General features: G+C 39.0%; 5 protein-coding genes and 1 pseudogene across 5 annotated transcripts; 4 read left to right on the top strand and 2 right to left on the bottom strand.

The window, feature by feature from the left end:
- Positions 1-11,414: 11,414 nt before the first annotated feature.
- On the top strand, positions 11,415-14,158 carry LOC133738974 (magnesium transporter MRS2-3). Its single transcript, XM_062166679.1, has 6 exons — positions 11,415-11,895; positions 12,023-12,229; positions 12,309-12,437; positions 12,635-12,789; positions 12,877-13,099; positions 13,311-14,158. The coding sequence occupies exons 1-6, from the start codon at positions 11,455-11,457 to the stop codon at positions 13,596-13,598; spliced, it is 1,443 nt and encodes a 480-aa protein (XP_062022663.1). The 5' UTR covers positions 11,415-11,454; the 3' UTR covers positions 13,599-14,158.
- A 229-nt stretch (positions 14,159-14,387) lies between these two features.
- Positions 14,388-15,234, top strand: LOC133738975 (uncharacterized). Its single transcript, XM_062166680.1, has 3 exons — positions 14,388-14,712; positions 14,858-14,904; positions 15,038-15,234. The coding sequence occupies exons 1-3, from the start codon at positions 14,496-14,498 to the stop codon at positions 15,167-15,169; spliced, it is 396 nt and encodes a 131-aa protein (XP_062022664.1). The 5' UTR covers positions 14,388-14,495; the 3' UTR covers positions 15,170-15,234.
- LOC133737084 (uncharacterized) lies at positions 15,192-18,608 on the bottom strand. The gene is given in 6 exon segments (XM_062164709.1): positions 15,192-15,646; positions 15,763-15,866; positions 15,869-15,993; positions 17,539-17,783; positions 17,966-18,232; positions 18,460-18,608. Coding segments are annotated over 6 exon segments (1,200 nt in total). The 3' UTR covers positions 15,192-15,336.
- Positions 18,609-24,543: 5,935 nt separating this feature from the next.
- LOC133739442 (protein SOB FIVE-LIKE 5-like) lies at positions 24,544-26,253 on the bottom strand. Its single transcript, XM_062167219.1, has 4 exons — positions 25,444-26,253; positions 25,251-25,334; positions 25,061-25,137; positions 24,544-24,959 (listed from the first exon to the last, which is right to left on the bottom strand). Exons 1-4 carry the CDS (start codon positions 25,864-25,866, stop codon positions 24,914-24,916), a joined length of 630 nt encoding a protein of 209 aa, XP_062023203.1. The 5' UTR covers positions 25,867-26,253; the 3' UTR covers positions 24,544-24,913.
- An 11,861-nt stretch (positions 26,254-38,114) lies between these two features.
- Positions 38,115-39,547, top strand: LOC133737085 (oxoglutarate-dependent flavonoid 7-O-demethylase 1-like; annotated as a pseudogene).
- Positions 39,548-67,832: 28,285 nt separating this feature from the next.
- On the top strand, positions 67,833-70,382 carry LOC133737087 (palmitoyl-monogalactosyldiacylglycerol delta-7 desaturase, chloroplastic-like). Its single transcript, XM_062164710.1, has 5 exons — positions 67,833-68,096; positions 68,222-68,362; positions 68,442-68,582; positions 68,711-68,817; positions 70,181-70,382. The coding sequence occupies exons 1-5, from the start codon at positions 67,833-67,835 to the stop codon at positions 70,380-70,382; spliced, it is 855 nt and encodes a 284-aa protein (XP_062020694.1).
- Positions 70,383-72,089: the final 1,707 nt, after the last annotated feature.

Genomic DNA, 72,089 nt, shown 5'->3' on the forward strand with positions numbered 1-72,089 from the left:
GGCGTGCCAAAATGTTTGTTTTGAAACCCGGTGGTTGAATGTCTTCAAGAGAAAAAAAAAAATTCTAACCTTGTCCCACTGGGCGTGCCAAAATGTTTGTTTTGAAGCTCGGTGGTTGAATGTGCTTCAAGAGAAAAACTTCTGATGTCGTCCCACTGGGCGTGCCAAAATGTTTGGCTCCAATTTTGTTGCAGCTGGTCAACAGTCTCTTTTCTTGCGCGGGCGTGCCAGCACCGTTCGGGTGCGGTCGTCGGGGGTGTCCCTTGACCTGACTTCTTTCAAGCGATTGTAGACGAGGAGAGCACCAACCTCATCGTGGGATTCTTTGTGCCTCGTGGTGAGGACTTTGCTGAAGTTTCTTCTTATTCACAAGTCGATACTCAATATTGCAGATTGAGCAGAGCGAAATCACCGGGAAGTATTGAGATCTTGCTAAAGCGTGACTTTAGCTTGGCTGGGTTGCTAGGGCGTTACCCTTGCTTGACTGGTTCTGTAACCGTTGTGGTCGCGGCACTACCGTCGGTTCCCGAGGAGACTAGGACCGAAGCACGTTGACAGAGGGTTTGGTGGCACTGAAAGTCGGCTTCTGAGAAGACTAGGACTAGGAGTGTGATCACCGGTAAGAGAAAGAGAAGGAGAGGAGTTGCTCTAGAGAGAACTTAGATCATCTTAGAGATGTTGTTGTTGAATGTGAATGTGTGTCTTAGAATGAGAGGAGAAGGTGTTTATATAGGGAAGAAAAAGAAGAGTGAAATGATGAGTGGAAGAAAAATAATGAAAGTGGAGTATGAAAGTGATTTGTAAAATATGGAAAAGATAGAGAAATGGTGAAATGAAAGCAAGGCATGAAGGTGCAAAAACATGGAAGTGATGATGATCTATTAAAGAGATTGTAGTAGAAAAATATATCCAAGGAAAAAAAGAAAAGCATCTAGCTTTCTTCATGTGGGTAGGAAACATGAACATGTGAATATTGAGCTGGTTTTAGGTCAGTTTCTGCCCCTTTATTCCTTCAATTATTTCTCCAACAAGCCTTCAAAATGAGCCTTCGACTTCTTCATAAAAAATGTTCCACTATGAGTGTAGATCATCCTGACAAATTTTCAGAGCTTTATTCCATGCGGTTGGGCTGGAAATGCTGCTGGACCTCTTACAGGTCCAGTTTTCCAGTTTTGCTTCTGTAGAAAATTGGACTGATTGTTTGAAGGCCTTCCACTCAAATCTAGCTCTGGCACTCTTCATAAGAAATGATCCTTGGGCTTTCTAGAATTAATCTGGAAAGTTTTAGCTCATTTAGATTTCATTTGGTTAGTCTGCCGCCCCTCCTTCCTTGTTTAGTTCGGTTTCTCCAAGCCGAAGTAGGAAAATGTGCTAAAGTTAACTTTTCATGCTTCCATGCTTCCATAGTAGGCTTTATTTAGCCTCTAAATATATATTTCGAGCTTGTCGACAATATATAGCTTGAGCCACTGACATTGGCTCATTTTCTCAAAAACATGCATTGTCAGGCCAAAATGTTCATTTTGGGTCCAAACATTGCCCCCCAGACCTCGAAGTCAAAGGTCCTCGTCTTGACTAAAGAGGTCTTGAATCAGTACCGCTCTTATAATGTCGTTGCTCCAAAGCCACTTGTATTGGCTTGACTAAAATTACTTGAACAGTGGCCTCTCTCCCTCTTAATTATACATAGTGAGCATACATATATTAATCGCCAGTCTTCCTTCGCGAACCATCCTTTGCGAGGCCATGTAATTAAAACCACTTCGCTACCAACAATTCGCAACCCAGCTTTCGCCACAATTATTGGCAAAAATATTGATTTGACCTCCTCCACTGCTAATACCATACTAGACATATTAAATGCCTCTTGTATATGTGCCCAGACCAATACCAATGGCCTCTTAAGTATATTAGCAAGTTCCAGCCACTATTAGGCAAGAACACAATTTTTTGCATCCTCCGCGACGCACAAATTTGAAACTCTTTTTGTATTTTTGTATTTTTTATTTTAATAAGACATTGTGAATCAAGGTTTAGACATGCGGCCCAAGTATAGTCGTCTAGACACAAATTTTCTTTCAAATTCTTTGGGCAACCTTACTGAAATGGCCAGATGGGGGAGGGCGAACAAGAGAGGCAGAATCCATTTTGGCATGAGCTACTCCCACATAGTGGTTTAGGCCCATTTGCATGCATTTCTGGATTCAAGAACCTATCATGAACGTTGTCCCCTTTCTAGACACCATTTCACATAGGCTATACTTACTAAGATGTGAAAGGTCATAAGTGTGAAGACAGTTCAACAAGTGTTAATAAAAGCCGCCCTTAACCTTAAGAGACCTGAACTAGGCACCAATAAGGAGTTTAGGCCAATATTAACAAAAGAGACTTCACCTATTCCGTTATGATTCACAACCCCTTACCAAATTCATTTTTGGTAATTAGAAAACTAGGCCATTTTTCTTTTAATGAAAAGAAAACTAGAAACGAAAAATTAACAGAAAATTAAAAGCAAAGAAAGAAAGAAGTTAGCAGCACCATGTTTGGCTAACCTCTAGAAGACCACGGGGGAGGCCATCTATGCTTCATTCCAAGCTCCGATGTATCAAAATTTGTAGGGTAAAAATCTCTCCTGTGAGAGCTTATAGGAAAAGAACAAAGACATTTCTCGTTGAAGAATTTGGAGGAATTTGGCTCGTGAGAGGAGTAATCTTGCCCCCCAAGTATCTTTGTTGGTTGGCGAAACATGATCTTCAATTGCACTTTTGGCGATGAAGATGTTCCAAGATCGGCTTTGTTGCCAACTACCATGTCATAGAACATGGTGTCTTCAGGATTAGCCACAGATTGGCCATTATAGACGACCACTTGCTGGTCTGAATTCTCCACATCAAGAGCTTCACTTGTTGGATAATTATAAACAAGAGTTAACTTGTATTGATGATACTCAAATTTACAGTTGTGAAGGACAACTTGGCCACTAGAATAATTGTTCTGGCCATTCATGCAACGTGGGTTGTAGATGTGCCCTCCACATATATCAAAGCCACCGCTTGGCCTTGAAGAATATATGAAGAACTTCAAGTTGAATTGATTAATAAAGCCACAGATTGGCTTATGTAGACCACAACTTAATTGATAATTAAGTTGGCCATGGCTTAATTGATTAACTCCACCATGACGTCCAGCATGGCTAAGGCTAAATTGATGATAGTAAGGTGGGCCCTGCCCTTGAACCTTTGCATGATCATGATGACGTGTAGCAGAATCACAATTAAAATGATCATGAACTTGCTTCTTTTGATCAAAGGGATGATCATGGGCCATATCTTGCCCCCGATGCATCTGATCAGTAGCCACGTATTTTGCTTGATCAGTGGAGAAATCAGATATTTGTTCAGAGACAACTTTCTTGTCCGAAGAACAATCTTGTTGATGACCTTCTCCATGCACAGCCTCTGTGTAAGGCTGTGACTCACCAGTGAGACCCTTAGGTTGATTGCCACCTATAGGCAAGTTAGTCTCAGAAATGACCTCTTCGCAAGCAGGTTTTTGACTTTCCAATTCGCCTTGCTGCGAATTAGCCAAGCTGGAACCTTCCTCGTGTAAGGTTGTGAACTCAGATATGATGTTCACGGCATGTTGAGTGGTCTGTTTGTCGCTGCTCAAGAAAGGCTTATAGAATTGTTCTCTAGCTTCTCGAGCGTTCTGCTCAATTTGTTGGTCCCAATCGCGAAACCTCTGCTTTGTTTTTGCGATCAAACTGGCCATGTCCCTGGCTTGCTTTTCTTTATGCCTCTCGATGTTGGCCATGATGATCGCGAGCTGTTCCTCAATGCTTGCCCCCTCTGGGATGGGAATAGGCATAAACTCATCATTAATGGCAGTATCGCCAGTGGTGGCAACATTGACCATCTATTCACTTTAGGAATTTCTTTTGGTAAAGATTTTCCTCTGGCATCCCAATGATGGTGAACACAAAAAGACTCTGGTGTAATCCCACTGGGCGTGCCAAAATGTTTGTTTTGAAACCCGGTGGTTGAATGTCTTCAAGAGAAAAAAAAAAATTCTAACCTTGTCCCACTGGGCGTGCCAAAATGTTTGTTTTGAAGCTCGGTGGTTGAATGTGCTTCAAGAGAAAAACTTCTGATGTCGTCCCACTGGGCGTGCCAAAATGTTTGGCTCCAATTTTGTTGCAGCTGGTCAACAGTCTCTTTTCTTGCGCGGGCGTGCCAGCACCGTTCGGGTGCGGTCGTCGGGGGTGTCCCTTGACCTGACTTCTTTCAAGCGATTGTAGACGAGGAGAGCACCAACCTCATCGTGGGATTCTTTGTGCCTCGTGGTGAGGACTTTGCTGAAGTTTCTTCTTATTCACAAGTCGATACTCAATATTGCAGATTGAGCAGAGCGAAATCACCGGGAAGTATTGAGATCTTGCTAAAGCGTGACTTTAGCTTGGCTGGGTTGCTAGGGCGTTACCCTTGCTTGACTGGTTCTGTAACCGTTGTGGTCGCGGCACTACCGTCGGTTCCCGAGGAGACTAGGACCGAAGCACGTTGACAGAGGGTTTGGTGGCACTGAAAGTCGGCTTCTGAGAAGACTAGGACTAGGAGTGTGATCACCGGTAAGAGAAAGAGAAGGAGAGGAGTTGCTCTAGAGAGAACTTAGATCATCTTAGAGATGTTGTTGTTGAATGTGAATGTGTGTCTTAGAATGAGAGGAGAAGGTGTTTATATAGGGAAGAAAAAGAAGAGTGAAATGATGAGTGGAAGAAAAATAATGAAAGTGGAGTATGAAAGTGATTTGTAAAATATGGAAAAGATAGAGAAATGGTGAAATGAAAGCAAGGCATGAAGGTGCAAAAACATGGAAGTGATGATGATCTATTAAAGAGATTGTAGTAGAAAAATATATCCAAGGAAAAAAAGAAAAGCATCTAGCTTTCTTCATGTGGGTAGGAAACATGAACATGTGAATATTGAGCTGGTTTTAGGTCAGTTTCTGCCCCTTTATTCCTTCAATTATTTCTCCAACAAGCCTTCAAAATGAGCCTTCGACTTCTTCATAAAAAATGTTCCACTATGAGTGTAGATCATCCTGACAAATTTTCAGAGCTTTATTCCATGCGGTTGGGCTGGAAATGCTGCTGGACCTCTTACAGGTCCAGTTTTCCAGTTTTGCTTCTGTAGAAAATTGGACTGATTGTTTGAAGGCCTTCCACTCAAATCTAGCTCTGGCACTCTTCATAAGAAATGATCCTTGGGCTTTCTAGAATTAATCTGGAAAGTTTTAGCTCATTTAGATTTCATTTGGTTAGTCTGCCGCCCCTCCTTCCTTGTTTAGTTCGGTTTCTCCAAGCCGAAGTAGGAAAATGTGCTAAAGTTAACTTTTCATGCTTCCATGCTTCCATAGTAGGCTTTATTTAGCCTCTAAATATATATTTCGAGCTTGTCGACAATATATAGCTTGAGCCACTGACATTGGCTCATTTTCTCAAAAACATGCATTGTCAGGCCAAAATGTTCATTTTGGGTCCAAACATTGCCCCCCAGACCTCGAAGTCAAAGGTCCTCGTCTTGACTAAAGAGGTCTTGAATCAGTACCGCTCTTATAATGTCGTTGCTCCAAAGCCACTTGTATTGGCTTGACTAAAATTACTTGAACAGTGGCCTCTCTCCCTCTTAATTATACATAGTGAGCATACATATATTAATCGCCAGTCTTCCTTCGCGAACCATCCTTTGCGAGGCCATGTAATTAAAACCACTTCGCTACCAACAATTCGCAACCCAGCTTTCGCCACAATTATTGGCAAAAATATTGATTTGACCTCCTCCACTGCTAATACCATACTAGACATATTAAATGCCTCTTGTATATGTGCCCAGACCAATACCAATGGCCTCTTAAGTATATTAGCAAGTACCAGCCACTATTAGGCAAGAACACAATTTTTTGCATCCTCCGCGACGCACAAATTTGAAACTCTTTTTGTATTTTTGTATTTTTGTATTTTTTATTTTAATAAGACATTGTGAATCAAGGTTTAGACATGCGGCCCAAGTATAGTCGTCTAGACACAAATTTTCTTTCAAATTCTTTGGGCAACCTTACTGAAATGGCCAGATGGGGGAGGGCGAACAAGAGAGGCAGAATCCATTTTGGCATGAGCTACTCCCACATAGTGGTTTAGGCCCATTTGCATGCATTTCTGGATTCAAGAACCTATCATGAACGTTGTCCCCTTTCTAGACACCATTTCACATAGGCTATACTTACTAAGATGTGAAAGGTCATAAGTGTGAAGACAGTTCAACAAGTGTTAATAAAAGCCGCCCTTAACCTTAAGGGACCTGAACTAGGCACCAATAAGGAGTTTAGGCCAATATTAACAAAAGAGACTTCACCTATTCCGTTATGATTCACAACCCCTTACCAAATTCATTTTTGGTAATTAGAAAACTAGGCCATTTTTCTTTTAATGAAAAGAAAACTAGAAACGAAAAATTAACAGAAAATTAAAAGCAAAGAAAGAAAGAAGTTAGCAGCACCATGTTTGGCTAACCTCTAGAAGACCACGGGGGAGGCCATCTATGCTTCATTCCAAGCTCCGATGTATCAAAATTTGTAGGGTAAAAATCTCTCCTGTGAGAGCTTATAGGAAAAGAACAAAGACATTTCTCGTTGAAGAATTTGGAGGAATTTGGCTCGTGAGAGGAGTAATCTTGCCCCCCAAGTATCTTTGTTGGTTGGCGAAACATGATCTTCAATTGCACTTTTGGCGATGAAGATGTTCCAAGATCGGCTTTGTTGCCAACTACCATGTCATAGAACATGGTGTCTTCAGGATTAGCCACAGATTGGCCATTATAGACGACCACTTGCTGGTCTGAATTCTCCACATCAAGAGCTTCACTTGTTGGATAATTATAAACAAGAGTTAACTTGTATTGATGATACTCAAATTTACAGTTGTGAAGGACAACTTGGCCACTAGAATAATTGTTCTGGCCATTCATGCAACGTGGGTTGTAGATGTGCCCTCCACATATATCAAAGCCACCGCTTGGCCTTGAAGAATATATGAAGAACTTCAAGTTGAATTGATTAATAAAGCCACAGATTGGCTTATGTAGACCACAACTTAATTGATAATTAAGTTGGCCATGGCTTAATTGATTAACTCCACCATGACGTCCAGCATGGCTAAGGCTAAATTGATGATAGTAAGGTGGGCCCTGCCCTTGAACCTTTGCATGATCATGATGACGTGTAGCAGAATCACAATTAAAATGATCATGAACTTGCTTCTTTTGATCAAAGGGATGATCATGGGCCATATCTTGCCCCCGATGCATCTGATCAGTAGCCACGTATTTTGCTTGATCAGTGGAGAAATCAGATATTTGTTCAGAGACAACTTTCTTGTCCGAAGAACAATCTTGTTGATGACCTTCTCCATGCACAGCCTCTGTGTAAGGCTGTGACTCACCAGTGAGACCCTTAGGTTGATTGCCACCTATAGGCAAGTTAGTCTCAGAAATGACCTCTTCGCAAGCAGGTTTTTGACTTTCCAATTCGCCTTGCTGCGAATTAGCCAAGCTGGAACCTTCCTCGTGTAAGGTTGTGAACTCAGATATGATGTTCACGGCATGTTGAGTGGTCTGTTTGTCGCTGCTCAAGAAAGGCTTATAGAATTGTTCTCTAGCTTCTCGAGCGTTCTGCTCAATTTGTTGGTCCCAATCGCGAAACCTCTGCTTTGTTTTTGCGATCAAACTGGCCATGTCCCTGGCTTGCTTTTCTTTATGCCTCTCGATGTTGGCCATGATGATCGCGAGCTGTTCCTCAATGCTTGCCCCCTCTGGGATGGGAATAGGCATAAACTCATCATTAATGGCAGTATCGCCAGTGGTGGCAACATTGACCATCTATTCACTTTAGGAATTTCTTTTGGTAAAGATTTTCCTCTGGCATCCCAATGATGGTGAACACAAAAAGACTCTGGTGTAATCCCACTGGGCGTGCCAAAATGTTTGTTTTGAAACCCGGTGGTTGAATGTCTTCAAGAGAAAAAAAAAAATTCTAACCTTGTCCCACTGGGCGTGCCAAAATGTTTGTTTTGAAGCTCGGTGGTTGAATGTGCTTCAAGAGAAAAACTTCTGATGTCGTCCCACTGGGCGTGCCAAAATGTTTGGCTCCAATTTTGTTGCAGCTGGTCAACAGTCTCTTTTCTTGCGCGGGCGTGCCAGCACCGTTCGGGTGCGGTCGTCGGGGGTGTCCCTTGACCTGACTTCTTTCAAGCGATTGTAGACGAGGAGAGCACCAACCTCATCGTGGGATTCTTTGTGCCTCGTGGTGAGGACTTTGCTGAAGTTTCTTCTTATTCACAAGTCGATACTCAATATTGCAGATTGAGCAGAGCGAAATCACCGGGAAGTATTGAGATCTTGCTAAAGCGTGACTTTAGCTTGGCTGGGTTGCTAGGGCGTTACCCTTGCTTGACTGGTTCTGTAACCGTTGTGGTCGCGGCACTACCGTCGGTTCCCGAGGAGACTAGGACCGAAGCACGTTGACAGAGGGTTTGGTGGCACTGAAAGTCGGCTTCTGAGAAGACTAGGACTAGGAGTGTGATCACCGGTAAGAGAAAGAGAAGGAGAGGAGTTGCTCTAGAGAGAACTTAGATCATCTTAGAGATGTTGTTGTTGAATGTGAATGTGTGTCTTAGAATGAGAGGAGAAGGTGTTTATATAGGGAAGAAAAAGAAGAGTGAAATGATGAGTGGAAGAAAAATAATGAAAGTGGAGTATGAAAGTGATTTGTAAAAGGGAAAATTACTGGTCCCCCCTTTAACTTTTGGTGCGTCGACAGTTCAGTCCCTGTTATTCCAATTTTAACAGATAACTCCCCAAACATTCAAATTTCACACAATTTGATCCAAAATTACCATTTTACCCCTCACTTATTTTTTTTTGTTTTTTTTTTTATTCTTCTCTCTCTCTCTTTTATACATATGTATATATATGTGTGTGTGTGTGTATGTATATATATTTTTTATTCTTCTCTCTCTCTTTATATATATATGTATGTGTGTGTGTGTGTGTGAGTATATATGTATGTATGTATGTATGTATGTATATGTGTGTGTGTACATATACATATGCAGATATATACATACACATATGCATATATATATATATATATATATATATATATATATATATATATATATATATATAATGTGTTTATGTATTTGGTAAGTCTATATACTATGTTTATGTTTCATATTATAAAAAAAATTCACAACTTTTATATATCTAATGTGTGTGTGTGTGTATCTATATATATATATATATATATATATATATGTATGTATATGTATATGTATATGTATATGTAGATATATAAATATATGTATAATTTTATACATATGTGTGTGTATATATATAATGTATATGTGTGTGTGTGTGTGTGTGTGTGTATATATATATATATGTATGTATGTATGTATGTATGTATGTATATGTAGATATATGTATATATGTGTGTGTGTGTGAAAAAAGTAAGTGAGGGGTAAAATGGTAATTTTGGATCAAATTGTGTGAAATTTGAATGTTTGGGGAGTTATCTGTTAAAATTGGAATAACAAGGACTGAACTGTCGACGCACCAAAAGTTAAAGGGGGGACCAGTAATTTGCCCTTTGTAAAATATGGAAAAGATAGAGAAATGATGAAATGAAAGCAAAGCATGAAGGTGCAAAAACATGGAAGTGATGATGATCTATTAAAGAGATTGTAGTAGAAAAATATATCCAAGGAAAAAAAGAAAAGCATCTAGCTTTCTTCATGTGGGTAGGAAACATGAACATGTGAATATTGAGCTGGTTTTAGGTCAGTTTCTGGCCCTTTATTCCTTCAATTATTTCTCCAACAAGCCTTCAGAATGAGCCTTCGACTTCTTCATAAAAAATGTTCCACTATGAGTGTAGATCATCCTGACAAATTTTCAGAGCTTTATTCCATGCGGTTGGGCTGGAAATGCTGCTGGACCTCTTACAGGTCCAGTTTTCCAGTTTTGCTTCTGTAGAAAATTGGACTGATTGTTTGAAGGCCTTCCACTCAAATCTAGCTCTGGCACTCTTCATAAGAAATGATCCTTGGGCTTTCTAGAATTAATCTGGAAAGGTTTAGCTCATTTAGATTTCATTTGGTTAGTCTGCCGCCCCTCCTTCCTTGTTTAGCTCGGTTTCTCCTAGCCGAAGTAGGAAAATGTGCTAAAGTTAACTTTTCATGCTTCCATGCTTCCATAGTAGGCTTTATTTAGCCTCTAAATATATATTTCGAGCTTGTCGACAATATATAGCTTGAGCCACTGACATTGGCTCAATTTCTCCAACACATGCCTTGTCAGGCCGAAATGTTCATTTTGGGTCCAAACAGTCAGTATGGCAGACTTGCTCACTAAGTCATTGCCTAAATTCCACTTTCGAGAAACATGTTGGTAGCATCGATTGCGGAAGATATCCGAACTCCCATGACCGTAGTCATCAGGGGGAGATGCAGTCATCAGGGAGAGATGCAGACATCAGGGGGAGATGTCTACATGTATGGTCTCGAAACGTGAAGGGTGTGTTGTGCTCTTTTTCCCCTTCGACCGAGGTTATTTTTGTCCCACTGGGTTTTTGTTACTCGGCAAGGTTTTTAACGAGGCAACGAGAGAAGCACCGCGTTTGGACAACACAAGGGGGAGTGTTTAAGGATATCTCTATTTGTGTTTGGCCCAAACTCTAGGTTACTTGACCTAGTGGTAATAGGGTTAAATTAGAAGGATCTAGATTCCTATTCAATGTACGATTAGTTTCCTTGTACGATTGAGATTCTATGCATTGTAATCCTCTATATAAAGAGGCCCCTATTATCAATGAGAATACACAGCAAATTCCTCTCAATTTCAGTTTCTGTACAACAATTTCATAATTTTTTAATTTTAGAGAGCAAACTCTCTTCTCTTAATAATAGTATAGATAAGCCTACTCATCCAGCCATAAGCCAATCAAAAACCAACACCTCCGTCGAAGGTACACTTCCAAACCAATAGCTTTTTCGCTTTAAGTTCTGAATGCTTATTTGGGATAGTATAAAAAAAACTATAAAAACAGAAAAAAAAAAAAAAAAAAAAAAAAAAAAAAAACTAATTGTGTATGTAAATGGCCCTAAATGCTTTAAAGAATGTTTGAACGAATAAAAAGATTTTAACACGAAAATTCTTCTATGCAGCGTTGTTTTATAATCGATAAACAAAATAGAACTCGTATGGTAATAACTAACTCAATACGATATTATTACCGGAACAAACTGGCCGGTAAAAAAAAAAAACATTCCACCGTAAATCTTTCCCAACTTTTAAGAGGGGGAGAGAGAGAGAGAAAGAAGCCAAATTCCCAAGCACCGAAACCATGAGAGTTCACTATCCCACTCACCTCCGATCCAAGTCCGGCATTGACGACGACCCGGACCCGACCCGGACCATAATGTCGGGGCCGGGCATGACCGTCGGCGGCCCGCTACGGAAGAAAGGCATGGGAGTACGGCCATGGCTGCTCCTCGATTCGAACGGACAAGCTCAGGTGGTGGAGGTCGGAAAGCACGCCATCATGCGCCGGACGGGTCTACCCGCCCGCGACCTCCGGATCCTCGACCCGCTGCTCTCGTACCCGTCGACGGTTCTTGGTCGGGAGAGAGCGATCGTCATTAACCTGGAGCACATCAAGGCCATCATTACTGCGCAGGAGGTTCTCTTGTTGAATTCAAGAGACCCGTCGGTGATTCCCTTCATCGATGAGCTTCAGCGCCGGCTCTCTCGCCATAGCCAAGCCACCAAGGCCATGAAAGCCCAGGTTAATTTTCTTTTCTGTTTTTTTTTTTTTACCATTGGCTCAACTGTGTAAATAGCATCTTGATCATTGTGATTGTGAATGCAATAAATGTGATTGCCAATGTAATAATTTGTGGTGTTTTGGTTAGGAGGGGAATGGCGAAGAATCGAAATGGTGCGACTTGGAAGAGGCAGAGGCACATTTGAGAGGTGTTGGTGCTGGGGGAACTCAGGGAGGTGAAGGGACTGGGAAGCAAGGTCAGGAGGAGAATCGCGAAGGATTGAAGGTACTTCCTTTCGAGTTTGTGGCATTGGAGACATGCCTCGAAGCTGCTTGCAGTTGCTTAGAGAATGAAGTAAGTGATTACATTCTCTTCATTTCCGATTTTTTATTTTTTATGGTTGTTTAGTTTGAGTTTGTGAATTTGATCACAGGCAAGGACATTGGAGCTAGAAGCTCACCCGGCTTTGGATAAGCTCACGTCGAAGATCAGTACACTCAATTTGGAACGCGTCCGTCAGATCAAGAGTCGCTTGGTGGCTATTACCGGTCGTGTTCAGAAGGTTAGCTTCACATTTAGTAGAACAATCTATGTTCTTTTCTGTATGGATGCGTTATAGTGGTTGAGTTACATCTTGTATGATAAAACAATGGAGCCTTGCACTCTCTATGACTGTCTTGGCAATTTTTTTGTTCTTTTCTTTTTGGTCCGAGTTTGGCAGTTGATATTAGTGACACTGGTTCTTTATTTGACTTCTAGGTGAGGGATGAACTAGAACACTTGCTAGATGATGATGATGATATGGCTGAAATGTATTTAACTGAAAAGTTACAACTTGAATATTCTACTACCTCATCTTTGACTGAGAGAGATGATATGAATGATGAAGCTCCACAAACAGATATAGATGACAGGCATGTCATCTAATTATATGTCTCTTCATTGTAATTCATAGGGGTTCAATTCTTCAGTCCTAAGTTTTCATGTTCTGTTGTGTTTAGGAATCTTGCTGAAATATCACTGGATGCTACTGGGGAATCCTTGAATTTTGAAGGCGATCATCGAAACACTGATAACCCCCCGCATGAATCCCTTGACACCCATGGCACTCATAGTAGCAGCACTCATAGTGTTACAGGCAAGACCCTTGATGTGGAGGAGCTTGAAATGCTATTGGAGGCATATTTTGTGCAAATTGATGGTACACTAAACAAGTTATCCACGGTATGGGAGTTCCTTCTACATCAATTTTTTAATGCCAATACCTTTATGTGAACATAATTCAATAGAATAGTGGTATGAGACTGAGCTGGCAATAGCTTTTTTAAACAATCTTACATTCGGGAGTTTTATCCAAATCTATTCATGCATGTTGTTTATTTACATAATGTTAGTGTTTTTATTTATTTGACTCATATTGCTTCTTCTTTGCCAGCTGAGGGAGTATGTCGATGACACAGAGGATTACATCAACATAATGTTGGATGACAAACAGAACCATCTCCTGCAAATGGGGGTTATGTTGACAACAGCAACCCTGGTAGTGAGTGCCTTTGTTGTTGTGGCTGGTATTTTTGGCATGAATATCAAAATTGAGCTGTTTGATCCCAATAAAGCAGGAATGCAAGATTGGCTCTGGACTATTGGTGGCAGCACTATAGGCTCCGTAGTCTTGTATATAATTGCCATTGGTTGGTGCAAGCATAAACGCTTGCTGGAGTAATGAAGGTTGGGTCAGGGGCGCTTTATAATTAGGAAAGGTGCTCAACATATGTTGTTGTTGTGGTAGACATCCTCTATATAGATAGACATGATTCTATACAGCTTACTTCCCCATAATGCAAACACGCATGGAATAAAGATCAGCACTGGCACTGTTCTTCAGTTTTTAACAGAGTAACTTCTCTGTGGTGATAGAGAAATCCCTGGTCGTTAGCTGGAGCACTAGTCAAGGAATTAGTAGCTGTGCATGTGAACTGAGGACACGTTTGAGGGAAGCTTTGATGACCTGAATCAGCTGAACTGAACTGGCAACCTACGGTCTAAATAGACAAATTAGATGCAGCATACTTGGTTGCTGAAATCAACTGTGTCGAGTTTGCGTGTCTTTTATAATGCGTTATAAAAGTATATAGTATGTACTTTTACTGGTGTGATTATATGTGTATTACTTTTCAAATCACAGTCCATTATATGTATATGTACTTTTCAGATCACATTGTATGTGTATGCACCTGAACTTGAGATATGGTAAATGTGGCTGAAGTTCTTTCTTCCTTTCTAGTCACTAGACAATTGTATATGTTGTAGAGGCGAAAATTCTATAGGGTCCGGAGTATTGAAACTATAGAGATATTGAAATTATAGAGATATGACCTGATTTGACCACACAGAGGAGGGGAGCGAAATAAAGTAAAGCAATTAGGGAGGCAAAAGTGTTGGTCTTTTGGTTTATTTGGGGACAAGAAACTATGATTTTGGAATATTAGATATAAATAGCTGACGTGGAATTCTAACTATTGGGGATAAACTGGAAGGCTTGAATAATTACAAGGAGAAAGGGAACCTCATCTTCTCATCATCTACATGTTCAGAAAACAGGTGGTGGTAGTGAAAAGCCATGAGCTCGATAGGACAGACCATATTGATGGCACTCACTGTTACTGTGAACAAGTTTGCTTCCTCTAATGTGCAGACAGTTCAAAGAAAACAAAGAAAAGGACCAAAGAAAACCAGTTCCACCGGCACCACCACCGATTTTGGAAGAAGAGGGTTGCTCTTATCTGCTGCAGTTGCTACTCCCCAACTTAGTGACTCTGGCACTGAGCTTCTCAAAAGTATTACATTTTGTCTCTTTGTTTTTCTCTTCAGGCTTAACTTCATTGTGCGTAGTTTGCTTGTTTATGGATTGCCCCCTCTATCTTTCCTGCTTTTGTTTTCTGGAATTCTGTGGCTTACAGTAGTAATTGAATTGTGTATCAGAGTATCTGAAGAAGTCAGAAGACAACAAGGCCAAGAATGACAAGGAGGTAAAAAAAAGATTCTTGAACCTTATCCTTTCACTCTTTGTTCTGCATTTGGATAACATATGCTAGAGGAACAGGAAAAGCAATGCAATTTCCATTTTTCTGATATCATGTTCTTTTGTGATTATGTTTGCAGAGAATGGACGATTATTACAAGCGGAATTACAAGGACTATTTTCAGTTTGAGGAAGGACCTTTGAGGGCGAAGAAAACACCGCTTACAGAAGCAGAGAAGGGTATTCTTGATTGGCTTGACAGCAACAAATGAAAACCAAATTGTACAACTGCTTGAATTTGAAGAGTAATGAAGTTGCACCAAGATTTTGTTTTGAATGAATATTCTTTATGTTTTACCAGCAAATTACAAATAGGTTATGTCTTTCCAAGCAATGATCTCACATTTTCTTCACTAAATGATCCAAATACATTGACTAGTCATCTGTCTTTATCCGGGTCCACATCACCATAATGTGGATTGATATACGTTACTTCTTCCTTAAGTTGTACTGCAAATTTCTGATCAACCTTTTCCTTCACTCGGGCAATGAGCTCAAGCATGTCTTGAGAGGTTGAGCCACCACAATTGATGAAAAAATTTGCATGGATTTTGGATACCATTGCCCCTCCCACTCTAAAACCTTTCAACCCAGCTTTGTCTATCAACTCAGCTGCTGCGACTCCCATATCAGATGGATTCCGAAAGACCGAGCCAGCACTTTGTTCCTCAACTGGTTGGGACACTCTCCTGTTAATTTAGCCACAATACCACCATAAGCATCTTCAAGTTTTAAAGTCTTAAAGTTTGTTAGACAAGAGGTTATAACCTTCCTTTCTCTACATGATAGAGATTCTAGACTTTACCTTTCCATGTACTCATATAGTGTTCGCTTTGCTAATTCCGATTGCTGCAGTTTAAATGTAACAGCATTTATAGCTGCCAATTCTTGCATATCTTGAAATGGAGATATGACCGATACCCGAAATTGAGATAACTCCTGCTAAGTCTATGACACTTTCCATCCTTTGTTATAATATCTACGCAATGTACAGAATCAGCGGTCTCCTGCCCATTTGCTCCAGCATTCATATAAGGGAAAAATGCACCAATAGTGTCCGGACACTATGAGGACTGTCAAAATGATACCTGAACTTACAAAGTTATTAATGTGATACCTGAACTCATTTTTTCGTATCAACATCATACCTACGACCAAATTCCGTCACGGAATCGTTAAATTTTGCACGTGTCACGCACGTGAGTCACTTAATGAAGACAAAAAGACCAATTTACCCTCAATTTTTTTTTCTTTCTTTCTTTATTTATTTCTTTTTTCTTTCTTTCTTTCTTTATTTCTTGCTTTTTTCTTTCTTTCTTTATTTCTTTCTTTCTTCTTCTTCTTTTTTGGTTTCTTCTTCGGAGTTCTTCCCCTGATTTGAATCATCAAGATTCAAATCATCTCAGTAGTGGGCCATTCCGGCTACGTCATGGCCTTGAAGAACACCGGCGCCGCCTTAAGCGATTACGGCCACGGTGAATCACAGCAGACACCTCCTCACCCTGCTCCGCCTGTCGAACTGCTCGTCCAAGTTCACCCCTGCCGCCACCGCCGACGGCTTAGTCACCACCACTCTCGTTCTCTCCTCCGACCCCCTTGTATACACCATTGATCAGAAACTCAGACCCCGCCAGCCCTCCACTCTCAAATCACAACTCCAATCCTACCCCGCCATTCTCTCCGTCACTCCCGACATGCAACACCACCTCCACACCATCAACAACCACATGAACAACCTCTCTGTCATTCCCGACATGAACAACCACACATACAGAAACTCAACAACCCCTCCATCAAATTATAAGATCCAATTCAAACTCAAATCACCCATAAAACTCATCAAACGAAACACAGCACACAAAAGTGATCTATACCAATCTCAAACCCATTGGGCAAGCATATATTCAATAATTTCCAATCAATTTGAGTACCTTCTGGAGCTGATTGTAGCTGACATCGTTGCGATGCTTGGACCAAAACTCATTGGGTGAAGAGAGAGTGTAAATGGGTGAAGCCCCATCACTGAATTGGTCGTCTCTCTGAGCTAAGCCGGGGATTTTGGGTTCAATCAGAGGCAATTGTAGGCCAGAGAATTGAGAATGAAGTTGGAGGCCGACGATGCCGACGAAGGTCTGGAAAACGAGGATGCAGGGGGTTAGGTTGCCCATTGCTGAAGAGGACGAGGGTGAAGAAGAAGAGGACCGTGAGGAATAAAAAGGGTTTCGCCAGAGATCGAGAAAGGAAATGGGCTCGATGGGCGCGGCGGTGGTGTTGGTTGAACTGATTGACTGGTGTGGTCTGGTGTTGGTTGCGGTGGTGTTGGCAAGGAGAGAAGGAGAGTGAGAGGAGAGAGAGAAGAAATAAGAAATTTCTTCTGTTTTTTTTTTTTTAATAAAAATGTGTAAAAAGACAATTTTACCCTTAAATTTAACGGTTCCGTGACGGAATTTGGTCGTAGGTACGATGTTGATACCAAAAAATAAGTCCAGGTATCACATTGATAACTTTGTAAGTTCAGGTATCATTTTGACAGTCCTCACAGTGTCCGGACACTGTTGGTTCATTTTTCCCTTCATATAAATAGCTCCTCCTACAGAACCAGGAATCACTCCTGCAAACTCAAGTCCTGTAAATCCTTCATTGGAGCACTTAACCCCCAACTTGTTAAAACGAAAACCGCTTCCAACGGTGTACACGCCGGGTTCTTTCTTCTCCAAGAACTCGATTCGGTTGAGTATAACCCAACCATCAAAACCCAAATCATCAAACAAACAATTTGAGCCTTTGCCAATGACAATGAACCGGATTGAATGCTCATCACAGTATCTGCATTGTTTTAAAAAAGCAAGAGCATTTTACTACCTTAGTTCATTACTCAATGCCACGTTTATGTCTTTATCAACAGCTAATGTCTTGCCCATTTTCAGCTATGTCTCTAGCACTTTTCCAAAACCCAGAAATCAGCTTTTAAACTTAACATTAACTAGAAAAGAAATCCAGAAGAGAACCTGACAGCAGAAACAAGCTGGGTCTGATCGAATACTTGGATGAAATGATTACAAGGGCCACCAATGCCCCAAGTGCTGAGGTGTTTCAACAGCTTCTTGCCTCGAACAAATTTCAACTCGTTCCGGTTCTGGGCATGCTCTTGTTTGCTGCTGCTATGATTGGAGTGAAAAGGGCCTCTGGTTTTTGGTGAATGTAGCAACAACAGTCCAGGAGAGTTGTAACAGAGAGAGATTGACATTGTGCAAGGAGGACTCAGTGTATGAGTGCTCCGTGCACAAGGCCATCAGTAGGAAAAGTCGACTACACTTCGGGCTTTTCTAAAGCAAAGCCCATAACGAATCTCTCCAAGTTTATTGGTGTTGAGGGCCCAAATTCCTAAACCTATTTAGGAGAACTTGTTTTGAAGCTGACTAGCATGGGAGGGGTCGTCCTCCCACATCTTTCGACTGTCTAGAGAGGAGGACCTGACCCTAGTTACTGACCTACGTGGTACGCTACCTGCTTCAATCCTTGCTCTCGAAGGAAAGTGTAAACATGTTCCTTTGGATTCAGAAGAAGAGCAGAATCAAGATTCTCTAGAGGGATGTTTCCATGTGTACTCGGGAAAACTCGCCTGCGTCTACCCGCATATGCTCTTACCATTATAGGTCTTTAACATATTGAGTTTAGCCCATTTCGTTTGTCGCGAGTTTCAAAATCTTAATTTTAGGGGTAAGCAAGTATTGGGTACCCTTGCGGTTCCTACCAATAGTAAACGGCATGGTAAGGCCCTCTCGGATTGAAAACAAGCCTAAAGAGAAAAAGAAAAAAGGGATAGTTTGTCTTAGGCCTGGGCATTTTAGCCCGAAAACCCGGACCGGATCGATCTGGACCGTCAGGTCCGGGCCGGGCTTTGAGAGAAAAAATAGACAAAAAAATAAAGCCCGGACCGTTTGAGTTTTAATGGGCCGGTCCCGGGCCCTGATATCCATAACCCCAAAAACCCGAAGAAGAGCCCGATTGAATATATCCCTTTGACTTTCCACACTTCTACTAGTCTTTGTCTTTAGACTCTGAAGACTTTCAGTCAATATTTAACCCTCAGCCGCAACACTCAAACACAACACCTACCCCGATTCCTCAACCCTTTCTCAGTCAACACTCAGCTTCGGGGTTTGATTTCCTTGGAGCTATCAGAACTTCAGAAGGTTTTCAGGTTTTTGTTTTTAGTTCCCTTTGAAGCTCGAACCCAAATTTCGAAGCCCTCAATCGATTTCCCAAAGCTCGAAGCCCTCAATCAATTTCCAGATTTCGAATTCGAAGCCCTAATTTCTAGAAACCCAGCAGCAATTCCCTTTGGCCTTCTTCACTAACTCGAAACCCAACAACAATTTCAGTTTTCCATTTCGAAACCCCAATCCTAAGGTGGAACCCGAAGCCTCTCTTTATCAGTTTGGCAATGGAACCCGAAGCTGCCGTTTGTGGGGACGAGTTGGTGATGGCTTCGTCGGTTATTGTTGGTTTTGGTTATGCTCTGATAGAATCCTTCATTTCTATACTAATGTTTTTCTGTGGTAGTGGGACTTTGAATCTGGTACAGTCATATACTAATGTTTATGGGGAGTTTGTGACTGTTGGGCAATGTTTATGATTCAAGGTTTTGTAGTTTGTGCCTGTTGGCTTGTGCTTTTATAGAACTGGAGTCTTTGGGACAATCAAGTTGTAAGATAATTTTGATTGCAGCTAGCTAGAACTGCAGCAAGCTTAATAGCTTGTTTGTTCTTGAAATGCAAAAATCTGAAAAATTTTCAGTTTAGTTATTGGGCCCGAAAAGACCATAGGACCGGCCCGTTTAATAATGGTCCGGGCCGTAGTGGTCCCTGAAAATGAAAAACTACTTTTGAGCCCGGCCCGACATATTCGGGCTTGGTCCCGGGCCCTGTAAAATCCAGACTGGGCTCGGCCCGTGCCCAGGCCTAGTTTGTCTAAGGATCGAAAGAAGAAGAATGCTACTAGACCCAATGCCCAATAGTGTCTTTGGAGTAAACGAATAATAGTTGGACTGGGGACCTGAGTTCAAGTTTGTTTAGACTCCATTTGGCATTGCTTCGCTTTAAAAAAAAATCAGCTTTTGTTTAAAATTTTAGATTTTATTGTGTTTGGTAAATAAATAAAAATCAGTTTTAATTGAAAGTTATAGGTCACTGGCAGCAGATTTTAGAAGCAGCCTAAAGGTTGCTTTTAGAAGCTGATGTGGATCAAAACACACTCTGCAGTTGTTTATGTACTGACAGCACTTTTACAAATATTATTTACCAAACACGAAACTGTTTTAATTCACAGTTGATTATTCTCACAACACAGTAGCAACAGTTTTTTTTAAAAGTCACAGCAATCCCAAACTAGCCCATAATGTCGGTTCTAACGTCTTGTATTACTCGATGAGTGCAATTAGGGAGTAGGTGAAAGTGCTTACGTTCTGTGACTCTTTGTATCGCACCCGAGTGAATAGGTCATGACGTGTAATTCCACTATAATTAATGAAAATTACCATTTTCATGAAAATATAAATCATAAAATAGTCAAATGAATAATTATCTTTATTTTATGAAACTACCTGAGAATGTTAATGTTCGAGTAAAAGAAAAAAAAAACCGTAGGAGAGTATTTCTCTCAACCTAGTCTTCTACGGCACCTCTAGCCTCTTGCTATCGCTTCCTCCTCTACATGGCCTCCATAGATGCTGTCACAGCAAGCTTTGTTGCTCCTCTTGCTCTCGCAGCGGGGGTAGCGCCCTGGATCTGGGAAAGATTGGCGGTGGTCCTATGTGCAGGTCCTCTCAATCTTTTCTACTTGGCAAACCTTTGGTCGAGGATGACAATGATGTGCCTCTTGTCACTCTGAAGAAGAAGACGGGTAGACCACCGGAAGTAAGAACAAGAGCCAACGTCCCAGTAACTACAATTTTCTAACCCTAGAGATAAGGGCAAAGGAAAGCCTTAGCTTTCCTGGTCTCTTGCCTACCATTTGAAATTGGGTCTTCTATTACTTTCTTCTTAGTTTATTCTAGGTGTGGGCGCGGATCGGGTGGACCGGTTTTGGGCTAAAACCGTATTCGACCCGTATTCTTCGGTGGGCTGAATTTTATGACCGAAAACTGAATGTTAATGGACTGGGCCGAAAAATTCGGGTGACCCGAATTTCAGGTCGGCCCGGGTGGGTTTCGGTTGATCGGCGTCGTCGCTCATCGTCGTTGGTAGGCAGCGTTGTGCAGAATTGCAGATCAAAGGTTGAAGGGTCGGGCTCGGCGTTGTGCATATCGATTCCATCCAGAGAGGAGTCGGCATCCTTCGTTGGAGTGCTTGGTCGGCGTCCAGAAGTCGGGCTCGGCGTTGTGCAGATCGATTCCATCCAGAGAGGTGTCGGCGTCCTTCGTCGGAGTGCTTGGTCGGCGTCCAGAGGTCGGGCTCGGCATTGTGCAGATCGATTCCATCCAGAGAGAAGAGTCGGCGTGCTTGGTCGGCCTCCTTGGTCGGCGCCCAGAGATGAGGGGATGAGAGATTGAAAGATGAGGGGATGAGAGAGAGAGAGAAAGATGAGTCGAAACTCGAGGTGAAGAGAGATGAGTCGAGAGAAATGACCCAAATAATATTAATTTACATAAAATAATATTAATTTAAATAAATTTTAATTATTCGGACCGGTTCGGTTATTTCAGGTCGGTTCAGACGCTGAACCCGGTCCCGAACCGTAAAAATCCAGTCCTGTCCAGTCCGGTTAACTCATTTTTTTAGCCTTATTTCATCCGGTTCGGTCACCGATCCGGTTTTCCGGTCCGGTTCGGCCGGTTTTGGAGGTCCGGTTCAGTTTCTGCCCACCCCTAGTTTATTCTAGTTGTACACCAATTGAGATTTCTAGGCGACTAGGTTTACTTTTCAAAGAGGGGTTAGTAGTGAGGACTTGATTTCTTGTTGTTTAGGCTCAATAAGTGAGCGCATGTGTTAAAAGTGAAGGTCACATGTCTTTTGCTTGGCGACTTATGCCATTTAATTTTTTTGGTATAAGACATCATCTGATGTACGTGCCTTCTGGCCATGAATAAGTAATTAAGTTATCTATTTTCTAAAAAAAAAAAAAAAAATCTTTATTTTATGAAACTACCTGATTAAAGCGAGAGGAGAGGCCATAAGCATCTTATGACTCCCCATCACCGAAAAAGTTGGCATACCTATCCATTACCAAGCCCTCGCATCTGCCTCCACTGATCCAAATTTAATTTTTGAAAAAGGAATCGAGCTCCACATGGCCTGCTAATCCGAAGCCATCTGGTATTGGTGTATCAATCAAGCACCACCACCCTAACAAATGACAATGGTTGGGCAGCGGCCAGTAGCCAACATGGAACTTCGTGTCTAAGTTAAGACTTTTTGACCTAATGTTAGAATGTTTGATTTTAAGATGAAGGGCAATGTGTTCGATAAAATGCTTCAAAGATATCTATATATTAAGATATCAAACCTTAAACATTGATGTCTTATCTCTATGTTAAATACATAAGCTTCTCGATCAGGATCCTCGATCAGTAACAAATTCCTTGCTCCATCATTTTATATATTCATTTCTTGTTTCCCCTTCAAGCATGTTGTTCTGCTGTATATATCCCATGATCTTAGCCCTTAACCCTTAAGATTTCCATTTATCCTTTCTTCAGATCGATTCAATCTATATTTTTCTAGCCGGATACGAACAATGCAGAGTCACAATTTTCAACTTTCTGCAATTTCATGATATCAACACCTTTAATTCTGTGTGTGACAGTAGATTTTGGTATTGGTATATATTACAGTCCGCTGCAAGTGCAGGTATGTATGTGCTGATCGATCGATCTAGTCATATGGCATGTATGCAGGTCCGTAGCAGAGACGATAAGAAGTGCTGGTAAGGCTTTGTCTCAAGAAATGGGAACACTAGAAGTTAAGCTGCATTCTTGATAGCAGGCAGGGACTGAATGTTACATACATTTCATAATCTACACATTGTAAGTGCAACACAGCTAGCCTTCCTTCCCCTCTATATCATTATATCATATGTTACAGCAAAAATTGAAGGCTTTGTCTTGGCGGTGGTTACTTGGGCAAAATATGTTTTCCCATACCTCTTTGGTTTCTTATCCCAATATCTCTGCACTTCTATCTGCTACATGATGGAATGCAGTAGTGAAGCAAAAGACTAATCATCACTTTTATATGTATATCTTCTGGAAACATTAGACAACCTTTTGTCGTTCGTTTTTTGCTTGCCTCCGATTCTAATCGTGTATTGTGAATCTATGAGAGTGTTAGTGTTTGTATTTAACTTAATCCCACAGAGTTAAACCCTAAATTCTAGGATAATTAAGATGACAAAAACCTAAAAAAAATAATCTGAAATTCCATTTTTAATATGAGTTTTTGATTGACTACATGGAAGACTCCAATTATTGAACCTAAAATTTAAAAAACATGGGATAGGACTTGGAATTTTGACATCCTAAATTCCCAAGTGCTAGCTAATGATCTTATCTTTATCCTATTCAACCTTGAAAGAGATGAACAAAACTTTATAGTATTTGAATGGGGCACTGACTGGGAATGGTTTGGGAATAAAGAATTGGCAAGAAAGACACATAATTGTGCATGCATGACATAAAGTCCAATGACAGCTTCCAAGCAGACAGAGTTGGAGTGTGCACAATTACATTAATATATAAAAATTCATAGGTTATTTATAAAAATGAAAAAGAAAATGGGATCCTTCCAAATGATATAAAGGGCACATAATAAACAAGATGGGGCATGTTCCATTGGGTCAGGGAGATCTCAGGCAGGATCTCCTGGGCTTAGAAAAAGGCCATGAGAGATGGATATGAAATATTCCAACATTAACTTTGGCATTTCTGTATTATTATCAGGCTGCCCATCACTCATTACACTTTTACTTAATCCTGTCTTATTTTGATCTGCATTATAAGCCTTGATTTCCTTAAAGAACAAATATGATCAGTATGGGATGCAGCCTTGTCCTGACTCTTGGGGACATGAAGGTCTTGTCCTTATTGATGCCTTGAGCCTTTTCCAAGATTTGGTTTTACTTCTGGGGGTAGGTTTAGGCTTAGCTTTCTGATAATATGGATATGATGGGAATCCCACCTAAGCAAATCTGATGGGGGCTTAGCCTGATTTTTGATCATGTACTTTGTGACTGGCTAGCAAACAGAGTTAGGTGGAAACTTCAGTGTGTCATGTTTTGTTAAAAATTTAAATTTCTGGCTTAATTCATTATTAAAAACATCTATCTACTTCTTTGGACTGCTAAAGCTACCTGATTTAGGGGAAGATGAATGGCGGCCGACAAATTTAGAAAATGAAAATATTGCCAAAAAAGTGATGATAAGACACACAAGATTAACTTCACATAATTCCGACAATGAAGAATATCCATTTCTGAAGCAAATTCCTCCCTATGAATAATGGATTTAGGCAAATTATCAGAATTGCTCTAGAATATTGAGTATATATCTTGCAGTTCTCAGATACATATGGAGGTGTTTTAAGGGCTATTTATCCAATCCATGCTGTTCATTATTGGCTGATCCATAAGAAATAAGTGTTAGCTGCAATGGTCACACAGAAACTGCCTACATATATGAAAGTTCCAACTTTTCTTTTCCTTTTCCTTTTTTCTTGGACTGAGCAAAATTTCAGCTCACTTGCACCACTACAAGTTGACATGGAATTAAATTTTGGAAGCATGAAAATTTATTTCTAACTTCTCCTCTTAGGTTGTTTCCCACTGCATTGACACATTGACAGGTAAAAGGAGAGAAAGAAAGGAAAAAAAAAAAAAAAAGGAGCAAGATCCTTTTTTGAGATCCAATTCCATCTCTACTTTTACAACCTCCGCACTAACACATGCAGCAACTGATGATATCATTGATGATATGAAGATCTTGTTATCTCATTCCCTTCAAACCACCTGCATGTTAAGAAACAAGCTCAAATATGAGTCTAATTAAATAACACAAATTGAGAAACACTGGAACGGGTTTTATAAGAATAAAAAAATGAGTACTCAACTGGTTTTGATCCTGAAGTGGATTTCCAGGTAGAGTAGATTGTAAGAAACCATAGTGGTCTTGGTATGCAGATCTCCCCTGCAAGAACAGAATGGTTAGTGCTATGCTATTTGCAATTAATCAAATCATAGCTAAAACTAGAAGTTATACAATAAACCTCCACAAGAAGAAAACAAGAAATACCCAATTACCTGAAAATGAGTTGATGAGAAACCTTGTGAGAAATCCAAGACACTATCACCTGAAGCCTGATTATTGGACACCATGAAATTGTTCTGCAAAATTAATCAGAAACCCATCAGATAAAATTCAAAACCTCCGATTAACAATGGATCAATACAAACACATAAAATTAGTCACATTGATGAAAACTTGTATTATTACCTTGGAAATGTTGAAAAAAGGGGAGCTAGCAGTGTCATCTAGAAAAGATGGTTGCTGTTGCTGTTGATCTTGAACACCACATCTACCCTTTTCTTTGATCTTCTGCTTTTTACCTCCAAACTTCAATGTTCTAACATCTTTGGATGGAGGACAAAAATACCCATTATTGTTTTCATCAAAGTAAACCTCATCTTCATTGAAATGAGGAGGCCCAGAAGAAGCATCAGAAACCATTGACTGGTCTTCTTCTTCTTCTTCATCCTTATTACTATAGCTAATTCTTGTTTCCTTATACTCCTCACAAAAACCATTACTATTACCTCTACGTGAACCACTCGGATGTTGAGAAACAAAAGATTGCTCTAAGTACAGAGTCCAACCGGACTCACAACCACTACTGCATTCCGAGGCCAACACATTCATATTGATTCCTTTGTGTTTTCACAAAGAACAACAATACCTCTGATAGATATATAGAGATGACTGTATATGAACTGTTTCAAAGTCTCTATTGCTCTAGATATATCTAGCTTAGCTAAGCTATCGAACTCAGACTATTATGAGGGGGGGGGGGGTGATTGAATAATGTGTCTGCCTAAACTTGGAGCTAGCTCCGGTTTATGTAGGGATATAGGAGTGTGGAATGTGGTGGAAAAAACCAAAAGAGAATCGGACTCAAATCGTCCTAGGCTTGTTTTGTCCTCACTCTCCTCAATCCCATCGGCTCTGTTATGTGAATGAATCAAAAATGCCAGTTGGGAAGGTTGGAGTGGGTGCATGTAAGAGAGAGAGGGGGGCATAACCTCTTCACATGGTATACAGCTAGGCACTGTGTACTTCTCTTAACATAACCGGGTACACGTCCATTTTCCTCCTTCCTCAATATATGGACACCTATCCCTTAATATTACTACTAGTCATCTCGATCTCTCTCTAATGAGTTTTCCTTTTGGAGGGTTGGTGATTATATTGTTTGATTTGATCGATGTGGGGGTTTCTAGCATGAGATTTTCTGAGCTATATCAGTGGTCCTCCATATGCAGATGTACGTTTTAATAGATATTATAGAGCAATTATGCTGCATGTCACTCAACTAAATAGCATATTGTTTGTAAAGCAATTATCATATCCGTGTTGGACATTGACCCCTACTGTCTTCCTTAGGTTTTGTTTAGATATCTGTAATACTATGTTGTTAGACGAAACAAGATCAATCACACTTTTAAAATAAGGTTTATTTTATCAATTATGTTGACCGATAATCTAATAATATAACATCGTATATATTTACGGCATCAAAAAATTTCAACTTAAGTATGTAATATTTTGCTAGCTTGTCTTTAAAAGAGAAGATTTTCAAACTGTTAGGGCAATGGAGAAACAAAAAGTATTAAGTGTCCAATTAGGTGTATTTGAATGTTATTGTCTTGTCTCAAGAATCAAGTGTCCAATTATTAAAGGGTTTCAAGGGTTTAAGCGTGACTATATAAGTGGGAGGGAGACTAGAAAACTTCTTGGGGTAAAGTGCAGTTGACTGAGTTGTGTTTATGAATCCACATGCAATCACATTCCATTCATTCATTCAATCACACTTCTCTCTCCTTTTCAATAATTTTGCGGGTAGAGTATTAGGGTTTTACTCATATCTTTACCTCTAAGAACTCACACACGCATGTGGGCACGTGTGCATTTGCATAAATGCAGAATTCCCCACATTTTTACACACATGTCGGCACGTGCCAACACGCACTTCAACCTAAATTGCATGCTCTTACAAAGTCCTGCATTTAAAACTCTCACTTGCTCCGTCTCCGTCTCCCTCTCCCTCTCCCTCCTCCTCTCCTCCGTCTTTGTGATCGATACGAGTGTGTGTGTGTATATATATCTATATATCTCTCTGGTTCTACTTCCAAAGCTCCAAATGTTAACTTCTTCCCAGCTTCCCTTTCCAATTTTCTATCCTCCTCCCTAGTTTTATGCATATCTCTGTGAACCACAATGTGCCCTAATTGGTATATTCTATTCAAAATCGAACACCATGCCATCATCCTCATTAGAGTTAAGGAAAGCAAAGTATATTACACGTGGTGGTCAAATAAAGGGGCACTAAACTTATCCATACTGCATAAAGTATTATCAACAAGCATAAACCATAATTATTGATGGTACGTTCTAAGTTGTAACAGCACATTTTCTTTCTTCGATTCTTTATAGGAAGAGAAAAATGCACGTGATGCGTTTTTCTTTATACACATTCCATATAGTTTGCTCAATGAAGATAATATTAGGCTGGGATTTTTAAACCGAAAACCGGTGGAACAGGCCTGAATCGAATCGGAATCGGCCATTCGGTCCGGTTTCTTGTATTAAAAGAGTGCAGTTTTGAGAGAATCGAACCATTTCCCTTCTATCGGTTCGGTTCGGTTCCAATTTCTAGTTTCTGTAACGCTTAGGAACCGGTAGAACCATAGTCCAATAGCTTAGCCTGCTTAGGTATATATGGACCAAAGATGTTTGAAGCCCATATCTAATATGCAGCCTACTACCCATTTCAATTAACCCAAAAATTTAAGACCTGCCTACTCACTTAGAGCAACTCTAACAGATTCCCTATATTTTGATTTTTCTCTACTTTAGGGAAAAATAAGTCTCTTTTGCTCCAACAGATTCCCTATAACTATCCCTATTTTAGGAAAAGTGAGGAAAGAGAAAACCAAATTCCCTATATTTACAGCAAACTCTAAAATTTTAAGGAAGAATATAGAGATTTTAGAGATTGTTGTAAAATCGGGAATCTGTTGGAGTTGGAGAAGAAAAATAGGCTAAAGCTTTGACTTTTGCTTCCCTATAATACAAAAATTATAGGGAAGCTGTTGGAGTTGATTTTACTCACTTTCAATCAAACTGACCTAGCCCCCGAAACTGAATGTCAGTTCTTCCACTTCTTCGTTTCTTCCCCAATTTCTCATATACTCAGTCAGCCAATCGCAGGCTCGCAGCCCTAGCCGGCTAGGCGGCTAGCCCCCATTTCTCAGAAACCCAATACATCTTCATCACTTCAACCCAGTTCATCCCCATTCGGCCATTCCAATCCCAATTCCCAAACTCACTTCATTAGTTCATCATCTTCAATTCTTCATTCCTCTTTGGCTCTTCCTAGCTCACCAATGGAATTTGTTTTCTGATACTGGTGGAGCTACAACTTCATTAATTCTCTACAAGCCCGATCCCGACTTTGATTTTCCAAAACTCACACTGCTTTACTGCTTCTCTTTATGTGGCTGGGAAGCTGGGAAATTGAAAAAAATTGTGTGCTTTCTTGCTATGTACAGGAATTGATTACAAGCTGTAACCGAACAATATGGTTCCGGTTTCAAAACGGTTCTGGTAAAAAAAGTGACAATACCGAACCGGAAAAACCATTTCGGTTCCGACAGAAAATGTCAAAAATAGAATCGATCCCAGACCTAAATATTATTGATTTTAACAATTTTTCTTTATACAGTTTGTGTTTTTTTTTTTTCCAAACTTATATTGAAGATATGACATGAGAATTATCAAACAATAAGTGAGACTTATGGTTTGTCTAGGGTATGAGGTGAGCGGCCACCCTAGTGAAGACTTTTTCCCTAAACCTATAGGATAAAAGACAAATTGCCTGCTAGTGCATTTGCCAATAGACTGCATTTTTTTCTTGAAGCCAATAGACTCCACATTTATGTAGATGTATAATACAAAACAGGATCAAGGTTGAAAACTTTAAAGTCCCATGTGCATTCTCTCTTGGATCACTCATTATTAATAGCCCATCCAAATCCATTAGGGACCTGCAAGTGTTACTATCAAACCCATCCAAATTGGGATGCTGTCTAGTAGTGTCTACCATGCATCATCTAAGACTAAATTTGAGGTCACCCAAATTGTCAAATCTCATTCCCCCTCTCTCTCCCTCTCTATTGATTTGATTGAATTACTACCCATGTCCATCCAGCTCATATGGACCAACTATGAGAATTGATGATTTGATTTGGGGGACAAGATGTTCTTTGTTTCTAAACTTTTCACCAAACTTTTCTATTCTTCTTCTGAAAATTTGCAGTGTATGTTGTCTTATTATTATCGTCCAAATCATTCAGTTTTCTAAACAAAAACTAAGGGTTATTTTTATAGATAATACCTAAATTTATCTTTCATCTTGTCAATGGTACATGAACTTCAATTTTGATTACAACTACTATATGAACTCTTCAATTTCATTTTGAATGGTGTCAATCGCTTACTTCCTTTATTTTTCAGTTAAAAATTGACATGTGCATAACACATTACCTAATTTCAAGGATAATTTAATGAAAAGACCCATTTAATTAATTTTGTCTATTAGAAAGTCTTAAGTAATATTTTATCAAATTTTTTTTGTTACATTTTGATCAATTTGTATGATAATAAACCAAAAGTTCAATTAAATATAGAAAGCTATAAGTGAAAATGAGTGATTTTACAAATTTATCTTTCAAAAATGAGTCATATATAAAGCATGTGCCATTTTTTAACACAATATTAATGGAAGTAATAGACAACTATGATAATAACTCAAAATTTAAAAAAAAAATCATGAATATAACTAAATTAAGGGCTAGTTTGGGATTGCTGTGACTTTTAAAAAAAAACTGATGCTGCTGTGTTGTGAGAATAATCAACTGTGAATTAAAACAGTTTCGTGTTTGGTAAATAATATTTTTAAAAGTGCTGTCAGTACATAAAATAACTGCAAAGTGTGTTTTGATCTACAGCAGCTTCTAAAAGCAACCTCTGGGCTGCTTTTAAAATTTGCTGTCAGTGACCTATAACTTTCAATTAAAGCTGCTTTTATTTATTTACCAAACACAATAAAATCTAAAATTTTGAACAAAAACTGATTTTTTTTTAAAGCGAAGCAATTCCAAACGGGGCCTAAAAATTACTCATTCATTTGACTGTGATCAAACAAATGGACAACTATCTAAATTATTATCAAAACTATTTATTGCTCCTGCAGGTTTGATCTATGTTTTACAGAAGTAATAATCTTCATAAGATAAAAAAAAAAAAAAAAATTAACAATTTTGATTATTAATAGAATCTCCTATGAATTTTAGACCAAAAAAAAGGCTTGTGTATCCATAAGGCAATCGTTCCTACTTAATGCTTTCAGTTTTCTCATTCACTTGAAATTGTCCACAACCCTCATGAGGTTTAAGATTTAAACATTCTTCCACAAGGTTCGATCAAAGTAAGTGAGTCTTTAACACGTACTCTATCTTGGTTAGTTCTTGGTTAGTCCTTAACACGTACTCGATCTACTATTGAATCTTTAACACGTACTCTATCTTGGTTAGTTCTTAACACGTACTCGATCTACTATTGAATCCTTAACACGTACTCGATCTTGGTTAGTTCTTAGCCGACGGAAGAAGCTGGGTTAGAGGAAAATGGTTATAATGCGACAAATGCATCAGTTTCTCAAATAATACAGATGAACATGGGCACATATCAATACTATCGATCCAAGCTTAGCTGTGAGAGATTGATGGAGAGGGAGGATTACGTAGTAGGCCCAGATGATTACAATCATGATTTTGTCGCGTACAGTACGTAGGCCGAAGACTAGTACATCGTACGGACGGGAGTACGAGGGGCTCTCGCCGACCGTTCGCCGTGGCTACACGCAGACACGAGCCGGAGGCAGCTTAGTGGTGTCTCTGCCCGCCACGTGGATGTCGGGCCAATCATTTTGCAGGGAACAGCAAGACATGGAGATAAGGTCTTCACTGTTCTCTCCAATTTCTTGTAGGGCGCGTGAGGGGGTGAACTTACTTTACCCTAAATCTGGGGGGGGGGGGGGGGGGGGGTAAACACTAGGATCCTCAAAGCCAGGTGGCTATCATGGACCATTCCAAAGTGAAATCCAAAATAATGGAGTAGAAATCTCGAAGGTTCCGGGGTAATCTGTCGACGTTGTACGTACTCTCTGTTTTGAACCCTAGGCCAGCCACAGTGTCGACTCACCGGATTATTAGGGATTGAAGGGTGATCCAACATAATACACTGACATAGAACGATAGACCTAGATATATGTTCAAGGAGTTTTTCTATTGAAATCTCTAAATTTACTCATTTGACCTCTATGTTTTTTACACCTCTTATTAAATTTTCAAATACTAAATTTACTCACTAAACCTCACTAAACTTCCTCAAATAACCTCACTCATATAATTTGCAAACAAATTATTATCTTTAAAATAAAAAATTTAGTCATTTCAATGATTTAATCACTTTATAAATCTTAACTAAAATTTCTTAATCAAACTTGAGTTTTAAAAATTAATATCTAATCAATAAGAAAATGCCATGAACTATTATGTTTTTTTTTGTTTTTTTTAAATTTCTATTTTAGCTGTGCAAAAAAAAAAAAAAAAAAAATCATTTGTTTTTATTCTAAATAAAAAATCATTCTGTTTAAGGAAAACTGAATTGGGAGAGAATTGAGTTGTACTTTCATTGATAATATGGGCCTCTTTATATAGAGGATTACAAGCATAGAGATAGAGTTGTACATGGAAACAAAATCGTACATTGATTGGATATCTCCTAAGATTCTCTGAGAATATCTCTAATATAAACTCTATTTCAACTAGAGTAAGTAACCTCGAGTTACGAAAAAAAAAAACCCTAATGCGACTCTAGCCGCTCCCAAACCCTATTCTTCCTCCTGAAGGCGGTACACCCCACGGTCTCTGTTTACTGCACAATGACGTCCATTGACGACGTTACTGCAAGCTTCGCGGCCTCTCTTGCCCTAGCGGGCTCTGATGTCGTTGACATCTCGCACTTGAACGGCTCGGACAGGCGTTCCAACTCTCAGGCTTTCCTTCTAGCCAAACCAATGACAAAGAAACAGTTTGGCACTCAGGATCTGCAGCGCCACTTCCGACGCATCTGGATCATTGATGGAGCCTTCAAGGTTCACGACAGTACTCAAGGCCGCTTTGTTTTTTCCTTTGATCTGAAACGTGATCGAAATAAGGTTTTACGGGGAGGGCCGTGGTATTTTAACAAAGCTCCGGTTCTGCTACAGCATTATGATGGCATGGATGATCCTCTTGTCATCCCCATGAATCTGCTCTTTTTTTGGGTCAAAATCACAGGTATCCCTCCAGCCCTAGAAGAGAAAACGATTATCATGAATGTTGCTTCTGTTGCGGGTAAGTATTTGGATTTTGATCAAAGACTGTATAACAATAAGAATCAAATTAGGGTTCATGTAGCTCATGCTATTTCCCATCCATTCTTCTTGAAACGGACTCTCAAGATCATCCCTGGAGTGGTGAAAGAGATTACCTTTTTTTATGAAAATTTGCATGGAATATGCCAAGATTGCCAACTCCTGTGTCTTGAACAGGACGTTTGCCCTACTGTTGATGCCCAGGCTATGCATAACACCACTACCCGATCGGAGTCATCAGGGAAGTCGCTCACATCCCATTTTCCAGGTTTGTCTGATCTTCGTTTCCAGAATGGATCGTTCCGCTTTCAAGGCCTGCAAACACAGCTACTGCCTCCAGTAGTGCGTAACCTATTTGGCACTTCTGCTATAAACAAGCATCGCAAGCCTATTGTTGTGCGTAGTGAAAACCTAAGGCCTGCTGCGGAAGGAAATGCCCTAGCCCTAGTTCCTGTGGACGTGGGACCATCCACTGTGAAAAGAAATAGGCCTGCATCACCATATATGTCCCCAAAGAAACTGAAATTTCTGTTTCATGATGGTGAGACTGCTGCTAGCTCCGCTATGCTGCCTAAGAAACTGAAAGTTCTAGAATTCCACACCAAATTCTCTGCTAAATCACTGGGTCTCATTGCAGCCCCGGGGGGTGTCTTAGTTCCTAAGGAAGGATCACTCCCTAAGGAGTCTCTGCAGCTCGTCAAAGTGGAATCAAAGAAGAAAAGAGGCCGGCCTTTGGGCTCGAAAAACAAGAACTCTTCAAAGGGTAAGAAGATTGCAACTAACGAGGTGCTTAGCATGCTTTGCCCTGGAAAACCTCCTAGCCCTAGTGTTAAGGGCAAGGAAAAAATTTAGTTTTTTTCTTTTGAACTAAGCCTATTTACTTGTCATTGTAACATAGTTTCTAGGCTTTTTAATAAGTGAGCATGGGTACCGTCAAATGATCGGACCTAATCTATGTATCGCTGTGGTTTTCACCACAAACTCTTTATCTACCCAGAGATGGTAGAGGGAGGATATGTAATGGTTCTTTCTGGCCTGAGTATTAATATATCGACATGATATTCTTAAAAAAAAAAAAGTAACCTCGAGTTTGGGCCAGACGCATATTCTGGATTTACTTGAACACATTCATTTTTTTAATGTTTATTTTTTTTCTATATTTTTTGTACCACATGATTAATTATTTAAATTTTTTTTTTTTTTTTTTTTTTTTTTTTGCAAATATAATGGATTGACTTAGATTTAGGTCATAAATCATAAGAGGAATTATTTTGTTTTCCCTCACCAATATGCGTTCAACATATATATCATACATTTTTATGTCACATGATCTTAATACATTTTTATATATTTAATTCTTATTAAATTATATGAATGCTTTAATGAATATGTAGTGAAATTGGAAAATGAAAATAGATAAGGAAAATAATAAGGAATACAATCTAATATTATTGAATTGGAAAGTCTACATAAAATAAATGTAATATTTTGTTGGTATAATTATTGTCATTAATAGTCATTTTATAGTACGTTATATATGTCATTTAATAATTCATAATAGAGTGAGGTCAAGTGAGCAGATTTGGAGGTCCCAATAGAAACTCTCATGTCCAAGATGTGATCGGAGCGAATAGTTCATAATAAATAATAAGCATATGAATTGACAGGAAAGAGCTTAAATTTAATATTAAGATTTTTAACTCATAGCACCAAAATGACCCAAAATTATCTCACTTACCCCAGCAACAGATTTTTATTTCCACTTACCCTGTTTAAAGCAAAATGACAGTTTTTCCATTCACTTAATTAATTATTTACATGTGCTCTCTCTCTCTCTCACACACACACACACACACATCGAACACTCTGAAGCATAAATACTCGTCCATGGTAGAAGACGGCGCCAGCGAAGGCGTTTTGGGTTTCAAAGTCGGATAGACGATTCGAGTTCGGGTTTCAAAGGGTTGCGGCGTGTGCTTCTGAGTCGGAGAGGAACGGGAGTAATGTTGGAGTGGCAGGCAGAGATCGAGTCTGAGTCAGGGTCGGGTCCGAGACCGAGTTCGTATCTGTCGCCGACTAGGTCATCTCCCCGGATCGTAATCTCCCGCCATCGATGCCCAAGATCCGCTTCTTGAGATTCGCTCCCACATCAAGGTTCTCGACTCCACTCTCTACCTTTGACGCCGACCACGCCGCCGCCAAGGCCCATGCCCATGCCCAGCTGGATTCCCATCACCATCATCGCTCTGAAGGGAGGAGGTACTGTTAAAGTGCACTATTAATTGCTTGTTCTTGTTCTGGTATCGATCTACAGTGGGTTAATTGTACTGTTAAATTGTTGTTCTTGTTCTGGTATCGATCTACAGTGGGTTAATTGTACTGTTAAATTGTTGTTCTTGTTCTGGTATCAATCTCCGGCAGTCTGCTTGGTTTGTGGGTGCCCAAATCAATTTATTATTATTTTTTTTTCAAAATGGGGGCAGAAGCCCAGAAGGAAAGAAAAAAGAAATTTTTATCGAGGGGCAATAGAGGTCTGTTAAAGGTCTATTGGGGGGTCATAGACGTTTATTGAGGGGTAATAAATGTTTTGAATTGATGTAATCTTCTCATTTTTTTCCTTAATTAAAGTTTTATTTGTCTAATTTTAGTGAGAATAGTTCCCATTCTAACGACTGAAATGTCTATTGGGGGGCAATACAAATTGCCCCCCCAATAAAAGTCTATTAGGAGGCAATAGAGGTTTATTTCCCCTCTATTAGAAGGCTATAGAGGTTTTTTTTTTTTTTTTTGGGGGGGGCAATACAAATTTATTTGGAGGCAATAAACATTTTCGGCGACCTATGAGATCTTTGACGATCTCTTTAGAGACCTCCGACGAGGTTTTTCAAAGAAGTCCGGCAGCTGGTGGCCGATGACCGGATTCTGATGAAGTCTCCTATGGCTTTTATCTCTTCCATTTTCGCTTTCTAACAAAGGAATGAGGGTAAAAAAGTCTTAAAAAAAATAAAAAACAAAATGTATTAGAGAACACCTTTATTAGAGTCTTTATGCATGGGTAAGGGGGAATTAAAAAAATTTAATGAGGCAAGTGGAAAAAAAATCTCTAAAATTAAGGTAAATGGACAAAAACCTTTTATATATAATTTTACATGGCTTGTTTTTCAACACGAGTTTTTATTCTTCATTTTACATGGGGACACTAGAAGTACCCATCTAGTTTGAGAAGCAATGTCATTTCATCCATGTCCATCCATAAAAGTACTGACCTCCTAAAAGAAAAGGAAAAGTTGCGAATTTGAGGGGTAAGCCTTTGATGTGCATGTTCTTGATTTTCCTAATATAGGTCCTTGTTCTGTGAATTGAAACTCGTTTTATGAATGCAGAACAGTAACAGGGAAATGCATGCATGATAGCTAGGCCTCTTGATCTGTCCCAAGCATACCAAGAATACTCATGTGGTAGATATATTCATATATATTTGGTTTGAAAATGATAGGCCCCAAGAACTTGTACGTATGTCGGCCATCAAGAATGGGGCCATAAATATATGGACAACCAAGAACTTGTCCTCAAAGCTTAATTAGCAGATGATGAAATGTGTGAAGTAGAGTACTGCAGATGATCCCCCAATAATTTATTCTGGTACTTCAGAGTTTTAAGAGTGGATGCATATGCTGGCCAAGGTCTTGTGTTTACAAGCTGGTGGAGTTGCTAGTCCAATCAAGCCCAATATTCTGTAGCCATTACAGTTCCAGGTTGGCCCTAGAAGCAGCCCATTACTCAATCCACCCATGCCTTTTGTTTCCCCAAAAGTTATTCCATTATGTCTCATCATAAAATTGGAATGAGAAAGAGAATAGTGGTAATAACCAAATAAAATAGGATAGTCTTCAAATTTCAAGTTCAAGGAGTTATAAGTTTGTGAAGAACTATTTTCTTCTCTCTCCTTATTGTTTTTCTTTGATGGACATATTGTAATTGTGAAATTTTAGGCCCTTTTTAATATCATCAAACCGAGAAAATGAAAAAATATAGATAGATCCAAAAAAGTTAAAATCATAATAAAGATGATGCAAAGGGGATTTAATATGTAACCCGGCCGCATCTTGACATATCCCTCGTGTATCCATGATGTATTTCTACCTTACGTATCCATAAAATTATATTATTGAAAGTGTCAACAAATACTTCAAAGAAATTATTTAGTACCTATTTGTACAAATCCGAAATGTAGAAGATATGTATGATGCTATTTTTAGCCCTTCGGCCTGGCCCAATGCAATAAAGATAGTGCTCACATTGTACGTACACTCAATCTCCATCTCCAATTTCACTAATTAGTTAGTAGCAGACTTGCAAAACTTTGTGATGATAAGGTCATCTAGCAAACCAATAATTTAGCAACCCCTCTTTAGCCTCTGACCTTCTATAACCCATTAATCACATTTCCACACAACTCATCAAAACCTAGGCATGGAGCAGTGACAGATCCAGGATCTGACACTTGTCAAGGCTAATTTTAGAACAACCACTATTTTATTTTATTTTATTTATTTATTTATTTTTTTTTGCATAAACCCAGACACTATCACCAAAACTCTAAAAAATATTCTCCAATCTGCAACACAAAATGCACATCTTTAAATAAAAAATAATCACAACATAATCAGAAGCCAAAGAAAGCATCAAGAAATCCCAAAGCCCAACAAAAGCTTGACTGCTTGAGCTGAAAAACCAGTCCCTATTTGATGTTTCCGAACACCCACCAGAAACAGTGTACACAAACAAACTCAAAACCGATAGCCCCCAACTCACCAAGCAAAACCAATAGTAAGAGCAATCCCAACAATCCCAATCCTCAATTTATACACAAAAGCCCAACTCACAATTACATCCGCCACTGGTAGCAAACAGAATCAGTGAGCTTCTCCTTCTGGGATTTCTTTAAGAAAACCCCATTGAGAAAAACAGAGCAAGAAGAAGAACAGAGATGTATCAAAAATTCAAAACAGGAGAGATCGATAGAGTTTCATACCTTGTTCACGAGAAAGCGAAAGAAAGATTGTTGCTTTGGAGATTCCTTGGTCTGCGTTGCAGACTGAGGCTACTGGACAACAAGGGGTGAGATTTTCCACAAGAAGGAAATTTGGGTGTGGATTGTTTGAGGCATTTCGCTTTCGAAGATAAGTAGTGTGAGGCTCCATCGAAATGCACAAATCTGACCTACTGAGTAGTGTGAGGCTGTGAGCTGCTGTGGGAAACTGGGAATACACGTGACTTTTACAGATATTTTTTTCTTCTTTGGGATGGTATGGGCTGAAGGTATATATATATATATTTAAGGGTTTTTGGCTCAAAATATTGTCTAGGCTTGAGCCCATATAGCCTTCTACTTCCTTCCGCCCCTGGCATGGAGACGAGTACTGAAAAAAATTACCTTCATGAAGCCAGCTACACAGACCAAGCAGGTCAATTACGAACCTCAAGAGTACCTGTAGTTCAAGAACCAGCTCGACAAGGACTCAAACACCTGCCGGAGAGGTTCGTGGCAGTGCAACCTAAACACGACCAGAACCCGACTTTATCTAGCCATCATGTCTCGGAACCCCTACCATCCATATACATGACCAAATTACGAGTCAACGATCGATCCGAAGAGCTGGCCAAGCTACTTACTGGAGCTAAGACATGGGGTATGGTTGTAGTTGAAGGCCACGGTGTAGCTAAGTCTGTTTTGCATGGTGTGAGGGATGTGGTGAAGGAGTTATTTGGGTACGTTGTCGTTTGAAGAGAAGAACGCAAGCGTTGGGTCGTATGTGAGCGTGGATAACATGGGGTATGGCTGGAACTTTGTCAAGTTGGAAGACCAGCCGTTGGATTGGATTGATCGTGTGACCGTGAAAGCAGCTCCGGCCGGAGCAACCGAAGGGCTTCATATTTGGCCTCAAAGGCCTGCTAATTTCAAGTACGTTAATTAAAGTAATTAGTGAAATTAAAATGAAACTGACAGTTGGGGAGACTTGGAGTAGGAGGAAGAGAAGATTGGTTTGAGTTGTTTCTAAACTTAATAGGATAAATCGAAGACCGTTTGGTCATCTATTTGTTGTACAATTACACTTTATATATTGTCCTTCAAATAAAACTAAAATGATGAATGTGGTAATCAAATGCTAAACAATATCTAATTTGAATAATTTTTTGTAGAATCATTTTCGAAGGACCTAAAACATAAGTGATTCTAATCATTAGCTAAGCCATAAGGGCATCCTTACTTTTCTTGGAAAATGGACTCTATATGTATGTACTACTTCGCATACTATGATTACTATCTCCGTGATATATATATATATATATTTTGCTTATAGACATGCATGCTTATGATTTGATCACATAGAAATTTATGGATCAAGTTCTTACTTAGTCAGTTCACATGCATATAACCACTGTTCACAAAGATTTAATTATATATTGGTTCGTTTGAGCAGGCATGCTATAGAACAATACGTTGCAGAAGCAAGAAACATCTTCAATGACATACTTGAAGCCCTTGCTGAAGCCTTGTCACTATAAAGACATGTATTCCTCCAAAACTTTGACCTCCATGAGACTGAGATCAAGGTGAGAGTGAACTACTACCCACCATGCCCAAGGCCAGATCAAGCCCTTGGTCTAACTCCACACACTGATGCCAGTGCCCTCACTCTCCTTCTTCAATTCGAAGCTAGCGGAGGGTTCCAAGTGTTGAAGGCCACGGAATGGGTCACGTACTGTGCCTTGGCCAAAAGACGCAATGCTAGTGAATGTGGGAGACCTACTAGAGATTATGAGCAATGGGATGTTTAGAAGTTCATGGCATAGAGTTGTTACGCAAATGGATGTAGAGAGGTATTCAATGGCTTTATTCTATAATGCAAGTCCCCCCAACTCAGATTGAGCCGATTGGGAATTGTTCATTGGCAAATGTTGATGATGTTGAGGGGTATAAGAAGGTGGTTGTGGGTGGCTATTTGCAACTGAAAAATGCAAACATACATATAGCACATATATGCAATCACTCACAAATATGTACATAAACACTAATTATAACATAGCTTGATACATGAACTGGTGTTTCGAGTTTAATATAATAATGACCTGAAGCCATTTGATTTCTTGAAGCAACAATCTTCTGCACTACTCTCAGGAACTTGCTTGTCTCTATGGGGCAAAACTCTTGTAACTCGGTGTAGAGAGAGTGCAGGGACTATGCCTTTATATAGGAGTAGAAAACACAGTCCTCTTCCCATAAGAGTGTTTGTGTTTCACTAGGTTGCTCCTCTTTTGCATATATATCTATACTTATCTAATATATCAGATAAGCAAATGGTTTTCCATCGAATATCTTATACCAATATACTTCTTAGAACACTAAACTAAGGTATATCTTTTCAAGAATTAGAGTTCTATGCAGCACCAATTGCTTCTCTTAATCCTCTAGTTGTTGTCTTAAGTAAATATGCTTTCAGCAACATTTTTATATGATTAGTCCTACTGTGAGGAAACAAGCTAACAACTTTGCCAAGAGTACCCAGATCATAATGTGGGTGTTGGAATGGTGGAAGCTAGAGTCATTTCCTATAGCTCAGACATGCGGAGAAAGAACCCATCAATCTCACGAGTATATGCTTTATTTATTTGTCATGAGATCGAGTAAATCATTTCTTGTGAACGTTATGGAAACTGAAGACAGCTTGATAAGAGAAACAAAACTTCTCAGCTCTAATCTACTTGTCACCTTAGTAAACATACATAACTAGAAGCTGGCACAGGTAGCGAACCTGGGAGATATCCCAAAGATTATGCCTTTTTAAAATCAATATCATACAGGGAAAATGGCCCAAACAGTGTCCCATCTTTTTTCTATTTTAAACTTTCGTACCTCACTTTCAAAAAATATCAGATTGGTATCTGAGGTTCTCACCCCGATCCAATTTTGGTATCTGGAGCCGTTATCCCCGTTACGGTGCGTGCCATGTGGCATATAATGAGGAGTATTTTTGTCCCTCCTGGTATTCCCGCCATTTCAATGACATAAACATTCACTCATTTTTTTCTTTGACCAATTTGCCGCCAATTTTGAAGTCAATGGTTTCCTTTGACCTATTTTGCCCCCAATTTGGAAGAGAATGGTTATTCCCTCCATCAGAGGACTAAAGTATATATCACTTTGGTACCTCATGTTTTGACCCCGACCCAAAAGAAGTGCCTTTCAGTTTTGAAGGTCTGCTAATCATACTATGGCACTATGGCACAAACTATGCAACCAAACTGATAAAAACAACATGACCTGAAATAAAGCTTGCATTGCCACAAAGTTTCAAAGACAATTGTTCTCTCAAAAAGCACAAATTACATCAAATTTGGAACAGCAACATACAAAAACAAATGTGCACTCTGTGAACAAGGCAAGAAACTGAAATAAAGCAAAAGAAATCCATTCTAATCCCACAATTATTCTCTACTCATCTGAAGTAGCTGGTGATGGAGGGGCATTCTTTGGCTTGAGCTTTCTCTGTGCAAGTGATTTGAACCTTCTATGCTTAAATTGGGGCATGGATGAGCCTTCTTGAGCACTATTGGTCTAGGACTGCTGAGTGGGCAAAAATGCAGGTTGGGACTCTTGCTGTTGTGCAATGTGAGCTTCATGTTGTGTCTTCATTGTACCCTCTTCTTCCACATGCACAACTTCCTCATGCTACACATTCTCTGCCCCATGTTGTTGCATATTCACATGTTCCTCCTGCTGGACATTATTTCCTTCCTGAGATCCCAAAATACAAATCAATTTAACTTTACTATCAAGCCAAATGAACATCAATTCAATTTAACAGTACACATAACAATCCAAATCCAAATCAATTCATTTCAACAGTGACCATATTCTCAAACCATACCTGATTCCTTGCTTGGTAGGTCCTCCTATTGTGGCCTTTTTTCTTGCAGATTGTGCAAGTTACCTGGGAGTAATACACCCTAGGTAACTTGGTTGTACCAGGAGGTAGTGCTACCTCACCTACAATTATTTAAAGGCAATATGCCTAACAGTTAGTTACAAATGCAAAGAATCACAAAAAATGAGCTAGAAATGAAACTGGACATTTTATATGCTAACCTGGTTATTTGTTCCTAGCCATTTTTGGCCTCCCAAGCTGCCTCCTATATAGAGGAGGGACAATTGGCCTATGTATCTTCTCCCACTCAATGACTCCAGCAATTGGAAAAAGGACTGGCTCATATGCTTTTATATAAACATCCTTGGTAAAATAGTCATGAACAAAATCATCAAGGGACTTTCCTAGTGAGAATATGGCAGCTACTGCATGGCTACATGGTATCCCAGACACATCCCACCTCATGCAAGTGCAGGTCTTCAAATCCAAAGCTACTGACTGAGCTGCAACTACACCAGTTTGGCATGCTACACCCTTCCCTTGGATCTCAAACCTCCAAGGACTTGATTGTATAGCTTTGTATTCAGTGCTCCACTATGTTGCCTTCTTGAGTGTCTTTTCCACTCTTGGCCCAACTTTACACCTCCAGTTACCCCCAGATTGCCTCATATTTACCATCCTTACCATGGTCTATGTTAGAACTTCCTCCAAACAGTTCAGGATTGACTTCTTCCTTGCCTGGAGAATGCTCTTGTTGAAGCTCTCACTATAGTTAATGAGCAGCAAGTCACATTTGAATTTGTGATCAAAGTGTGACTTTGACCAGTGGATTGCAGGTCTATCCATGCACCATTACCATTGTGTGACTGAACACTTCTTCATGTCCTCCATTGTTGCAGTGAATGTGTTTAGGGTACAGCTCCTAGCAACTGCCCACATCTTTTGCTTCAACTCCAAACCTACAAGCAAGTTATGAAACCAGTTAAAAATTCCCATCATTTTTAAAGTTAAGCAAGTTATGTAGGGTTAAATGAAAAAAGACATACCTCTGTGTCCATCATTTTTAAAGTTGTTATGCAGGTGTTTCACACAATGCTTGTGTGTTGCATCTGGAAACAGCTTTTTGATTGCTTGCTCAAGTCCTTATGGTTTGTCACTTATGAAACTGTAATGGCTTGAGTGGTGGATGTCCAAGTCTTCCTTCAGAAACTCTAAAAACCATGTCCAACTTTCCCTGCATTTTGCCTCCACTATTGCCCATGCAATGGGGTAAATTTCATTATTCCCATCTACCCCAATTGCAGATATACCTTTGTACACCCCCTTTGGGTGACAGCCGTCCAAACCTACAATTGGCCTACAACCTTCCCTCCACCCCTTTTTCAAAGCAGCCAAGTCGATGTAAATCCTCTTAAACCTTGTGACCTCCCCATCTAATTCTGTTTGAATCCACACTGATGTCCCAGGATTCCTTTTCTTTAGTTCATGAGCATAGCTCTCCAGCATGTTGTATTGGTCCTCATGGGTCCCTTGTGCCATCTTCATTGCCTTGACCTTTGCTCTATAGAATATTTGGTAGTCCACCTCCATACCAAAGTCCTTGTTGATTGCATTCTATATGCCTTCTCTGGTCCAATTTGGATCAGTCATGAAAAAATCAGAATACTTCTTTGCTATGAAGGGTGCATTCATCTAATACACCTTCTTCCCAATACTGGTACCCTTGTGCTCAGTTTGAATGCTTCTAATCCAGATTGTTGGATTATTTGACCTGTTTGTTGTAGAAGCATATATCCTCCAAGGACACTTTGGAGATGTTATACACTTGGCACAGACCTTGAAATTGACACAAATGCAATCAAATTAATCACACCAAGTACATAATATAAGAAACCAGTCACAAATTCAGTAAAAGTAAAAAACAAACCAAGTAAAGAATGACACACCTTGCGTCTTGAATTGGTGGGGAACCTAATCTCCTTTTTTGTCAACACTAAATGCTTCCTAATGGCTGCCTTGAAAACCTTTGAGCTTGGAAATTCCATACCCATTCAAAAGTTGGTTCTTCATATCTTCCTTCTGTTTGAACTCTCTCTAGGCAGAATATCTTCTCCTACACTTGACAGGAAAGCTCCCTCTGTCCTCCCCATTGTCATATGAAGAATCGTTAAGGCTTCTCAAACCATCTGATTCACTTCCACCGTTCTCTGATATATGCCCATCAAATCCCATGTCATCCCACTTATGCACCCTGCTGGTATCTCCATCCACATTGTGATTAAAGTCAATGTCATCATCCTCTAAATTCAGATCATAGTCTGAATCCACAATACCCTCAAAGTTAGGGTTATCTGAATCTGTGCTACTACTGTTAGAAGACACTTCCAAGTCTTCTTGTTGTCTTGAGGTCTCTCCTCTAGATCTTGTTGAGTACCTTCTTTCCACAGGTTTCTTTGGTCTGTCCTTCTTCTTCTGAGGTGCTGGATCATCATGGTCTTCAATTGGCCTCTTACCTTTGTCAACTTGCCTTTTTTTTTTTTTTTTTTTTTTTTTTTTTTTACTGATACACCTTCAACCCTGTCACTTTGTGGCCCAATATCTTCACTGGCTAGCTCTTCAGGTCCTTGTCCCATAGGTCTCTCCTCTGACCTATGTCCCATTTCAACATTCTCAGGCCCATCCACATTAACAGCCTCATCAAGCACATACTCATTAACAGCCTCAGCAGGCCCATCCTCCAAAATCACAACCTCAGGCACAAATTGTGGATCCCAATCTTCCTTACTTGCCTCATCATCCTCATCAGAAAAGACAACCCTATCTTCAATATCATCAATCCACTAGCCTAAAAAGCGAGTGTAATCCAGATTTTCTGCAAAGACATCCAGCTCATCAACCATAAACACCCTTCTTTCTGCAGTACACACTATGTACATCTCCAGCATCTTTGTACTTTGAGGAACAAATCTACACATATCCAATGCTTCCTTATCATTGGTTATAGGAAGAAAGCCACACCTAGGTTCATTACCTGGAATCCTAAACCATTGGGGGGGGGGGGGGGGGGGGGCTTCATATCCAATGTCATAAGCCCAGTATATCAAACCAGTCATGGACACCTTGTCTGGGTCTACATCATCAACAAACAAGAACTCCCCCCTCTATACTGCCTATTACACCCATGCTCACTGTGAAACCTACCTCCATGGTAGATTTTCATATTGAACATATTAGTCAACAAAATCAGCAACCAATTTATTAAACATTGTCCACATTAATAAGCATATGTTTTGCATAGAAATTCATCCACATTATAAACCCTAAACTTGCAGACTCATTATACCCCATTTTGAAGCCCTAAAATATTGTACCCTAGTTATGACTGTCACCAACCCTAAAGCAATAAAAACCCTAAACCAGAACACCCACAAATCTGGTGGGATTTTTAATTCCCCACCAACCTAGTCTCAGTCCTTAAATCCATTTCATTTATTCATCCCACCCACACAATCCCGAAAGCAAAAACACACACAAATAGAAAATTGCAGATGATGACAAAGAAAAAAGGCATAAAACTAAAACCCCAGACAAAACCCTTGAAAGCCAACAAATTTCACTCTATTCTATTCCCCCCGAGTAAAGGAATAGGGATAATGTATCAAAACAAAAAGGGATAGGGGAACAATTTACCTGAATAAGCTGGTGCATCTCCTGCCACCCGAAAGTACCTCCACTTTTGGGCCATTGCTTGGAATCTTATGGAATCATACTCAGAGAATCTAAGAAAAAGGGAAGTAAATCTCTGGGTCAAGATATACTCTACTTCCGACAGAGAGAAAGATTTGTTTAGAGAGAGAGAGAGAGACTCCATTTCTGATTTTGATTTCAATTTCAATTTGGGAATAGGGAATAACGAGATAGGGTTAGATAGTTACAAACATAAGGCTGAATAGATGAGATTGCCCTTGCACATTTGAATTTTGGATGGCACAGTAACGGAGCTAACGGCTCCACATACCAAAATTGGGTCTGGGTGAGAACCTCAGATACCAATATGATAGTTTTTGAAAGCGAGGTACGAAAGTTTAGAATGGGAAAAAGGTGGGACATTGTTTGAGCCATTTTCCCTATCACATATTTCACATTTATATTCCCAGAGAAATCTAGATAGATTGATGAATACAAAGAGTGATGAATATTGATTTCATTTGCTACAGCTGTTCAAGTGCTCATGTCTGGAAAAATCAGTCATCCTTAGAAGTAATAGGAAAATTGTGAACGGTTAAAGTTTTGGTTATACTGCTATCTTCCATGTGAAGAGAGAATTTATCAATGAGAATCATCTAATTCGCTATCCATAATTTTCTCATCGAAGGATTCTTCGGCCTTTTTCAGATCATTTCTTGTTGCCACAAGCTTAGCCTCTAGCCTCTTTGATTTAATCTCCAAAGCCTTCACATACTTGCTCCTACCTGGAGCTATTTTAACACGAGGCTCCAACCAACCAAGCCAAATTTGAAGGCCTTCAGCTCCTTGTATAAAAGGTTGAGATCTTCACATACCGATGTCGTCATATCCTTCACCTTTTTAGTCTTCAAAAAGTGCAGAACTTTTCCCCAAGGCAGTGAATGCCCATTCAGTAAACTAGGGACTACTCTCCTTCTGGCATTCAATGAAAGAAGGATGCTTGGAACACGCTTCCTCCAGCATGGGAACAAAATCTTTCTTTATATTCGCCAACCCCTGAAGTTCATGAGTTCAATATTTGATTATTATCATCTGAGCACACACCGGTCCTGTTGGAATTTAGCTCTTTGCTTGATCGATCACCTGCACTCACACAATTTCACAACAACAAAATATGATCACTGCGATGATAGTTGATGAAGAGAGGTAGAGAGAATGAAGGAGTTGTGCTCACACTGTAGCTACGACCTATTTCCTTGATCACTTAGCAACTAATTTTGTGAGGCTTAGAACATCTCTCTAAGTCAACATTGAGAATGATCAGAGCCATACATGTTGCATATAATCTGACCATACAAAATTCGCTGCAGTAAAACATTATTACTACTATAAATAGTTAAGAGTGTAGTTTTAACACTCCCCTTACATGATTGACTGTTTAACAATAAGTAAACCTCTGAGATACACAAATCTATCATTAGGCAATGCCTTTGTGAAAAATGTCAACAACTTGTTATTCAGTCCTGCAGTAAAGCACATCTACTTCTTTTGCTTGAACTGCATCTCTGATGAAGTGGTATCTCCTTGCAATGTGCTTTGTTATGTTATGAAACACTGGATTCTTTGTCATTGCTATTGTTGACATACAATAAAGGAATAGCTTCTAGCTGTAGTTGACCAAAATCTTCAAGAACAAATCTCAGCCAAATTACCTAAGAAGTTGCTTCTGCTGCACTAACATACTCAACCTCTGCGGAGGATTGAAGCCTATGAAAACACTCCTAAGCCAAATGTAAAGGTAATATCCAGATGTGCTCTTCATATCATCTAGACGTCCTCCCGAATCACTATCACAGAAACCAATCAACTTCGGCTCTTGCTCTTTCTCATATTTGATGCCAAAATCAACAGTTCCTTGCATATATCTGAGAACTCTCTTTGCTGTTCCATAGTGAATTTGAGTTGGGTTCTGCATGGACATTGACAACAAACTAGTAGCATACATGATGTCTGGTCTTGTTGTGGTTAGGTATAGCAGACTTCTCAATAAGCTTCTGTATGTGCTTACATTTACAGCTTCACTTCCATCTTCTTTGGAAAGTTTTTCATTCACAATCAAAGGTGTCACATATGATCTACACCCTTTCATGCCAAATTTTCCAATAAGAGTCTAAGCATACTTCTTTTGAGAAATACAGATGCTGCCATCTTTTTGACAAACACCAATACCCAGAAAATGATGTAACAGACCTAAATCTGTCATCTCATACTTTCTCATCATATCTTTCTTGAAATTTGAGATCATTGTCTCACAACTTCCAACAAACACCAGATCATCCACATAAATTGAAACAATAAGGATGTCAGATTTACCTTCAGTCTTTGTGTACTTAGTAGCTTCACTTAGGCTTATTTCAAAACCATTGCTGATGAAGTAAGAGTCAGTCTCTCCATACCAAGCTCTAGGTGCTTCCTTCAACCCATAGGGAGCCTTCCTCTGTACACTTTCATTTCATTCTTTTTCTCAACAAAGCCTTATGGCTGATCAACATAGACATCTTCATCTAAAACTCCATTTAAGAAAGGCGACTTGATCGACATCTAGTTGGTGTAACAACCAACCTTTTTGAGCTGCCAATGCCATTAAGATCCGAATTGTGTCTAGTCTTGCCACTGGTGCAAAAGTTTAATGGACATCTTCTCCAGGTTGCTACGAGTAGCCTTTTGCAACTAGCTTCACTTTATTCTTTAGAACTAAGCCATCTAGATTTAGCTTTGCCTTGTAAATTCACTTCACACCTATGACATCTTTGTCACTAGGTCTGTCAACTAATTCCCACGTAGAATTCTTTTAAATCACTGTTATTTCACCTTTCATATATAGCTAACTGCCAAGGCTTATCCTTCCCTGCTTCTTCAAAGTTTTCAGGTTCCACCGCACAAAAGTTGCATGATGCATACACATCACTAAGTCTAAAAGTTGCATGATGCATACACATCACTAAGTCTTCTCACTAATAGGAGTTGAATTTGGAGTAGAAGCTTGTGATTGTACTGAAAGAGGACTTGCAGCTTGTTGAGAATGAGCTACTGGGGATTGTTGAGCTGCGAGGATTTCTTCTTCTTCATCTTCATCTACTGCATCATTAATGTCAGCTGATGGAATTGTGGAGTACTGCACTGAATTGGTTTTCCAATCCCAATATGCCTTTTCATTGAAAACAACATCTCTTGAAATGACAATCTTTTATGTCTTCAACTTGTACAGTCTGTAGCATTTAGTATGGCTACTGTATCCCACAAAGATACATCTTTCACTTGCTTCCTCAAGCTTGTGTCTGAGTTGATTAGGCACATGAAAATAACATATTGAACCAAATACCTTAAAGTGGTTAACTGATGGTTTCCTTCCACTATAAGCTTCAAAGGGAGTCAATTTCTCCACTGCTTTTGTAGAGCACCTGTTCATCAGGAATACTGCACTGTGGTGTTCACAACTTCTCCCCAGAAAGTATATGCCATTTTTTCTCATGCAACATTGACTTTACCATTTCGACAATAGTCCTGTTCTTTCTCTCAGTTACACCATTTTGTTGTGGTGTATAAGTAGCTGGGAGTTGTCTTTCAAGTCCCATATCTTCACAGAACTTGTCAAACTCATGTGAGTTATACTCACCATCGCGGTCGCTTCTTATTTTCTTGATCTGTAGGCCACTTTGCTTTTCTACCATCAATGTGAATTTCTTGAACACATTGAATACCTCTGATTTGTGCCTCAGGAAATATAACCAGATCGTTCTTGAATAGTCATCCACAAAGATCAGAAAGTACTTGTTGCCGACATGTGTTGTTGTCTGCATAGGACCACAAACGTACATCAGAGTGGATGAGTTCCAAAGGTTTGGAAGCTCTCCATGCCTTTTCCTTTGGAAATGATTCTCTGTGTTGTTTTTCAATTGCACAACCATCACATATTTCTCCAACTTCTTGAATTGATGGTAGACCAAAGACCATATCTTGCTGCTGTAACTTCTTCAAGCTTTGAAAATTCAAATGACCAAGCCTTCTGTGCCATAGCCATGATGATTCCATCACATCTATTTTCATTGCAATGGAAGTTGAATATTTCATAATGAGGGGAAAACTTCTGTTTCCTTGCATTCTCTGTAATACCCCGGAAATTCATTATTAATTTCTGATGATTTTCTGGAATTTATTAAGTTGATTGTTGGGACGATTTCGTGGTTCGAGGGTGGAGTGAAAGTGTTTCGGACAATTATTCGCTCGGAATGCTCCGATTCAAGGGTTGACTTTTTATACGTTAAGATTCTGAGGAAACTTGCTTCACGAAAGTTGTAGAGCACATTGATACGAGTTCGTGGACATGCGGAACGCGAGAATCGGAGTTCGTATGAAGAAGTTATGGCATTCGGAAAAAGTTTCCATTTTGGGATATATAGGAAAAATCCGAAAAGAAATCAGAAAAATCAAAGTTTCCAAAATGGGAAACTTTTTCTCTCTCTTCGGTCCTGACCCCAGATCACCAGCCATTTTAGCCGGCCAATTTCTTCCTCCTCTGGCCACCAAGCAACGAGCCGCTTGTCCCTATCTCTTCGCCTCAGTCCCATCTCCAAGTCTGGGAAGTTTCACGGCGTGGGTCGGCCCGTGCACGACGCAGTAAATCGCCTTAATCGGAGTAGACGATTCCGGCCACCATAGTCGGTGTTTCTTGAGGGCTTTTGGAGCCCAGAGGATGTAGATGCTTTCTCCCAAGGTGGCTTGCAAAGATTCAAAGTGTAGAGGTCGAATTTTGAAGATTGGGATTCTAGGGTTCATCGAGTTTCATAGCTTTCGATGTAATTTTCGGCTATATGGCTTCCATTCAGACTTTGTGTTAGTTGTGAAAGTTGTAATAGGAGTTGAGATGAAGATCTTTTGTTTAGGAAGTTTGGCCAAATTCTGACTTTTGACCGGCGGCGCCTCCGCCGCTGTGGTGGTGTTTTCCAGCGGCTTCCGGCCACCTCAGGGAAAATTTTTGTTCGCCAATGTGATCTACTCGTCGATACGAACATTTCGATATATAGTTTGTAATTTTTGGAGATCGTATGAGCATGTTATGATTTTTAGGGTTTTAAGGTGTTATATACGTTTCGGTTTTGGATCCGTGAGGATTCAGCCGTCCGATTGACTTGTAGTTTTGATATTTTGATCATAGGAATGTTTTGGAGACTGGGTGGTCTTCGATGGGGTTTAGTCTCAATTGACGTATCTTTCGGTTTATAGTTCACGTGTTTTGAACTTTAAAATGATTGTGTACTTTGTGTTGTATTGAATGTGACCTTGATGTGATTAGGTGATTGACGGAATTGTGTGAGCGGAGTATGGATGATTTTGTTCTTGTCTTGGTTTGTGTGAAGACGCAGCAGGATTTGGAGGTGAGTAAATCTCACATTGTTTTGGGTGATAATTAGTTGAGTGATAGTTAGTAGAATAAATTGTTAGCTGTAAAATCATATCTGTCGCAAAATAAATATTTATTTTGAAATATATGAACTTGATCGTTAATGGTTCATGGGTAAGTAAAAACAAGGATTTGTTACAAATGATTTTCGGTTTGAGTAGATTGTGAAATATATTTGAAATTGTTTGGTGAAGTGAAAAGCTTATGTTTTACGTGACTTGATCACTACTGGTTGCGGGGTGATTTTAAAGAAAATAAATGATTTTGAGAAAAGAAGTGACGGTGTTGTTTGATTTCTGTTTTGAAAGGAATATGTACGATTAGTGATAATTTATACAGTAATACCAAAGTGGTGACCAAAGTGGCGATAATTTATATTGTAGTACCAAAGTAGCGATAACCAAAGTGGTGACCAAAGTGGCGATAATTATGTGTTGATTGTTATGAAAAGGTTGTGGATTATTGTTGAGTGATTGATGTTTGAAATTGTTGATGTGGTGTTTGGTGTTATCAGTAGATGAATGTGTATTGACTTTCTTATTTATTCTTGTTAACAAATTGCTTATTTTTCTTTCGTAATCTCCTGAACTACACTATATGCAGGGATTACGGTTTTCTGAATTGATTGGTTTTAATGTAATCTCCTGAACTAAACGATATGCAGGGATTACTATGATTTTTATTGATTGTTTTAACGTAATCTCCTGAACTAAACTATTTGCATCTCCTGAACTAAACGATATGCAGGGATTACTATGATTTTTATTGATTGTTTTAACGTAATCTCCTGAACTAAACTATTTGCAGGGATTACTATGATTGCTTGATGTGCTTTTGATGTGATCTCCTGAACTAATTCACATGCAGGGATTACTTTTTACTTGATTTTGATTTATAAGTGCTTTACATTCTCGAGAAGTGGTTGTTGAGATTTCAATGATTTTGGAAGGTCACTGAGGTGATATTGATTCGGTTGAGATAAAAGTTGTATGATTTTGGATTATTAGAGTTTTAATGTTTTAAAATGTTACTTGAGTTTGATTGTTTAGTTGAGCCTTTGTTAAATGAAATGCATCAGTTGAGAGTCAGAGCATGGGTGTTTTAGATTTGAGTTAACGTACGTGAGCATGATTTGATGTGATATGAACTTGGTGTTATGTTGTGATAATTGTATAACGATTTGGTTAGTTTGAGATGGTTTATGTGCATGTGTTTCTTCTTTGTTGTTTTGAGTTTACTCACACGAGCTTTCATAAGCTTACCGGGTTTGTTATTTTCAACCCGATGCACTATTCAATGGTGTAGGGGTCTATCCTGCAGGTTAGGGTGAACGTGGTGATGCTGTGGTCCTTTGCCGTTGCTGTTGTGAGTTTAGGAGTTTATTTGTTGTGTGCACTTGTTTAGTCTTCCCCTGTGTAATGAGTCTGGTAGTGTTATTTACATATTGAATTGTTATTTCAGTTTAATTTGTAAATTTAGTATAATGTAATATATGACTTTTAAGAACTGGTCTGTATTGACATTGTGGGTTCAGGACATCTTTACTTGTTGTTCTTTAAAGAAAAATTTTCCTAGTGTTTTTGTATTGATGTCTGAACCATCACGCCTGGAGTATTTGTGATTGTTATTTGTTTATAATTGTGCTTGAAAATCCGGGCGTGACATTCTCACTCTTGCAACAAGATTCTTGAAGTTCCTATCTTTATATATACAGACTATATCATCTCCAAAATTGACATATGAGCCATTCTCCATCATCTGACCTACACTCAATAAATTTTGATCTAATCTTGGAACTAGCATCACTTCTTTGATAAGTCTTCCCCCTTTCCTAGTTTCAACCACAAGAGAACCTTTCCCACTTGATTGAACCAATTCTCCATTCCTCATCTTGACTCTTGAAGTCACGGAAAGATCAAAGTCAATTAGGATAGACTTGTTTACTGTCATGTGGTTACTGCAGCCGCTATCAATGTGCCACACATTGTCATTCTGTTCAACAGTTGATGCATGACAAGCATAAAGAGTGTGCCATCACCATACACTTGTTTTGAATAATTGGCTTATTGATTGTTGTTGAAGTTGCAGTCTTTTTGTACATGCCCAAACTTTTCACACTTTGAGCATTTAGGCTTGCCTTTGAACCAACAGACACCACTGTGGTATTTTCTACAAACCTTGCACTATGGCAGAGAAGAACTACTACTGCAGTCATTCTTCTTTACTGCGGTGTTAGTCTTTCCTTCCCTTTTTTGCCTTTTTCTTTCCAGTTCTTTTTTAACTTGGAATTGCTATTTTTGTCTTGATTAGAACCACTCTGATTCTCTCTTGAACCAATGCTAAGAGATTGAAAAGCATTCTCTGTTTCTCATCATGTCACTCTAATCTCTGATCAAAAGCTTTCGGAGATCCTTTAATAGCTTCTTCACTTAAGGTCTCCATATCTTTTGTTTCTTCAATGACTAAAACTATCGATTCATACTTTTTAGTTAAACCGAGAAGAATCTTTTGAACTATCTTTTTCTCTGGGATTACTTCACCATAGGATTTCATTTGATTCACAACAAAACTGAGCCAAGACAAATAATCTTTAAGCAATTCAACCTTTTTCATTCGGGTATATTCAAAATCCCTTCTTAAAGATTGAAGCTTAATTTGTCTAACCTTTGTTGTACCTCTGTATTCTTCTTGCAGTATTTCCCAAGCCACGTTTGCTGTCTTTTCATTTGAGATGCGGAAAACATCTCATTGATCACTACACCTTGAATTACAGCAAGGGCTTTAGCATCCCTTTTGATGTTCCTCTTCAGAACCAATTTCTCTGTTGCGGGGAGATTTACTCCGTCTTTAGGCACAACATACCTTTTTTCAACAAAACTCCAAAGATCATATGAGATAAAAATTGTTCTCATCTTTATCCTTTAGAAGTCGTAGTTCTCACCTTTGAAGATCGGAGTACGTATATTACCACTGCTACTTGTGTCAGCCATGATTTTGATGAAATTGATTCTAGGGTTTCACGTACTATTTGAAATCTCCCTAATTGAATCACAATGCTCTCCAAACTCTGGGATCAGATTAGAGCTCTGATACCATGTTGGAATTTAGCTCTTTGCTTGATCGATCACTCGCAGTCACACAATTTCACAACAACAAAATATGATCACTGCGGTGATAGCAGATGAAGAGAAGCAGAGAGATTGAAAGAGTCGTGCTCACACTGTAACTACGAATTGAGGAGTCGTGCTCACACTGTATCTACGACCTAATTCCTTAATCACTTAGCAAATAATTTTGTGAGGCTTAGAATATCTCTCTAAGTCAACACTGAGAATGATCAGAGCCATACATGTGGCATATAATCTGACCATACAAATTTCACTGCAGTAAAACATTGTTTGACAGGACTTGCCTCGAATTCCACCCTGAAATCCGAGATGGCCCTATAGGGCCCACCTTAGGAATAACTCTACTGAAAATTCAACAGAGTCACCCCTAAAAATGGACTACCCAAAACCTTTAAAAACACATTCACACTTTTAATAAACCATCCTTATTCTTCTGGAGCGACCCTGCTCCCCAAATCACAACAACTCCACAATAAGCAACTGAAATCCGAAATACAACATGTTCCAAAAACACAAATGTAATTCCCAAACTTTACAACAACTGTCCCACAGGTTATCAGAGCAATCTAAAAGAGGAAAAAAAATTCAAGATACAAGTAGTGTTAATGTTTGAGATTTAGCGGTGGCTAAACCTCGGTTAACACTGGTCCGCGAGGCAGACCGCTACTTGTAAAGATCTTGATGTTGCCGCTAGATGTCAAATAAAATACACAGGGTGTCAGAGGGAGACCGCGGTTGGCGGTCTTCTCTACTCCAATGCCTAAGTTAGTCAATGTATTTATGTTGACAGAATAATGCTAGGTAAGTAGCTAGTAAATGCGTATTTAATGAAGATAGAGGAGTGGACCTTTTATAGGTGAGGAAGAGACTGATCTCTTCCTTGTTTTTCGATGTGGGATTGATATGCTTCTACTCCCAGCTTCTGATGCTTCAGCGAGGTGATATTGGTACGGCGTGTGGAGGCGCGTCAGTGGCGATCTTAGGCTAAGCTAGAGCTTAGGCAATAGCCTGTCTGGTGGTGTTTCCGTAAGTCACACCCTTGATAGTTGTTGATACTGCTGGCGGTAGCATGAGCGTGGCTCATTGTAGCTAATTATGGTTTAGGAAAATGGTCATGTAAGTACAAGTAGGTTAAATAAGTAACCTACAATATGAAATACAACAGCGGCATATGCTATGCCCCAAATTCTACTATGTCGAACCAGCTACTCTGCAAACTGGGCATTTGAAACCGAAGGGTCCAAGGGGAAAGCACATAAAAATGTTAGCGTGAGTGGACAAAAATAAGTAATTAAAAAGAAAAGGGATTTTATACTTTCCCACGTTTATTTCTTTAAAAACCCGATGCATGCAACAATTAAGGAAAATAATCCTAATGATGTTCAGCTCAAGAAAACCGACTAGCCCCGCTAGTCACAACAACCAAGTATAAAGACTGAAACTTCGATACTCAAGAAAAAAAGACCAGCTCCACTGGTTAAACAAAATTGGACTAACCCCGCTAGTCAAGTAATAGTAGAGTATGGGGAAGAATGTATCACCATACGAGTAAGAGCTAGAGCCTCCCAAGTTCAAGTCGGAGCCTCCCAGGCTCTTGAGCATCCCATGTTCTTTGCTTAACTCACCCACAAACACATAGTAAGCGGGGAGGAGTACTAATAGGCTAGTTAGCAATAAAAAAAAAGACCTAGGTATGGTGGAGTAAAATCATACGAAAACCGAAAACCAATAAGGCTTCCCCAAGATCTGACAAAATAAGAGCACGAGTACAGTTCCCAACCGTACTCAGTAAATCTCATGATAATCAAATAAATCAACGAGGTGTCCCACAAGCCAAAAGGATATTCTCAAATCCATCAACAAATGAATATAATTTTCTCGAAAATACCATTTTCGAAAGCCTTTCAAAAATCTCAAAATCGACGAATGAAATATAATGTTTAATTTCGGAAATCACCTCAAAAAATAATTCATCAAAAATCAACATAAATCATAAATCAAAATCTGAGCATAACAAACTCATATCTGAGGAAAAACAAATCAATAAACCAAATTATAATCCGAAACCAATATTGTGTTCGATAAATCAAATAAATCGATAATTCAAAAAATATTCGCATGAATCATTTCAAATCAAAGGTCCACTCACAGTACACGGCTAACGTGGCACCTAAGCGTAAGGATCCTCATCGAGCGATGGGTCGGTACCTCGTCTTGTACAAAATTATATTCCGTAAACAACAATTCGACACTTAAATACGATTCTAAAACGAAACCCGAAAACCCCTCGTAAACCAACATCTCTATTTCTTCTCGGATTCAACCCAAACTTCACCACTAATATCAATCTATTGATTAATGTATTGCATAGTGGAAACAAGGGAAATCCGAAGGTCGGATTCCCATAAATTGACATCCGAAACTTCAAACTTCGGAAATTCACAATCAATATCAAACTTCTCCAATTTCCACCAAAATCACATTTACAAGTTCTACAATATATATCTGATTTAACTAGCTAAAAATAGGACGCTAAAACCGGCCCTACGCGCCTCCACACGCCAGCCACAGTGGCAGCGAGTGAGCCCCTCGCGTCGTCGACAACTCCGATCCGTCATCAACATCATCATTTCAACATTCCTAACATTTTTCTCAACTATGACAATGCTAGAAAATACCTTGGTTGGCCGGAATTGATGCAAAACCGCCTGAACACCAATATGAACAGTTAAATCTTCAAATCGTCGATTCTCCTTCCACACCTCAAATTGGGTTATGAGACTTGGAGGGATTCATCAGTGGAGGATGGGCTTTCTAGAATGACTGTAATCGTTGAAGATGGTGGTCGAAATCGGAAGAAATCGCCGGAAATGCCAAATTGCTACAGTGGAGGTTTTTGGCTTTGATCTCTCTTCTCTGGCCAAATCGCCGTGAACCACCCCTATAAGCTTGAGCGGGAGGAGGAGGCGGTCCTATCAACACCAGTGGTACGCAATCAGGTGGTCGGACAGCGAAGAAATGCCGGAAAACAGTGAACTGTTGGAGAGAGAGAGAGAGAGAGAACGTGCAGGGGAGGGGAGAGAGAGTGAAATTTACTGGGGTGGGTTTCCGGAAATGGAAACCTACCACAATAACTTTCCCTATTTATACAAAATTACCATGAACATTAACTTTAGTTTTTCGGTCATAACTTTCATATACGAACTCCGATTTAAGCGTGCCAGGTATGCATGGACTTAGTTTAAAGTCCTTTATAACTTTCGTGAAGAAAATTTTCTTAAAAACTGACCCAAACAAAAAGTCAACTTTTTGGGTCCACTAAAAGTACTGAAACGAAAGTACAAGTGAAAGAAATTGTCGTTTACCGTGCAAATGACTAGTAAACCGCTAAATTGAGATACGGGATGTGACATTGTCACTACTATAAACAGTTAAGAGTGTAATTTTAAAAGGTTCTCCATCAGCTGCATGAGATCGAATAGTAGTTACAGGAGTTGATAGTTTCTTCTGTGAAACTTAAATGTGGTGCCCAGCAGCTTTTAATGTTTCATTTTGTGTATTCGGAATGGTATGCAGCAAAGAGCTTTATCTCTGTACAGTAAGAACAAGTTCACCGATGCTCTCTTGACTGGCCTCTACTTAGGCAAGGTAAGGTGGTGACTGAAATGGAAGAAAATCTTGCTTCCACAGGTGGTCTCTTAACCGGCTTCAATCTGAACTTTGGTGACCCAGGCAAAGAAAATGGAGAAGATCCTGACCAATTTCTTGACCCAAGCAGGCCGGTTGCCAGCTCGGCCTAGCTCCATATCATGGTTGGCCTCAGCAAGTCTGCCGAGTGATCTATGCCATGGATGCCATTCTTTTGTCGCGTAGTGGAGAAGACGCCGAAAACAGGAAACCTCCGACAAGCCGCAACCACCCAAAACATCAATTCAATCAAAACTCGACTATAATCGAAACCAAGTATATAAATGTGTAGAACATGAAGAGGAGATCAATGTCTATACCTCATGCATCAACAATGGTGACCGGAGTCGCCGGAAAAGCATAAACATCGCGGAAGTGTTGCTGACTTTCGGCGCTTGATTCTCCCCCTTTGCTCTACTTATGGCTAAGCTATGACCTGGAAGAAGTCGAGGATGATGAGCTGAACCCAACTGCTGTGGGCCGCCGTCTTTTCGTCGTCGGAAAAGAAATTTCCGATCGGGTCTTCTTTTGGGTAGCCAGGTCATCGCTTGGGTCGATGGTCTAGAGAGTTCTAGCAAGTTTGACCTGATCTGACCCCTATTTATAGACTTTCCTCAATTAATTTTGGGCAGCTTAGATGAATCAGTGGAAAATCTGACGGTCCTGATCACACCACACCTATTTTCTTTTTCGTTTACATGTTTTCCAAAATTTCAAAACTTTCGAAATGCATAGAAATTAGTTTGAGTATCCGAAATATTCCACGAAAATTCTCACGGACTCGTCACATCACATACTTTATTATCGAGTCTAAAAATTATAGATTTCACCATGTGAAAAATTCAGATAAATATTCCCGAGTATTGAATTAATATTTATGTGTATATATAACGGTAATAAACGGTAACCAAAAAATTGTAAAAAATTCTAAAAATTTTCTTATAAATAAAATAAATTCGATGTCTTTTTTTATTCTCCTAAAATAATTAATAATTTTGTTGGTAGGTTGTCCATAATGTATCACTACTATATATCTATTTTGGGAAATTTTTAGAAACGGTACATGACCTATACCGAGTTTATTGGTACACAAAATGAGCTACCATTACCGGCCACAAAAGTCGGTATACCAACTTCTCAGTATACCGAGAGTATTGGTTGGTTGGGCCTCCAACTGAGTTTAAGATTGGGTCAGCTTTCAGCTACGGCCCAAATGAAAATTTTAAAGCCCAAACCTGTCAACAACTGAAAAACTCATATAATCATATGAATTTAAAGGCCCAAACCATAAGCAAATGAAAAAAAAGCAAATAACTCTCAGTCTCTCACATCAACGTCAGTTCATCATGTACAGTTCATCTCATCATCAGTTCATCACTTCATATCATCACTTACAGTTCATCTCATCATCACTTCATATCATCACTTACAGTTCATCTCATCATCACTTACAGTTTACACAAATGATACAATAACTAAGTGGACAATAGTTGAAAACTTAACAAAGTATTCAAGACTCAAATTTCATCTCATCATCACTTCATATTTGCTTGTTGTGCTCCCTGCCTCACTCAAAGACTCGAAGTTTCTGCAAATCCATTTTAGTTGAAAAGAATAAGAATGCTGGCAGTGCTCCTACGTTGCTCCAGTTCTAAGTCGGCCTTGATTGTAAGATTTCTTGAATTGTTGAGAATGGAACACCTGAAAATTATAATGAGCTGACTTAAAATGATAACAAATTGGAACAAAAATTGGGTCACCATAAAAAGCTTTATTGTAAACTGCTGCTTCCGAAAGAAAGCTTTTGATAATGGAATAGAATAATGCAACAGTACAAGCAATAATAGAACCAAGATTCTGGATTAGAAACTCCAAATAGAGCATGTTAGACCAAACAAGAAAAGCAACATATAAAGTAGGGAAACTCGGACCAGAATGAAATTGTCCCAAAAGTGGAGAATTTTTTTAAAATGCTGTGGTGCATGTAAAATTGTAAATGAGTCTTGTGTACGTTGTCATTTTCTAATTCATCTGTATTCCATTTAAAATGCTCTGCAACTCTTACTTAGATAAAAGCTCTTACAAAGAGAACAACAGATAGTCATGAAAATTCAAACAGAGAATTATGCATATATCGAATCATACCTTCAATTGAATAGAGTCTTGCTTACAATTTAGAGTTCCACCATTGAGAGCCACAAACTTAGTCCTTCAATTGATTTGACTTTGCCTTCTTCTCCCTCAAACATCAAACTTAGTCCTCGGTGCTCCTGCTCCTCCAAGTACAAAAGAAAAACCATGAAAACCCATAACAAATTGGTAAATCTCAAGATAATATATAACATATCCAAGATCGAATTACTAAAATTGGGTATATCGAACCTCAACTCAACAATCCAAAGCTTCTAATCCAAAACAATTGAAGGTCGTACTCACCAGCAGTACTGCAGCAATTGTTCGACTGATGTGAATCGAATCGATTTGACGTGAGATGAAATTGAATGGGTCGAAAGATTTGATTCTTCGAAGAGTTTGAGAGGCTCAGAACCTCGCACGGGTTCGAGAGAGAGAGAGATTGAGGGAGTGGTCGAGAGAGGGGCTGAGGGATTAGGGATTAGGGTTTGGAAAGTGAGTTTGAGAGGCTCAGACGTCAGAACCTCGCTCGGGTTCGAGAGAGAGAGACTGAGAGAGTGGTCGAGAGACTGAGAGAGGGACTGAGGGATTAGGGATTACGGTTTGGAAGGTTTTAATCTAACGGTTGTTAGTTAATATGGAATAAAACTGAAGAAAATCAACGACTATGATTGATTATATAACAAATATTTAAAATAATTAAATATTATATTAAATATGTGGTACGGTACGGTATACCGTATTTCTGGTGTATTCAATACCGCTACCGTACCAACTACACCCTCTCGGTTCGGTTATACTGTACCACAAGTTCGGTAACCGACAACCTTGGTTCGGGACGGACTCGGTTGGTTGGTTTGGATCGGTTGAATTTGCCAGCCCTAATGACCTATGCTCCACTGTTAATTAAGGTTTTTATATTTCCAGAATTGCTACATAAATAAATAGACTATTGATCCCGACCCATTTTCGATACAGGCCGTTAATTATTCCATTAGTTTTTATGTTTTCCGTCATATTTTTAAGGGCAATTTCGTCTTTTTAGTGATGAAAAAAAAACTACTCTCTCTCTCTTCTCCAGCACCGGCCGCCTCATTACTGTCCTTCAAACTCTTCGGGGACATCTCTGCATTCAAATACTCCACCTTATCTTTCAACTTCTGATCAGCAACTTCCGGAAACAACCCAGTAAACTCATCCTGCAAATCCATCAACTGCTTCCCCAAATCAATCCCAGTACTAGCCAAACTCCATTCCAAATCCTTATTCTCCAGAAGCCTCTCAAGTAGATACAGAAACTTTGTGTAAACCAACTTCACATCCCTACCTAAGCTCGAACCCAACCCACACTCCCTAGCAACCAAATCCCATACCCCGGAATTTGAAACACAATCAAACCCGCCCTTCTTTCTCATAGCCCAAAATAGATTAAACAAATCTACCCTGTGCCCATTTTTAAGCATCAGAGGCAGAGGCCAAAGAGAGTCTCAAGTACATATTTCCTTCAGAAAAACCCTAAGAAACTAATCTAACCAGCACGGGAGCTTATCCGGTGACCCCGAAACTCTGCGTTTTGAAGCTTCCGAGAAGTAGTCCGGCTATTCCTTCTTCTTCTCGCAATCTACAATAGACCCATCAGCTATCACCGACCACCCTGCCATGGATTTCGAATTACAAGCCCTAAAAAAAGCAAATCCCTTTACTTCATAATCTGGGTTTTTCTCTGGGTAGATTGATTTGCAGATTCCGGCTTTCGAAGCATTCGAAGCTCGACATCAACAGTTCCGCATCAGCAGCATGCTGACGGCATCAGTAGACTTGGTTTTGGAAACCAGTGTTGACGATCTCTGAAGTGACGCAGAGGTCGGCCGGCGAGCTCTCTGTAGGTAAAGGCTACTTGAGCCATGTCGGGAGGTCGACATTGAGGGTCTTGACGGTGGGGTGGTAGAACTGGTTGGAGTTATGAGAGTCGTTGGGAAAAGGGGCAGAGGAGACTTCTAGGATGAAGATGGTGAAGGACTTTAAGGGAGGGGAGGTGAAGAGAGTGGAGGCGAGGGAGACGAAACCAACAAATTAAGTTGTGAGGGAGATGAAGAGTCACTGACGAAACTGCAAAAATACAATTATACCCTTCATTTATTTGATAATGGCATGGGCCGTAACGGGGGAGTTAACAGAATGTATCAAAAATAGATCGGATTAAATAGTCCATGCATGTATTTATGTTGCAGTTCTAGAAATATAAAAACCTTATTTAACAATGGTGTATAGTTCATGTACTGTCTAAAAAATATCCCTAGCTTACATCAAATATATTTCAATTTTACAATAAACAAATTATTAAAAAATTCAATGAACAGTAACTGACCGGTCAAGAAACAGAACGGGTGAAAACACATGTCCAGTGGCAGTGAACAATGTCTTGACCCAGTAATCCAGTGACCCTGACCTGTACGTTGACCCAACAGGTGAACTTGCTCTAAGTAGCTAGGCATTTTACCTAGTAATCAGGGGCGGAATTACATAAAGGCCCGGGAGGGTCCGGACCCCCCCCCCAGTTTCCTAACAAATTTAATTAACTTTAATAATTTTCCTTAATCACACTGTATTTGCTAGGGCTGTCAATTCCGACACGACACGATAACACGACTCGAAACCCGCACGAAATTAAGCGGGTTGAACCCGCACGAAATTAAGCGGGTTGAACCCGCACGATTAAAAAGCGGGTCGGCGGTGGGTCAACCCGCCATGACCCATTTAATAAATGGGTCGGCCACAGCTAGGTCAACCTGCCAACACGAAGTGAACCCGTCTAACCCGATTGTGCTATGTTTCTTCTTGAAATTTTGGACGTTCGGAGTATTTGATCATAATATTAGACAATTTGAAATATTTTTCTTTTTAATTATTGGATTTAATTATTTATGAATTATATATAATTATTTATATTCTTCGTTTTGTGGAGTTTTTAGTGAATTTAATTAATTTATGCATTTTTTTAGTTAAATGGGTCTCATTGTTAAAGCTTAAATGGGTCATTTTGTCTAATAAGACACGACTTATTTATTAAATGAGTTAAGTGGGTTGAAAACGGGTAACCCGTTTTATTACTTGGCTTCTCTGCTAGAATATGACTTGCTATAATGTGCTTGGATTTTACTCACAGCCGTCAAATATAGATTTAAGGGCAAGATGATGCCACATCAAGAAGCATCAAGAAGTCACTTCAAGTTCATCCCTTGCAGTTTTTTTTCTAGCAAATTATAGTTCTAGCAGAGAAGCCAAAATCGTTTAATAAACAGATTGGGTTTGGGTTTAAATTTTTGACACGATTATTAAATGGGTTGGGTTTGGGTTTATATCTTGCGACACGACAAATACCTTGACCCGACACAAACCCAACCCAACACGACCCATTGACAGCCCTAGTATTTGCCTTCAAATGTATTTATGGACCCCCCCCCCCCCCCTATTTGTAGAAACGATTTCATGCATAATTAATACATTTTGATCTTTAATTCTCTCCTTTTGTGTAATCTGATCATAATATCAAAATTGTTTCCTTTTTTTTCCGTTAGTATTCTCTAATAAGGTTCATAGCATTTATCTTCTCTTTTATGGTGGTCAATTTCATATGCAATAATTTTTTTTTTAATCAAATAAACTAATTGCATTAGACAAATATCAATAGCATAAATGGTACAATTATTAGTTTATTTCTTTTAAGGAAAAAAAATTATTTGTTGTTGAACAAAATCTTTTAATTTGGACCCCCCCAACCTTAAAATCCTGGTTCCGCCCCTGCTAGTAATGTCATTAATGCATATCTATTATTGCTCTTTAGCTATTCATGATATTTTCAGGAGTAGCTAAGTTAGCTAAGTCGGTTAGATAAGGCAGCAGAGAGCTTTATCTCCATACTGTGTAGCAGCAGGGCATTCTAGCTAAGTCATTAATTTCTATTATTGCTCTCTCGATCAGCTATGAAATGAAAACGATATTTTCAGAAGTAGGTAAGTTAGCTACGAACTAAACACACCACACCAATCACCAGATAATGAGGTGAGAAATGATAAAACCCGTTTAAGCTCTATTTTAAGCCGCCCTTCAGATATCAATTCACGTTACTTGACTATTTATCGATCCACGTTTTCAAAGACAAAAAAACGTTTTGATCATACCTGGTGAGGCGTTGGGGGTGTGCTTTCCTGCTACAATTCTGGTTTTGCTTTTTCTCAAAGTTCATGTAATTGGTCTACGGACGTTTCTGCTTAAAAAATAAATAAAAAGTTTATGCGTGCATGGCCAAAAGTTATTTATCTATATCGACGCTGCCATGGTAAGAAGTTATTTATCTATTAAACATAGACAGTTGATTTGTTGTTTTGTTTAGTAATATTAATTCACAGATCGAACGGTGGTAGGTATTTTTCTCTAGCCCATCATTTTATTGCTTCGGTTTCACCAAATACATAATTGCTTCGGTTTAATATGGTTGACCTCTAGCCCATCATTTTATTGCAGTTATAATACCTACTTATCGATAATTAAACAACTCACGTACGGTAACTTTTAATAAATTAAGGATGGTGCTATTCGCACACCAATTTTCTCTATTCACACACCCCCTCTATTTTTTCATTACTTTAATACAATTTTTTTTTACAAATTACCCTAACTACATTTTCTTATAATTATGTTTTTTTTTTTTTCTATTTAGTAAGTCAATTATACAATAAACCAATTTTTCTTGTGAATGTCATTGCTCATTAGGAAAAAAAAATCCTGATGGGCAGGTTGAAGTGCAATCTGTCAAAAGTTCTACAATTAGTGTGGCAAAGTTTACGGCTCAGATGAAAAATCACGATGTAACTAAGTTTGGGGATTTAGGTATGTCATCATGACTGCTGTACAAAACTGAATAAAGATATAAGCATATCACCTAAACTAAAGGAGATCCAAAACCTCTCACATTTGATTAAGCAACGTTGGTTCAAGATACCATTTCCAGTGATATAAAGCATTTTGTAGAGTGATGATATGACTAAAGTCAAAATGAAATCAAAGCGTCAATAATTTCAAAATTATCAATCAACTCACGTCAAAACCATGATTAGCAAACAAACCATACCAAAATCAAACTAAGACGAATAGAACACACAAATTTAAAGCTCCTAGTCCACCAAATTGCTGAGAAATTGATTTTTTTAGTGGAGAGCGATGGATTGAAATACAACAAACAATTTCAGTTAGAATCTTACCAGGAATGATGGATTCAAAGTGACTCGAATGATCACTAAACTCATATTTTTCTTCCATGTCTCCATTCCAAATCAGATGTAAAACTTTTTCCAAAGATGGGTCTAAAGTTGCTTGTTTTGCCATAATTAAACTTCAAAGCATCACGTTAGAGAGATAGAAATGACAATGCTAGAGAAGTTTTTGATGGAAAAGAAAAGATAAAATCACAAAGAGTTTTGAAGTTCTCTGTGTCTGCAGGAAAATAAGAGTTTAGGATTTGGGGATGATTGACTTGCCAAATAGAAAAAAGAAAAGAAAAAAAAAAACAGAATTACAAGGGTGAGTAATTAGGATAATTTGTAAAAAAAAAAAAAATTAAAGTAATATATAAATAGAAGGGGTGTGTGAATAGAGAACATTCACACACCCTAAATTAAAAGAAAAGGTAAAAAAAAAAAAGAAAAAAAAAAACTTCCTATCATGACAGCATCGACATAAACAAACTTCAATAAAAACAACAAAAGCAACAAATTCAAAGAAAAGTTCTCAATGTCATATTTTATGAAATGTGTCCATTTAATCAACAGAGATCGACTTTTATTTTTCATAAGGTGTTTTATCGTTACACATTTAGAACTTCTTATTTTTATTGTTAGACAACAATTATTTTATATTTAGGTATTAAATTAATAGCTAACTACTCACGTACTGTAACTTGTGTTTGTTGAGAATGTGAAAAAATATACCCACATTGAAAAAGTATAACTTTGCTTATGAGCTTATAAGGGTTTGAGTCACTCAATCAATTGTCAATTGGTTATTTATTTATTTATTTTTTTCTCAGAAGGGATGATTCATTCATTATCAAGAAAATGTTACATCAAAGAGCATATAGTGACCTCATTAAATCCCGTACAAGTCGGATGGGAAGAGTACCACACTCCATTTACACACGCTCAAATACTTGACTATTGAACTAAAATTGAATTAAGCCACTCCGTCGCCTTCCTCCACAAATAAGTAGGGAAAGTAGAGAAAGCGCGGTTCTTGCTACACAATGGGCAGCCTTATTACACTATCTAGGGATATAACCCCAACTACAAGACTGAAACTGACTCAAAAGTACTTTTGCTTCATCAAGACATCAACGAGAACTCCATCTGAGCTAAGGTCATCTTAGTTAGAGTTTAACACCGTGAAGACATTTTAGGCATTACCTTCAATTTCCAGACACGTAAAGCCTGCTTGAATACAAAAAGGCAACCCATTGACAAGAGCTAGAAACTCAAAGGTTAATGGACTTACAAAACCAACACCCGAAATAGCAAGCACTCCGGTACAGTCACCATTCTCATCTCAACGCACAGCACCCGTACCATAAATTCCTTGATCAAGCAAGCTTAAGCGCGCCATCAAAATTCAACTTTATTACACCTCTCATAGGCTTGGCCCAATGTTGCCTCCTTTCATTAGCCCCACCCATCACTCCATGCACGTCAACACTCCTCCCATGCATGGCCTCACGCATTAATTCATCTTTGGCACCTATATCCAAGAACCCCTCCCACCAACAACTTGCTTTCTCAATTAAGTTCTCTGCTCCCAGCGCACACTTACCATGCACTCTACTATTTCTTTCATGCCAAAGCTGCCAAGCAATGATTCCAAACCACTCAAATTCATTTTCTTTAACAACATCAGCCACATGCAAGAAGAGATCAAAGAAATCCCTCTCTTTCCAGTTTCCACACCTTACACACCTCTGCTAAGAAGGTGAGTTTCCACACTTTACGTGCCAATTGTGACACTCCCATAAAGCATGGATTACCGACTCCTCCGCACATCCACACCCCACACAACTATCATCAGCACACATTATTCTTCTTCTTAACACACTAATTAGTTTTAGATGTGAACCTCAGATTACTTTATCAATATTTACCATTATTATGGTCATACATATATGTGGGTAGGAGGATTATATACCTAAAAATCTCGAACAACAAATTTTTTTGTCAAATAGTAAATCACACTATAGTCAGACAATAAAACAATTAACTAAAGGAGATTTTTTTTTTCTCATGTTTGGATGGACAAAACATTCGTAGTTTTGACCTCATAGGTCAAGAACCTCAAATTCCTCATCAAACTGAAGTGAACATTGGCAAAAGAGCAAAAGAAAAAAAGAAACTAAAGTGAATAAGAACCATTTACAAAGTCGATCGGCAATATTTTTAGTAGGTACTTAAGAAAGAAACATAGCCCACCTGCAACAGTCCAACGAAAGTTGATCAATAATTAGGGTGCCTGCCAAAACAAAAAAAAAAGCAGATAATCATGTCTTTCATTTTACAAGGAACTTATTACAATATGTTTGGATGCTCCTTGCAAATTACAAGAAACAAGCCAGAAACTAAACCCTTAACCCGAAACCCTTAATTGAGTCCGGTAAAGTCATTGGCCGGTTAATTGATATCAGAACATCACCTGCAATAATCGATTTAGAATTTTAGAATTGGAAATGAGTTGAATACGTTTTTCTAAATTGATAAAAAGAAAATCAAGCACCTTGAAGGAGCATAACTGCATATAACCAACGCTACTACAGCTACCTTAATTCCCAGCGATGTTATTAAATTTGCATTAAGACTAGCTATCTTCTCTTCTTTTCTTTCTTTTTTTTTTCTTTATTTTTTTTTCCCTTGTTGTTCTATATATATGTAGTGGCCTGGCGCGCAACAAATTCATCATCAACTTATTTCTCATACAGATTAAGTTCATCGATTACAAATATATACCTGGCCTAGAGAGTAGTGCAGCAACTGATAGCCAGAAATGGTGGCCTTGTGGTGAGTATTGCGATGACTCCCTTTGTACAACTTTGGGGGAGACCATGGAATTTGGTAGACATATCCTCAGCGGCTACTTTACTGGCCCTCTACGGCCTCTGTTTGTTTGCTCCGTTTCATTTCACCTGGGCTGCCTTTTGGGTGGCTGCCGCACTCTACATTCTCACAGGTTTGGGAGTCACTCTGGGTTTCCATAGACACCTTGCGCACAAGAGTTTCCAGCTTCCCAAATGGCTCGAATACTTGTTTGTCTATTTTGGGGTTCTATCACTTCAGGTACGTATTTCTTTTTTTTTTTTTGAAAGGCTTCAGGTATGTATTTCTATGTGCTACTACTTTTTGTCTTTGTTCTCTTAGTACAGAACAAACGCTTGTGTTTAATTTTGATGGTTTATTTGCAGGGAAGTCCGATAGAATGGGTGAGCACACACCGGTACCATCACCAGTTTACTGACACAGAGAGAGACCCTCACAGCCCCTTGAAGGGTTTCTGGTTTAGTCATATGGGTTGGATCCTTGATAGCACTTCTCGGTATCGAAAAGTAAGAAGTAATTAATTAAGGTTATATAATTTAGTATGAAAACTAAGTTGAGATTAATGTTATATATGAATTTTGTCAGTATGGAGAACTGAAGAACGTTGAGGATATGAAAAGGCAGTGGTTCTATAGATTTCTTCATCGTACATACCCCGTACACGTATTTGTTTCTGGAGCATTGCTCTATGCCCTAGGTGGACTACCCTTCTTTATTTGGGGAACGGTATGTACTAAATTGCAATTACCTCACTTCATCATACACACGGCTCGAATCCGGAGTCCATTTTATTTCGGATAGAAACAGTTGAAAATCGAAAACAATTAATCCATTAGTTTAGTGAATGATTGTAGGGAGTGAGGATAGTATATGTTTTCCACTTCACTTTGCTAGTGAACTCGGCCGGTCACATATGGGGAAAACAAGTATGGAACACCGGCGACTTGTCAAAGAACAATTGGTATGGATTTATTCGATCTTGCTCCCCTACATTCAGATTAATGAATGAGAAAAATTGTATTTCCAGAAATCAATGAGTAATAATATGTATAATTTTTTGTGTGTGGTGCTATTCACACACCTATTTTCTCTATTCACACACCCTCTTTATTTTTCTGTTACTTTAATTCAATTTATTTTTACAAATTACGCTAACTACCCTCCCTCGCAATTCTGATTATTTTTCTTTTTTCCTTTCTTCTATTTTTGCAAGTCAATCATTGTCAAATTCTAAACCCTTATTTTTCCGCAGACGAGAACTTCAAAACTCTTTGTGATTCCTTCTTTTCTTTTCCATCAAAAACTTCTCTAGCATAGTCGTTCCATGTCTCTAATGTGATGTTGAAGTTCAATTATGGCAAAGCAAGCAATTTTAGACCCATCTTTAGAGAAAATGTTACAAATGATCTGCAATGGAAACATGGAAGAACAATATGAATTTAGTGATCATTCGAGCCCCTTTGAATCCATCATTCCTCATAAGATTCTAACTCAAGTTATTTGGTGTATTTTAATCTATTGCTCTCGATTAGTTTCTCAGCGATTTGGTGGATCTAGGAGCTTTAAATTTGTGCGTTCTATTCGTCTTAGTTTGATTTTGGTATGGGCAGCGTGTTAATCATGGTTTTAACTTGAGTTGATTGATAATTTTGAAGTCGTTGACGCTTTTATTTTATTTTTTATTTTTTTCTAGATACCTCATCGCATATATAAATTGGTATCAAATTTCCAAATTTTTTTTTCCTGTCAGTTTTAGCTTAATGTTGAACTTTTATTTATGGGTGAGTGTTCTTTCAATACAATTATCTAAAATACACTATATTAAGAGTTTCACGCCATTGATTATGCGTATTTCTGCATTTGTCTAGCCCCTCAGGTAAGTCTTGTTTAATTAATTTTGAACTATACTCCAATTTTTTTTTGTACCTAGAAAATTTTCAAATTTGTAGATTGTGTCTGGAAATGGCTTATTGCCAATCTATAAGAGACGAGAAACTTTAATAAGCTAGGTGCAATATTGGAACCCCAGACAACGAAGGAGTAAAACATGAATCTTACTCCCCCTACTCGTATGAGGACAAACTTTGCAATTTAGATGATAACTGATTCATGATTGACTTGCTAAATAGAAAAAAGAAAAAAGAAAAATCATCAGAATTGCAAGGGAGGGTAGTTAGGGTAATTTGTAAAAACAAATTGAATTAAAGTAATAGAAAAAAAGAGGGGGTGTGTGAATAGAGAAATAGGTGTGAATAGCACCACCTTTTTTTTTTTTGAAAAAATAATTTTATTTTTGTTGCTTAAATTAAAATTGAACAAAATAGGTGGTTGGGATGGATCGCACTTGGAGAAGGGTGGCACAACAACCATCATGCATTTGAATACTCAGATCGACAAGGCCTAGAATGGTGGCAAGTCGACTTCACTTGGTATGTAATCCGAGCTTTTCAAGCAATTGGGTTGGCAACTGACGTCAAAACTCCGACTGAATCTCAGATGCGTCGCAAAGCCCTTAAGAAGTACTGAATTGAACACCAATATATAATTATGTTAATTAGTTGCACGCAATAATTTTCATGCAATTAGTACGTACCTGCTAGATGTCTGTGTTAATTAGTAATGTATCGTCATGGACTATATATGAAACGAGTGTTCAAGCCCTTTCATTTTAAGAAATTTGTCTCCATCTATCTCTGCATGAACGGAGTTTTTAGTGACTTTAATGAAGGCTTTATTTTGAGCCCAATAAAGTGGCAAAACTCCGCACAATTGTCAGCTATTTTTTATTTTTTATCTTTTATCTTAAAGTATTGACAACGTTCACTCTAACGTTGTTGTTTTGAAAGTATTTGACAACGAGTGCGCTACACGTTGTTTTGAAAATATTTAACAACTTGCAAATGACAATGTGCAAAGTGAGTTGTTGATAACCAAATTAACAACTTGCAAATTACGCATGTGGTGGTAAACAGTTTTTTACCTTTTCCCGTTGTGGAAGACTGTAAGTAACAACGAGCATTTATAGCATGTTGCATGTAAATGTGAGGTTGTCGTAGACATACTACTTTTCTTGTAGTGTATATTGTCTATCAAATAAAACTCAAATGCTAAACTTGTTTGAACCCAAAATTAACATTTTTTTTTCTGACAAGGGCGTCTCGAGAGAATCCGGGCTAATATTCGTGGCCCAAGCCATATATTTTCCTTAAGTTCGAAATATATTATTTAGAGGCTAAATAAAGCCTACTTGAAGGCCAAGCAATCTTAAAGCAAATCTGAGTATTCCTTGATTTACTATTAATTATCAAATATTTGATAATTAAAGTGTTGGTTTGCTTACCAGGATTGTGCAGGAGGGAAGGATTTTGACGTGCAAGCGGCGGCTATTTGGAACTATGGCATGGGCTCATATTGATTAAGGAACAATAGATGTGAGCCTGAGCCATGCAAGGAATAGATGGTGTGGGCTTGCAGCCGCAGTCATATTGTAATCAAAGGTTACTCATATAATCTTGGGGAAATGATCATTTACCCAATTTCAGCTTAAAAATTGCCCACTTGCTCCACTAACAGTTTTTTAATCTCATTTACCCAAAACACTCTAAGGGATTATTTCCCTAATACCCAATTGATTCTTTTTTTATTTGTACATACATGTACATTTACAAGCATAATTAGCTGTAATGGGCTACGCTCATTGTACCGCCAGAGGTACTAATTCCCGCCAAAGGAATAACATGCAGATACACAGCCAGGCGGGCAACAGCCTGAGCTTCGGATCACCACCAGATCACCGCCGACGCGCCGCCACGCGCCGTGCCAAGATAGCATTAGTAGCTCCCAGAGCTGGGGACTGAAGTACATCAGTCCCACATCGAAAACAAAGAGATGATCAACCTCTTCCTCAATTATAAAAGGTTCTCTCCTCCCTCCTCATTAATTATGCATTTAATACTTACCTACTGTTACTTTGTCAACATAAATACATTGACTAACTTAGGCATCGGAGAGTCGAAGACCGCCCAACGCGGTCTCCCTCTGACGCCCTCTGTATTTTACTTGACAGGTAGCGGAAGCTTTGAGAACGTCACAAGTATTGATCCGCCCACCGGATCAGCGTTAACAAAGGTTTAGCTACGGCTGAACTTTTAGACATTAACATTGGCGCCGTCTGTGGGAATCCTTGAACGAAAGGTCATCCCACCACAATCACCATGACTAGCGGTAGCGGGG

Source organism: Rosa rugosa, chromosome 3 (genome assembly GCF_958449725.1).
Source record: "Rosa rugosa chromosome 3, drRosRugo1.1, whole genome shotgun sequence".
Taxonomy (NCBI): Eukaryota; Viridiplantae; Streptophyta; class Magnoliopsida; order Rosales; family Rosaceae; genus Rosa; species Rosa rugosa.

Coding starts and splice junctions, on each gene's coding strand:
- LOC133738974 (XM_062166679.1), top strand. CDS start 11,455: ATGAGAGTTCACTATCCCACTCACCTCCGATCCAAGTCCGGCATTGAC. Junction 12,230..12,308: donor GCAGTTGCTTAGAGAATGAA/GTAAGTGATTAC, acceptor ATTTGATCACAG/GCAAGGACATTGGAGCTAGA. Junction 12,790..12,876: donor CAAACAGATATAGATGACAG/GCATGTCATCTA, acceptor TGTTGTGTTTAG/GAATCTTGCTGAAATATCAC.
- LOC133738975 (XM_062166680.1), top strand. CDS start 14,496: ATGAGCTCGATAGGACAGACCATATTGATGGCACTCACTGTTACTGTG. Junction 14,713..14,857: donor TGGCACTGAGCTTCTCAAAA/GTATTACATTTT, acceptor ATTGTGTATCAG/AGTATCTGAAGAAGTCAGAA. Junction 14,905..15,037: donor AGGCCAAGAATGACAAGGAG/GTAAAAAAAAGA, acceptor TTATGTTTGCAG/AGAATGGACGATTATTACAA.
- LOC133739442 (XM_062167219.1), bottom strand. CDS start 25,866: ATGAATGTGTTGGCCTCGGAATGCAGTAGTGGTTGTGAGTCCGGTTGG. Junction 25,335..25,443: donor CTTTTTTCAACATTTCCAAG/GTAATAATACAA, acceptor TTAATTTTGCAG/AACAATTTCATGGTGTCCAA. Junction 25,138..25,250: donor TCTCATCAACTCATTTTCAG/GTAATTGGGTAT, acceptor CTGTTCTTGCAG/GGGAGATCTGCATACCAAGA.
- LOC133737087 (XM_062164710.1), top strand. CDS start 67,833: ATGACTCCCTTTGTACAACTTTGGGGGAGACCATGGAATTTGGTAGAC. Junction 68,097..68,221: donor TTGGGGTTCTATCACTTCAG/GTACGTATTTCT, acceptor GTTTATTTGCAG/GGAAGTCCGATAGAATGGGT. Junction 68,818..70,180: donor GACTTGTCAAAGAACAATTG/GTATGGATTTAT, acceptor TGAACAAAATAG/GTGGTTGGGATGGATCGCAC.